The sequence below is a fragment of the Podarcis pityusensis genome (assembly GCF_964106645.2).
Source record: "Podarcis pityusensis genome assembly, chromosome: 4".
Taxonomy (NCBI): domain Eukaryota; kingdom Metazoa; phylum Chordata; class Lepidosauria; order Squamata; family Lacertidae; genus Podarcis; species Podarcis pityusensis.
Window position 1 is genome coordinate 39,205,323 of NC_138027.1, and position 72,089 is coordinate 39,277,411.

At 42.6% G+C, this 72,089-nt stretch overlaps 1 long non-coding RNA gene across 1 annotated transcript; it reads right to left on the reverse strand.

The window, feature by feature from the left end:
* Positions 1-29,739: 29,739 nt before the first annotated feature.
* Positions 29,740-32,668, reverse strand: LOC308475657. Its single transcript, XR_013985349.1, has 3 exons — positions 32,481-32,668; positions 30,869-31,035; positions 29,740-29,859 (listed from the first exon to the last, which is right to left on the reverse strand). It is a non-coding gene; the product is annotated as an uncharacterized lncRNA (long non-coding RNA).
* Between the last annotated feature and the right edge of the window lie 39,421 nt (positions 32,669-72,089).

Genomic DNA, 72,089 nt, shown 5'->3' on the forward strand with positions numbered 1-72,089 from the left:
GGGCAGAATGTTTGAGACCCCCTTCCTTAATCTTCTAACTGAAATTATAGGTTGTAGGCGGTGTTTTCATGCAAGTACAAAGTTGCTGGAACAATTACATGCCCCACTCACTGTACCACCCATAGGTTCCTTTTACAAATTGTTCTGTGAGGATATAGAGGGTATGGGAAGCCACCCTGACCACAAATCTGGCAGGATTTTATAGCCTCTAGGGTAAGCACCAGACCTAACCCTTACATGACAGAAATTTTAGGACCATAACCAGCCAGAGACATCCATTTCTTTTTACTGCCTCGTCAAGTCCACCGACACTGAAGGGAATGTGAGTCTGTGGTAGACGAAAGGAATGCTGTTGGAAAGCATGGAAGCTTCTAGGCCCAGAGCCAGCCATTTCATTCTCCTAATTTTAGGGAATGGACTCCTGGGATGGTAATTCAAGATATCAGCAAATTCTAACAAGATGGTAGTGAGAGACGCAGTGTGTGATGTGGGCCTGCAAATGTCTTTTGAGTGTAGCAGCTTTTAAGCAGCCTCTTGGGCAGCTGCAGGGTGAATTCCTGCCATTAATCAGGTAGCAGCAAAGAGACAGACTCAAATAGACAACTTTTTTCACTTTTTATATATTTGAGAATACTAGGAGCTCTTCTGTAATGGGAAAACCACTCTTCTCTTGCTGGTGCTAAATCCTTGTAGCAATATCAAAATTGTGGGAGAACTTCTCAGTCAGCTCCTCTCTCTGCCTCAGATTTTAAGGGGCTCTAGCCAGGGGGGTGGGCGGCAAAGACAGCCCCTAAAGCAAGGCCACCCAAAGGATTGATGTGAATCCCTGAGGATTTGTGATGATTTGTGCAATACCTCAGCTGGACATTTTTTTTGCAGGCACTGATGAAGGGAGCAGAGCTAAATGGCTCCCCCACCACCCAGTGGGACAGTGCAGAATGGATGGGCCAGGACAAGCCCCTTGTAAGATAAAACTACACACACACAAAAACCTGATGCAAAAAGCAGCAGGATGTGTTAGAGTCACTTGAAAGGGGTGCTTTAGGACTGAAACCCTTCTACAGCATACGTTTGTAAAGCCCATCATAACCAGAACCTATCTGTACTTCAATAGCATAGGCTGACATTTTATAAATATTGTGTGTGGCAGTAGAACGGGTCAAATGCACATGAGCACATCAACTGATGTCATACTTACCACCTCTGAAATGGATAGTTTCCCATCTATCACATTAAGCTACACAAATGTCCTGCTACGGTCTGTGCCGTTATCTTTCCCTCCCCCCCCCCCTTCTGCATTATGGCTTCTGTTCCTGATGCTTAAAAAAAATAATGTTGCTTTAAAAAGTCTGAAGAAGAGCCTGCTGGAATAAAAGGGACTTCAGTAAACCCGTGAAAAACAGTAAAGAAGGCAGCCAATTAGGCAATCTGGAAGTTATTACAGCAGTTACTAATGGCCAAGTCATCTCTGCCCAAAAGGGAAAATAACTGTGGGAGCAGCCAGAGCTGAAAAAGGGCATTCCTAGGCCACCTGAGCACCCCAAGATTGGAAGCCAGGTTAGAACATGAGCAACAAGACTTGACCAACCTCACTGCAGCAATTCACGGCAGCAATCCTGTTAGGCATGTCATTCACATTTGATTATTTTACTGCAGGGATCTACAGTGGTACATCGGGTTAAATACGCTTCAGGTTACATACGCTTCAGGTTACAGACTCCGCTAACCCAGAAATATTATCTTGGGTTAAGAACTTTGCTTCAGGATGAGAACAGAAATTGTGTTCTGGCGGCGTGACAGCAGCAGGAGGCCCCATTAAAGTGGTGCTTCAGGTTAAGAACAGTTTCAGGTTAAGAACAGACCTCCAGAATGAATTAAGTTCTTAACCCGAGGTACCACTGTATAAGAAAACTAGCAGCTGAATCTCATCTACAGTATGTGCACGTATGTGGTAGATTCACTGGGTTCATGGGTTTTGTCCCTCAGCAAGTATGCACAGCACTGCACCCAAAACATGTCACACAATTGTACAAAACTGCAAATAAATTCTCACGGTATACTGATGGAAAAGTATGCATTTAATTATAATGGACTTAGAGATGGCAAGGCAGATTTCCCGTGCTTATGGTTTTATCTCCAAGCTCCATGTGAGAAGCAAATTTTCAGCATCTGCATTCCAACATTGGAGCAGTTAAGCATCTCTCTTACTTTAGAGAGTAAAAGATGCAAACGTCTTACTTTAGAGCAGTAGCAATGACTTTATTTCACCTGTTCAAATGAATAGTGATTAAATGTATGAATGAATGAATTACAGCCTGTGATGCTTTGCCTACAGTCCCTTGCTGTACCTTCTGAGAGTGGTAACTGAGGTATGAAGGGGATAGTTGCCTGCAAGTTTCGTTTACTATTAAATAGTCTGGTTCAGGAGATACATTAACTAGTGAAAGGAACTTGTAGTTTTACCCAAGCATCCCCCAAAGAACAATAGCAGAGTTCAATCCAATGGAGCCCTATCCTTTTTAAGCAGAAAGCAGGCCGCTGACAATACTCACTAATTAACCCAGCGAATTCATTATGGAAAATGTCTGTTTGAAATCCTGGACCCATATTCTATGGTTTGATTATAGAGTGACATTCTTTATTATTCTCTCATGTCACCTTTCTTCTTCCTCCCCCTCTCAGCTGTCTCCCTACAAATGATTGTGTATGGTTGCACCTGCCTGGTGTATACGACAAATCCACTGGTGGAATAACTGCCAAAAAGTGACTCGAAGTAACCACATTTCAGTGACAATTAGCACTGTTCTGTCTGTCTGTGGAACATCTGCTTTCAGCGATACAACAGCAGCTGGGATGATCTAATAGTAAACTAAGCACTTCAGATTTCAATTGTACAAAAGGGGCTTTGAGTGGGATGATAAATTAGCTAAATTAAGACACAATTTTAAATACCTAATTTCAACCTTGCTCATAATGAGCACATTCTCTTGCAGCCTCCTCGCACCTGTCTGAGCTGGAAAGTGACTGAACTTTGGCTTGTCTGTTTTGTTAAAGTTGTGTTCTTTTAACATGTTGTTTTATGAAGATGCATCCAAAACACACATTAGTCAGAGGCCATTTCGGTTGTGTGCATTTTGACAGAGGTCAGATAAATTAATCTGGGATGCATATGAACAGCCCATCATATAGCCAAGGTCATCTTAAAAGGTTCTGTTCCCAAGGCTGCAAAACTATGTGTTCTTGGGATCAACCTAGATATAGCTATGGAGATGCTTTCTCTTTAATTTTTGGAAATAGCTGATATAGGTGAGGCCAATCAAGATATGCCTGCAGTTCGGCTCCTCTTAATAGGTTCTACTTCTTTTGCATCATTTGTGAATGCTCATAGCTTAGTGATAGGGCATCTGCTTTGTATACAAGTTCAATGCCTGGCATCTTGAGTGACTCCTTTCTGAAACCCTGGAAAGCTGCTACCAGTTGGTACAGATGTTACTGAGCAAGAAGAACCAGCGGTCTGACTCAGGAACATAGGAAAGATGCCTTATACTTTGTTCTATATTCCTGACAGGGATTGACCGGATGAAGAAGAGTGGTGCAAGGCACCAGAAGAGGAACCCCCAAGAGAATCCCCAGAGGAGGAAGTCTCAGAGCCAGGGGACTGGTTGTAGGACACTGAGGAAAGGGAGAAGATTGGGAGGAGGGACTGGATGCTGAAGGGGCAATAAGGTTTAGTTAGCAGGAAGAGCCGGTGACAGGGAGCAGTTCAGACTCTGTGTCTGAAGCAGAGGTGGTAGGGGGGCAAGAGGCTACAGAAGAATCCAGGGAGTCTCCCTTTCCTGCTGCAACAAGTCCCCCTCCGCTCCAGTCTCCAAGAACATACAGGATAATAATAATAATAATTAATAATAATAATAATAATAATAATAATAATAATTTTTTATTTGTACCCCGCCCATCCAGCAGAACAAACACCATTAGCAATGGGTTCTGGGGCCTATCAGTTGCTGGGGAACAACAGACAGACAGGGTTTGTCTGCTCATGTCCAGCTTGTGAGCTTCCCATATGCCTCAGGTTGGCAGCTGTGGAAAATATTGTGCTGGAGTAGATGGGCCTTTGTTCTGTTCCAGCAAGGTTCTTCTTATGTTCTTATGTAACATAAGAGTTCAAAAAGAAACCAAAGGGCCACAATCCTTGTGACAGCATGGAACATTTTTATGTATTGTAATTCAGCAGTTTCACGTTGGTTATTTGTCAATCAAACACAGACAATTATATGTGTTAATTGGCTCACCAATGCCAGGATGTCTGCATTATCAACATCTATTTTTTGAATTCCCAGTATTAAATGCACAATTATAATTGTTTGTGCTTTTCTGCATTTCATTTCCCTCTGACACCCCCCTGTGTGTGTGTGTGTGTGTGTGTGTGTGTGTGTGCTTACTTATACCTCAAGGTAACACTTTTGTGCATCTGATGAAGTGGAATGTAGTCCCTCAAAGTATCTGTCATAATTAATTTTCTGGTCTGTAAACTGCCAAAAGAATCTTTGTTCTCTTTGTTTAGCGAAGTTTCTAATATTTGATGTTTTATTGTGTTTTTAATATTCTGTTGGGTAGCATACAAATAATAAAACTATTATTATAATTATTATTTGCTGCAAGGGACTTCTTTGTGCAAGAGGCTAACATGTCTCAGAGGAAAGGGTGCAAACATTACAAAGAGTCATAAGATTCCAGTGACTTTCTAAGGGAAAATGAACCCAGGCAAGTGCTTCACGCCTAGGACTTCTCACAGCTTTAAGAAATGGGGAAAGCATAACTATATTTTAGCAACCTTTGCCAGACATACTGTATGGGTGTGAGTCCTGTTGAGTAGGCTTAAATCACCTTGAAGCCACCTTGTCCTAAGTAGTTCTGATTGGACTCTTAGCTGCATTTTTTGATCAACAACTTACTTTGCGGTACTCTCATTAATATCACTTTTCTGCTTTTGAAATTAATATCCACATTTATTCTATAAATGTGTCCAAGTTACCAGCTTCTGTGCTACCCTGCACTAGAGCAATTAGTTTGAGATCTGAAGCATAATTCAGGTAGAAATGAATGTGTCCGTTCTTTGCATTGCACAGCTCCATCACACCTGGCCTATTTTTAAATCAGTTCTTCTGAAGCTTAATCTTCTTGCTCCACTTTTCACCAGGTAGAGTTTCCACCCACATGATGAAAATAAAATGAAAGCTTTCATAACCTCCTCATAATTTCACACAAGAGTCTATCTTATATCAAGCAATACAGTGGTACAGCAGCAAATTGTGAAATGAAGGAGCTCATTGCGATGGCTCCTAGAGCCATGGCCCCAAATGGTGAATCCAGAAATGTGGCAGTTGTCTGCATGTGCCTCTAAGTAGAATACGCAAAATACTTCTCCCTCACCACTGAGCTATCACAGTCCCCCTCCCAATACAGACTGATGACTGCATAATTACATATACATAAATTACATTGTACTTATGATATGCATTTGCTCAGTCCGATTTATCACCCACCATTCACCCAAGGGTTTCAGGACAGGATACATTTTATAAAGCTACAAACTGAACCACAATGAGATCACAGTGGCACATAATAACAGCAGAGGCAAATTAATAGGATACAATGGAGGCAGGAGACTGATTAAAAACCTCAGCTCACCTCAACCTTTCACAAGTCTGAGCAGAGGTGCACCTTGACTTGCCTGCAAAACTATGCAGTACCTATCGAAAGCCTTCCACAAGTCTAGGGGCTACCACTGAAGAAGTCCTCCCATGTGCCGCCACCACTCACCAACAAATAATTGAGGCCCAAAGTGTTTATTTATTTGTCAACAGAAGCACCATAAACATGGCATAAACTGCCAACCAGTGCAGGTATTTCAAAGCAGGAACAACAGCCATCCAGACAAAGATATCAACCAGTACCCTGGCTGCTGTGTTCTGCACCAGTTGCAACTTTTGGACTGTCTTCAAAGACAGTCCCCATACGTAAAGTAAATTAATTGCCTGTTGCCAACCAGATGCCTCTAGGAAGCTCATAAGCACATCAGCACTCGTGCTCCCCACCAAATGGTATTCAGAGGCATGTTGCCTCGGATCCTGAAGGTAATGTGCAGCCATCATGAGTAACTGCCATGGATAATGTTATGTAGTGTAGTTTCACCCTGGGCCAACAGGGGGATACTGTATATAGTTTTCACTCAGGTCTGTAGATAGTTTTCACTCAGGTCCGCGGCAGTTATTTTAGGCGGGAACTCTGGGCTGTTGTGGTTACAATGTTGACAGCCGGCTGCCTATAAATACAGGCCGGCTGAGCTGTTCGCAGTCAGTTCTATTCCAGCTTACCATAATAAAGAGCTACTTGAAGAAATCGCTGTGCCGGCTGCTATGTCAACCCACGACTTAACACTGGCGACGAGGATGGGATAGATGGACATCAGAGCACAGCCAGATGCGGCCAGCCTCTGAACTGAGCTGAATCACTGAGCTGAATCACAGAGCGAAATCACTGAGCGAAATCACTGGGCAGAACCAATTCAGAGCTGACTGTTCTGGCTAGAGCACTGTGTTCCATCCATCGCCCTTCACGCCGGCATCGGAATCATGGCTTCACTTGTGCCTCTACCGCCGTTTGCGCCAGCCTCTGAATCATGGGACTCCTACCTCGCTCGGTTCGACTGCTACCTCCAAGCCAATGAGCTGACAGCAGTATCAAAGGATCGGAAGCGGGGCCTATTCCTCAGCCTCTGTGGGCCTGAGGTGTTTGAGACGGCCCGAGCATTGGTTGCGCCTGAAGCAGTCCAGGCAACACCATGGGACACGATCCAAGAGAAGCTCCGCAACCACTACGCACCAAAGCCGTCCAAGATTGCTGCCCGCCATGCGTTCTACCACCGGAACCAGGCAGAGGGGGAGTCAATCAACAACTACACCACCGCCCTGCGACAGGCTGCAATGCACTGTGAGTTCCGAGACTTAGACGATGCCCTGATGGATCGAATCGTCTGCGGGGTCCGGGACATCCATCTGCAACGGCGCCTCCTAGCCAAGCCAGACCTCACGCTACAGAAAGCCATTGAGGAGGCTGTGGCCTCAGAAGCTGCTGAACGCTCCGCCCAGGAGATCCGCAAGTCCAGCAGCCCGCGTCTTGCTAGGGCGCCAGTTCCGGTGCATCATGAAGAGGCCAGCAGTGAGGAGGCATCCTCCAGTGAAGACGAGGACGTGCACCAGACAAAGCGGGAGCGCAGGAAGTTCCAACAGAAGTCCAAGGGCCAACCGGAATGTGCTGGCTGCGGAGGCAACCATTCCCGTGCCAAGTGTCGATTCAGAGACGCCATCTGTAGGAAGTGTTCCAGAAGGGGCCACATCGCTAAGGTCTGCCGATCGGCTCCGTCTGACACCCCCCCTTCATCGACTCGCAAGTCCAAGTCTTCACTCCAGTCTGCCAAGGAAAGTTGTTTCGCTCTCACCAACTGCCGCTGCCCGTCTGGAACCACGATTGGCCAAACCGACTCGCCTACGCGACGCAAGCTGAACGTCACGGTGCTCATTGAAGGAGCTCCATGTGACATGGAGATCGACACCGGGTCTGCCCTGTCCATCGTGTCATGGAGCACCATCAAAAGACTGGTACCCAGAGTGTCCAAAAGGCAACTCGACTCTCACCGCGTACACCTGAGAGACTACCAGGGAAACGACATTCCCGTGGTAGGCGTTGGCCGGTTCCGGATCGCCTTCAAGGATTTTTCGGGCCTGCTCCGGTTGGTGGTGGTCGAAGGTCAGCGGCCAAGCCTCCTAGGGCTAGACTGGTTTGATGCCCTCGGCCTGGAAGTCACCGGCATCAACTGCATCTCTAACGCAGAGACTGAGGGTCTGGTCAAAGACTTTGCCGAGGTTTTTGACGGCACCTTGGGCCAATATACAGGTACGCCCATCTCCTTTAGCCTTGATCCACAAGTCGCCCCCATCAAGCTAAAGCCACGCCGGGTTCCCTTTGCTCTCAAGGCTAAGGTGGACGAACAACTGGACAAACTGATCGCCCAAGGAGTTTTGGAGCCGGTTGACCACGCAAAGTGGGAAACCCCCATCGTCACGCCTGTCAAGCCAGATGGGTCGGTGAGAATCTGCGCTGACTACAAGTGCACGATCAACAAGGCACTTCAGCAGCACGCTTATCCGGTTCCTGTTGTCCAACACCTGCTGCATTCCCTGGGTGAGGGTAAGGTCTTCGCTAAGCTGGACCTTGCCCAAGCCTATCAACAACTGCCAGTCGATGATGCCACTGCTGAAGCCCAGACGATCGTCACCCACCGGGGGGCATTCCGTTGCCGCCGGTTGCAGTTCGGGGTGAGTGTGGCTCCTGGCATCTTCCAAAGCCTTATGGAGCGTCTCCTGCAAGGGCTTCCGGGCGTGGTACCATATTTTGATGACGTCTTGGTGTCTGCAGACTCACACCAGCAGCTGTTCGAGCGCCTCCGTGCCGTGCTGACCAGGTTCCAGGAGGCCGGGCTCAAGGTAAAGAGGGAGAAGTGCCAGATCGCCGTTCCACAGGTAGAGTTCCTGGGCTATCTTATCGATGCCTCCGGTCTTCATCCAACCACATCCAAGATCCGCGCTATCCAGCAGGCCCCCACCCCAAAGAACAAAACGGAGTTGCAGGCATTCCTGGGGCTGCTGAACTTTTATAACATGTTCCTGCCCCACAAAGCCACAGTGGCTGAGCCTCTTCACCGACTCCTTAGCACTAAGACGCCTTGGGCCTGGGGTCATCGGGAGACGGCGGCCTTCAACGCGGTCAAGGCTCTCCTTTCTTCAGACAGTGTGCTGGTACAGTACAGTGAATCCAGGCCGCTGGTCCTTGCCTGCGACGCCTCACCTTTTGGCATCGGTGCTGTCCTTAGTCACCGTTTTCCAGATGGAAGAGAAGCACCGCTCGCCTACTTTTCCAGGACACTATCTCCGACGGAACGGAATTACAGCCAGCTCGACAAGGAGGCATTGGCACTTGTGGCTGGAGTGAAGAGGTTCCATGAATACCTCTATGGCAGGACTTTTGACCTCATCACTGACCACAAGCCACTCCTGGGCCTCCTCGCCGGTGATCGTCCAACTCCACCGGTCCTCTCACCACGCATGCTGCGATGGACTGTTTTCCTGGCTGCCTACCACTACCGGCTCATCCATCGCCCGGGGAAATCGATGGGCCATGCCGACGCCCTCAGCCGTTGCCCTCTTCCAGCATTTGTGGAAGACCCGGCTCCAGCTTCATCGCTCCTTCTGATTGAGGATCTTCCGGCAGCGCCTGTATCGGCTGCCACTGTGGCCTCCGCATCTGCCCAGGATCGCACCATCAGCCGGGTGCTCAACTGGGTGTGGAGGGGGTGGCCACAAGGGCCTTTTGCATCGGAGTTCCAGCCCTTCGCAACCAGACAACATGAACTCTCAGCTCATCGCGGCTGCCTGCTGTGGGGAGACCGCGTCGTGATTCCCCAGGGACTCCGTCAGCGCGTCCTGGAGGCTCTGCACGTTGGCCACCCGGGAATTGTCAAAATGAAGGCGTTGGCTCGGTGTTACGTCTGGTGGCCTAATATGGACGATGCCATCACTGCCTGGGTGTCCGCCTGTCAAGCATGCCAGGAGTCGAGGCCTGCACCACCGGCAGCTAAGGGACACACCTGGGAGACGCCAAAGACACCCTGGTCGAGGGTGCACATCGATCTGGCTGGCCCCTTTCACGGCCGGACCTTTATGGTAGTGGTGGACGCCTATTCCAAATGGCTGGAGGTCGCCCTGATGCCCTCCACCACTACCGAAGCTGTCATCCGGGTGCTGCGAGGCCTGTTTGCAACGCATGGGTGTCCTGATGTTCTTGTCTCTGACAACGGACCGCAGTTCACGTCAGGCACGTTTGAGCGGTATCTTTTGGGACTGGGCATCCGCCATGCCCTAACGGCACCCTTTCATCCATCCAGCAACGGGCAAGCGGAAAGAATGGTGCGCTCGACAAAAGAGGCACTGGCGCGCCTGGACCGGGGAGACTGGCATGAGCGGGTCGCCGAATACTTGTTCGTGCAACACATCACCCCTCATGCGGCCACAGGGAGGAGTCCTGCTGAACTGCTTATGGGCCGCCGCCTCAGGTCACCGCTCGACCGGCTACACCCAGACTTTGCCGTGGCTGAACCCCCAGGCTGTGCCAACGCACCACGGTCATTTGTCCCAGGAGACCAGGTCTTTGCCCGGAACTATGTGGGGGACATCCCTTGGGTGCCAGCCACAGTAGTGGGAGTCACTGGACCTCGCTCGTACCAGGTGGCACTCGAAGACGGACGCTTGTGGCGACGGCACATAGACCAGCTTAGGCGCAGGGTTGGGGACTTGGTCACTACCGAGGTGCCCCCAACTGCGCTTGCGGCTCCAGAAGAGACACGTACAGATGGCGAGGCCCCACCTACACCTCCCTCGCGAACTGCCAGCGTGGAGCCGAACCAAGCCGTTTCAGAACAGGCTCAGACCACTCCACTTGCGGAGGCTCCACCCACAGCAGCGGATCCAGGGGAGTTGGTTCCAACGCCACCTAGGGTCGCACCACAGCCTCAGCGAGAACTGTGTGGCCCTCCGGACTTGGCTACCAGTCCCCGGCGGTCTGGCAGAGTTTCCAAGCGCCCAACTTATTTAAAGGACTATGTTGTTGGACAGGTATCACTGTTGGTCTAAGTATGGGAAATGTAACTGATATGCTTTTGTGCTTAATTGAACCATTACGCGTAGTGCTGTATATAAGGAAACCATTACGATTGTAACTAACGCCTTATCTCGGTGGGGAGGGGTGTTATGTAGTGTAGTTTCACCCTGGGCCAACAGGGGGATACTGTATATAGTTTTCACTCAGGTCTGTAGATAGTTTTCACTCAGGTCCGCGGCAGTTATTTTAGGCGGGAACTCTGGGCTGTTGTGGTTACAATGTTGACAGCCGGCTGCCTATAAATACAGGCCGGCTGAGCTGTTCGCAGTCAGTTCTATTCCAGCTTACCATAATAAAGAGCTACTTGAAGAAATCGCTGTGCCGGCTGCTATGTCAACCCACGACTTAACAGATAACCTTATCCTCCATGAACTTGCCCAATTCCCTTCTGAAGCTGCCTCAATTTGTGGCCTTCGCCAGAAGGTAGCAACATCTCTAATTCAACTATGCACTGTGTGAGGTACTTCCTTTTGTCTGCCATGATTGTGTTCTCTCTCTGCCTCTCTTTCTCTTGTCAACATACACACACACAGAGACACACACAGAGAGAGAGAGACAGACACACACACACACACATTACATACCTTATCGTAACACCATACAGTATATCTATTTTTGCATCAAGCTGAAGATAATAAAAGCATTAATTCTGTCAATATAAATGCTAAACAGAAATGGGAAATTGAATCCTTGCCTGTGTATTGTGCATTACCTGATAAGAAATTAGAGTAGAGAAATTGAATCTGACAGATCTCAACTTTCATAGCCTTGTATCAAAGGTGCGGCACGCGAGGCACAGTAAATGGCATGCATGACGCCTCTTAATGAAATAGTTCTTTTGTTTGTCCTAGAATGGATCCAAACTGAGAGGGTTCCCAAAGGGCTCCTAAGAACAAAGAATACAATAAAAGGCCATGCAGTTGTGGGTGAGGGGAGAATCAAACTGACACGCCTGTACTAATTATCTTTGGTATTACAAGATTGCTAATAGAGCTGCAGCTTCACTGTTAATAGAGGTGATCTCATTAGCAGAACATTGAATGCCTTAATGTCTGTAAGGGGAGCATTTATTGCCTGTAACTGAGTTACTCCGTGCATATCTCAGAGGTATACATTAGCATCTTGAATGTTTTAAGGTTGTTCTAGTGTTTGCAGGAAACAGCTTCATCATAGCCAGAAAGATCAACTTTGGATAGAGATGTGTTGCTAATATGCACAAATAAAAGGATATGCAGAAAACATATTTGCACAATATATATCCCATGTATATGCAGACATACAGACATATTATATGATGGCCTTGGGTTGCAGCCCTTAAGCAGGTCCTGAAGTGAGTCACCTGTGGTCGTATTGGTTTTGGAGGCAAGAGCCCCTGGGAGGGTTACCTGCATGGGCTTGGGCCCATGAGGTGTTTGAGGGACATTAGGAGTAAGCAGAAAGAGGAATTCCTGGCTACCAACTTGAGTCAACTTGGCCCAGCTGATCCTGAAGAAGGTGTCCCCAGATAAAGACTTGGGGCAGGACTTTGATTTGCAATTTGGACCAGGGGCTGAAGTAATGTAGATAAATAAATCTCTGCCCTCCTAAGCAGTTCAAAGCAGCTTGCAACAAAAATAATAAAACAATCATAGCAACCACCTTAATACTATAAAATTCAGTTGAATGTTAGCAGTACAGTAGGAGATAAAAGAGCAAGGAAATAAAACAACATTGCACCACAGCAAATTGCAACCAGATAATAATCACTATCAATAACATTCAGCCAAACTGGATTAAATTCACTGGGTAACCAAAAGTGTTTTCATATAGTGCAATAAAAGTCATTAATTTATAGTGAAAGTGAGAGTGAATTCCACAAGCAAGTGTGTCATCTCAGAAAAGACCCCAATTGCCTCATCTGAACATGTGAGTAAACTCAGAAAGAAGGGTGTCGCCACCAGATAAACACATGCAGATTCATTTGGAAGGAAGTGGTCCTTGAGTCACTTAGGTCCCAAGCTGTATAAGGCTTTACAGCAGCCTTTCTCAACCTTGGATCCCAATATGATGTTGGACTACAACTCCCATTATCCCTGACCACTGGTCCTGCTGGCTAGAGATGATGGGAGTTGTAGTCCAACAACATCATCTGGGATCCAAGGTTGAGAAAGGCTGACACTTGTACATTGAATTACATTCACTAACTCACAGGAAGCCACTTGAGCTCTTTCAGCACTAGAAAAATAAGCTTTGCTGGTCTGAAGCCTAGCTGTTACATTCTGAACTATTTGAAATTTCCAGGAAGTATTTAAGAGCAAAACCACATAAAGCACACTGCAATAGTCAAGTCTGGATGTTACTAGGACATAAATAACTGTGATCAAGCAACTTATTCCCTGGGCTTTGCATTTGGCACCCTAGCCCTGAGTGGTGAAAGGTGCTTTGTGGCACTGACATCTCTTGAGCATCCAAAGTAATGGCTGGATCTAATCCTCTAAAGGGGATTGCAACCCTACAATCGTATGGACCACCCACCAACAGAAAAACCTCTATCATGTCTGGATTAAGCTCCATTTTATTAGTTGGAAATGAAATACAAGATTAATTTCCTAAAGCAGGTAAAGAAATCCAGATTCATACTTTGCAAACATGCAAACCTATTTGAATACAATATTCAGTGGAAAGATTTTGGCTCCAGGTTGTTGTTTCTGTGGGTTTTTAAGAAAATCTTGCTTAATGAACCTTAAGCAATGCTGCTCAAGTTATTTTGGTCACTGGGTGGAGAAAGGCACCATTAGAAACAACAGTGCTGTATAGGTAAACAGCCACTCAGATTTTCACATTAACCCCAAGGTGGTTGAGTGAATACAAACTATGGGGAAACTATGAAGCCCATTTGAAAATCAAGTAACTAGCTTCAGTGCCCACAAGGAGGCAAAGATGTTGTAATGAACCAGCAGTAATTTCCCTGAAGAAATAATTAAAAAGCTGCTGAAAGTATCTCATTCCGCATGTAAGTATTACACAGTGGGTGAACATGCACATCAGTGCTTTTGACTCCTAAATGGCATCCCCACACTCTCCATCACAACCTCCAGATCTGAAATGCAGGCATGAACCTAAATTACTTCCTTTTCATGGACTTTCCAAAATTCATGATGAAAATGATATTGGTATCTGTTTAAAGTGACATCATTTGCCCTTCCTTGTGTGTCCCCCCCCCCCCATTTTTCTATGCTTTTAGTGGTCCTTATTTTTAGCTCTAAGCTGCCTTGAATCTGCTCAGGGGAAAAGATGGGGTGTAAAGAAAGATATAATAATAAAAAACAACAGAAAAACATTTCATCAATAAACAGAACAATCAACATTATCTGTCAAATGCTTATGAGAGAAGGCGTTTTGTTTTAACCTGGCACTGTAACTGTATTAATGATGGCACCAGACAGACCTCACTGGAGAGAACATATTATAAGCAGGGAGCTACAGCTAAGAATCTCCGCTCACCTGGGGCTCCGGGGACCATGTTTCCCTTCCTGTGCAGCCGGGGGTGGGACACTCAGCACCTCCTCTCCCAGTCATGCAAGTATTGGCCCATTGAACTGGGCCAGTTAGAAGTTCTGTAGGGAACAGGCTTGTGGCCTTTCAAATGAGAGCCACACACAGGGGTCCCCTTCTTGCATTGTGGCTGGATTCATCACCAACCCAGTCTGTATGTCCCCTGTCTGAAGGTGAGTGGGCAGGGCAGTGCGAGGACCTTGCTATGGTATATTTGGTTGCACGTTCTCCAAACTTCTGCCAGCACCAGAGCTTCAATTCCAAGTTTGCTTGTTTGTTTGTTTAAAAAATAGTATTTTGGGACTTGATTGTCGAGAAAGTGGAAGAGAGGACATGTTGCCCACTTAAGCGCTTTTTGCTTATGTGCACGAGGGCCCGGAACAAAACCCCCGCATAAGTAGGAAGTCACCAGGATACAAAATTAGGACTGAGCCACATAAAAAATTGAATTTCAAATCCACATTTCAAGTCAAAATTTCAGCTTTTGAAATCATTGTGGCATATTGTAATATTTTCTGAAATCTGCTACATCATAAAATGTATTTTCCCACCAACATACACACTGCTGGTGATGTATTAATGAACATGCAACAATTATCTCAAAATCTGAAAAAGCAGATCTGTTCATCAGAAGAAGTAAAATTTCAAAAAGCAAACAAAAATGCCGAACGCCTTTGACTAAAATGTAAGAAACGAGAGTGGTGTATACCAGTCAGATTTCCTTTTACAGTCCGATTCACACTTTAACATCCATGCATGGCTTGCTGAGTATATTGCATACATAAAGTAGTTTGTTTTTGGACCAGATTGTGTGCGGGAGGGAGGGGGGACACTGAAACAGATGCAGCAACAAATTAGGACAGAAATTATGCATTATAATTAAATACTAAACAAAATGATAATTACATCTTATCCATGGCGCTTCAGTCTTGTTGCTGAAGCAAAAAAAAGGACTGAGCATGTAAAAGTGAAATTGATCTTAGGCTCAGATGACATGGAAATGCATCTCTCCACTCCTCTCCCAGGTAATGTAGGCGAGGGCATGAGGAATGACATGACATCATGGCATTAGAATTTCCCACTCCTACAAGTGGCATGCAATTAAATGGAATAGAGGGCAGGAAACCACTAAAGCAATGGTGTCATCATGCCATCCGTTTTTGAGCAGATCATTATCAATATATGTGACAACTCAGATGGGCATCTTCTGAGGGCCCTTCCTTGATGTTGGGAACTATAATCCTCCCTGCTAGATTCTGTAGCTCGCCAGTTTTTGAGAGTAAAGGCTGCTGCTCTCCTGTTGCCTCATCTCCAGTACCATCCATCCTTTGCTAGCAATCAGCATACACAAAGGCTGAAGACTGTCTTCGTCACTTAGGTGGTAATATCCCATTCAGCCTGGCTCAGCTGCAAGCCCCAGATCCACCTGCATTCACTATCCTCCTTTGTCTAACTGCTCTTTTCCAATGCAGAGATTTCCATGTAAGCTCTGCAAAGAATTTTGAATATCCATAAGCTCATGCAGGTGCTTCTTACAAATATATTACATGTTATTTTTTTAAAAAAAAACAACAACACCAAAATAAAACCTAGTATGATTTCTTTCTGAAAAATAATAACAGGAAAGCCTCCTGTTAACCAGCTTTATTCCCATCTTCCCATTAAATCCTCATCAACAATCATACCTTCTCCAAGTATCTTTTCTCTTATTCCTATTTGATATGAGGGACATTTAATGTTTTCACGGCATACACAACATACCTTCAAAACACCCCTCAAAGAATCCTTGAAACTATAGTTTACCCCTCACAGAGGTACAATCCCCATTCACCCTTAACCAACTACAGCATGTGTACGCAGCCTTTGTCTTTGCTTATTACTGCTCTGCTGTTCCCATTCCTCATTCAACACATTACCCAACTTTTCAATTTAAATGGGAACCAAATGGTGTCAGGGTGCCAGATCTTCCGGTGAACATGCTTCAGGGGGCCTGTGTTCTTCCTGCGGCAGCTGAAGATGCCAGCAGTAACACATCGAGTGGAGTTGGAGCTGGAGCCCTGCCTGTTTTGCAGGTGCTTTCAATGATATGAGCTGTTACAAAAGAAACAGATCACTTGCTTTCTTGCAGGTGTCTAGTGGAGGAAATGACTTCCCCAGACCTGTTTAACTTTGTGTTTATTAGTAGCCTTAAATTAGGTGGCTTTCATTTTACACAGTGGAAGGGTGATCCAATGTTTCTCTCCCAGGGTCCTAAGCAGCAGGTGATAAAAACACATGGGGGGCAGGCAGATCATTTATGCAGTGACCCTTAAAGGATGCCTTAACATAAGTTCCATCAAAACCAGTGGCACTCACCTCCAGTGCCCAGGACTACAGTAAAGCTTGTTGTGGGTATTCTTGAGGAACATGCATGAAAAGGAAACTGCTCAGAGCCTAGCGGTGCCTGCTTTTCCTCACTAGGGAGCTGAGGAATTCACAGATTTCTGAAAGCACTTGTGCTGTAGGTTACTGAGCTTGTGTGGGATATAGCATGCTGCTATACAACAGCTTTGTTCTTGAAACAAGTATGGGATCCTCTCAGTTATGAGTGTCCACAATGCACTTAAAAGAATCTGGATCCTGCCATCGCACCGATGATGCAAATTCCTTAAGTGTCCCTTTTATGTCTTCTTCTTGTTCTTTGAAGTATGAAAGGCTATCATTTGTTGTCATTTTATACAGCACTAACAAGATTGCCAGGGTCCCTTCCAACTCTACTATTCAATTATTTGTTCCCTTGATTGAAATGTTGAGGTGCTATCTTATTGATTTTTCTCATAACGCAACACTCATTGCAGTGGGTTTAACCCTGTTTTTGGGAAGAGTGTTTTAATACTAGTTCTTCCAAAAGCCCTCTTACGTAAAGTATTTCTGCCACTAAAAAATCCCCTTGCTTTATACAACCGTTTGCACCAGTCTATTATTATTACAAAAATAAATAACAACTCTCTGCATATCATTTTTGCAACCTAACCATACTTTGAACACCTTGGTTTTCAACTCTGGAAACGAGTTTTGGCCAAGTTTATAAATACTATGCACCTTGTATTTTATTTTGGTAAACTGGCAAAGCACAAATAGTAAGTCCCAAAGTATTCTGAATTATTTGTAGAAACTCTCCAGGCCTTTCCTTCTCCTCCAACCTCAATTCATTTCAAAACTGTAGTTGTTTTCTTCTCAACATTAAATGGGGAACTGGAAGAATATCTATTACAACTCCCAGGCAGCTGGTTAGATTTTAATCTCTGATGTGTGCATGGATAGAATGCTGAACACAAGGAAGATAAGTTCACATTTTTGGGTTAAGACCTGAGAAAGGAAATCGTGTCCTTCCTAAAAGAGGGCACGTGTTGTGGTGAGACATGGAGAATGACCTCCTGGTTGTGGGTGGGTATATTGGACAGCCACAACAGTTGGTCCCTTGTTGCTGGGTTTAATCTGGCCAATGGGGTGCAGTCTAAACGGATTGAGGGACCTATATATACTTATGCACATGACCCAGAGCTTCCTCTTTTGGCTCGTGCATCAGAACACCCGCCCGCCTCTCCCTACTTTTAGGGTATTTTGTGATTGACCTTGCTATGCCGTCGTGTGTCGTATGTCGTTGGGAAAGGGGCACAGCAGGAATTTTCCCCACTTGGCTGATTGGCTGTTGCCATTTGTGTTCCGCCTGCTGCGTTGCAAATCGTCACAACTTGTAAGGTTGCGGATAGGCACTGGTTCAGGTGATAGGGATGGGAGAACGGTCTTGCCACCCCTATGTAAAGGGTATTCCATTAAAGGAATCCAAGGACTCAGCTTGGTTTGGTCAACCCCCAAGAAGGGGTTGCGCCCATGCCTGAGTCCAGGGGAGCATCTAGGGAGTGAACAGAGTCTGTTCCTGGGCTTTCCACCTACCTCAGGTGTTCACCCTTGGCTGACCTATGATGGAGTTCTAGGTCAGCGCTACCTGCAAGGGTGCAGGGAGCTAGACGAACCAGAGCCTATGCAACCACTCACTTTTCTGTAATCAATAAAGTTGTGGCCTAAATTCTGCCAAAACCCAAAACTAAAATGTGAGCCAATTGTGTGTTTATTTAGGGGGGAGGTCTCTGGGTCTGAAAATGCAAATGGATGAAATTATTTGTAGGCCTTTTAAAGTGGGGCATCAAGACTCATTTCACCCACCCAGGAGCATGGGTTGTAAACCGGCAATCAATATTCAGCGTTCATTTTGTATTCTTATGTCATAAACCACCCTGTGATCTTCAGATGAAGGGCAGTATATAAACTTAATAAATAGGGCCACTTTTGTAACTTGCCAAATTGAGAATTTAAATGGGGGTGTATCTTCCAAACTTTGCTGCTTGATAAATTCACTGTAACTTTCTATTCATAGGACATGTTTGTGTTTCTTGTGAAACTCAAGTCTGTAGGTACCAGTAACATTTAGAGCAAATAATAAGGAATCTTCAAATTTATGCAAAAAAAATCTTCATTCTCATGAAGCTCACTGAATTATTTAAAACTCTGTGGTAGAAACACATAACAGCTGTGAAGAGGAGGTGGCAATCATTTGCAAAACATGAACTTCCTAGGATTCAAGCTCTCAAAATGGAACACTCAAATAACATTATTTCTTTTCAACAGCTTTTGATTTAGGTATAACTCCCTGCCTCCCCACCGTTACTATATCCATTTAAAAATAATTGTGTTTCTCTGAATAACTTTTCTTTGGAGACCATTTCATTCTTGACAAGCAGATCAACAATAAATTAAGCCAGTGCTCCTACGATTCTGCTATTTGTTAATGTGAGTGGTTGGGAAATGTTCACATGACAGATTAATATAATTAACATTAATAATAATACTGCAACAGTCAAAAATGTACGTGAGAAAACTACATCAATCAGAACTAATTAAAGTGGCCATAAATACAAATGGAACAGTGCCCAAGAAGGTGACTTAATGCTATGCAACCATGTGTTTCCTAACAGAGCATGTACAACTCCTTACACTTGTGATCCAAATGAAGGTCTCTGCCAAATCAGCTTCTTTTCACAATGTGCATGTCCAAAGTTGGCAGGTCTGCTCAATCTCGGGTGGCTGGTTACCTGCACCTGTCGGCGTAGGGTAGTCAGTGTAGCGCGCGTGCAGCCCCGGACATCTAAGGGCATCAGTAAAGAAACTGAAGGTACATTCTTTCACCTTTGGTGGATGTGCCCAAAGATCAAGGCTTTCTGGGAAATGATATATAATGAATTGAGAAAGGTATTTAAATATACCTTTCCGAAGAAACCAGAGGCCTTTCTTCTGGGCATTGTCGGCCAATTGGTGCCAAAGAAGGATAGAACCTTTTTTATGTATGCAACAACAGCAGCAAGAATACTCATCGCAAAGTATTGGAAGACACAAGATCTACCCACTCTGGAAGAATGGCAGATGAAGGTGATTGACTACATGGAACTGGCGGAAATGACTGGCAGAATCCGAGACCAGAGAGAAGAGATGGTGAAAGAAGATTGGAAGAAATTTAAAGACTATTTACAGAAATATTGTAAAATTAAGGAATCTTAGAAGGATGTTGGATAGAAACTAAGGGTTTTTTTAGCTGTAATGCTTTAAGAGATATGAAAAAAGGTTTGCAACTGGGTAATTTCAATGGTAAGGATTTGCTGAATCAACAAATTGAACTGGAATACAAAAAAGGGAGGTATGAGGAGGTCCGGGGAAATAAGTATAAGGAAGATAGGTTATGGAAATTTAATGTCCTTTTAATTGTTTTATTTGGTATGTTTTCTTTTATTTTTTACTTCTTTGGTTATATTTTTTTTTAAAAAAAACTCTATTCTTTTTCTTTCTGTATTCTGTATTTTTTGTATTTTTTTTGAAACTTTACTAAATATCATTTAAAAAAAAACAACAAAGTTGGCAGGTCTGGCCCTCCCATTAGGCAGAGTGAGGCAGCTGCCTGAGGTCATTTATCAGGGTGTTGTGAAAGGGTAGAAAATGGTTAGCTATGGCCACAGCAATCCAGTCCTGGCCCATGCTGGTGTTTTGTGGGGAGCCAGGATTAAGTGGAGATGTCACTTTCATCAGCTCAGCAGGCTGATATGGGCTCTCACTGGCCACTGAATTTGCAAGTGGATGGGTAGCCCACTGGCAGCATTCTTATAATCAGAGACCAGTTGGAAGCCCAGAAATGGGCCATTTCAAAAAAGAGGAAGCGGGCAATGCTAATCCAGTGGATACCTAGCTAGTCTTGCTGCAGTCACGTGATAGCACTGATCAAGGCAAAATCTCTGTGTGAGCCTGCAGCTGGCACAGGGATTGTACCCAATCCACCTGCCCTGCCCCATCGCCTGCCACAGTCTCACAGAAACCTCTTGCACAGCCTGCAGCATATTTCCCTATTTTCTTTTATAACCTACCTTTGCTCCAGTTGTTATCCCCAAGCTTAAGATTGGCCTCACAGGCTCTGCTCTCTGAAACGCTTTTTAAAAATCATTTTGGAGAGTATCAGGGACAGAGCTTGTCTTGTCAATGGTGGCTTCACATCCTTGGAAATCCCTTCTCTCAGGACTTCATTCGGCAATCTCACTTTAGAGAGCTAAGCAGGTTCTTAATATTATAATAATAATAATAATAATAATAATAATAATAATAATACCCCGCCCATCTGGCTGGGTTTCCCCAGCCACTCTTGGCGGCTTCCAACAAGAGATTAAAAATACATTAAAACATCAGTCATTAAAAACTTACCTAAACAGGGCTGCCTTCAGGTGTCTTCTAAAAGTCAGATAGTTGTTTATTTCCTTGACATCTGATGGGAGGGCATTCCACAGGGTGGGTGCCACCACTGAGAAGGCCCTCTGCCTGGTTCCCTGTAATCTCACTTCTCGCAATAAAGGAACTGCCAGAAGGCCCTCAGAGCTAAACCTCAGTGTCCGGGCAGAACGATGGGGTTGGAGACGCTCCTTCAGGTATACTGGGCCAAGGCCATTCAACACTTTGAATTTCCCCTGTCTTTTGTTTGATCTGTTGCAGACTTTTATTGTTTGTTTTATTTTGCAGGGTTGGCTTTTTTTTAGTAATTTATTGTCTGATTTTATTGTAATATTTTAATTGTTCACTGTCTCATGATAGCAACAAACAAGCTGGATATAATGCATACACAGTTGGAAGATATTCTAAAAAGGAGTTTTGCTGCACTCTCTTTTGCAGTTGTTAACCCAGGCAGACATACTGTGTTATTTCTGTAAATCACCACAACTAGACTTAGTTATCATGAGATTTGGACTCCTTTTAAATTTGCTGTATACTTCTTCTTTTTTAAGCATCACAGGCTAATTTGAAATATTAGCGATTGATTGGTTTTACTTAAGGATTTCGATACCACTTCCCAACTTGTTCTGTTCTTGTAGTATTTAACACTGGTTAAATTGGCAAAAATGTATAAAACAAGGGAAAATAAGTGTTGGAAATGTAAAGAAGTAGAAAGTACATTTTATCATATATGGAGGCAATGTAAGATTATTTTTTAAAAAATTGGGAAATGATATGTAACAAATTGAAAAAAATGTTTAAAATAACCTTTGTTAAAAAGCCAGAAGCCTTCTTATTAGGTATTACAGGAATGGATCTACCTAAAGAATTGAAGAATCTGTTCATGTACACAACAACGGCCACTTGGATATTGCTAACCCAAAACTGGAAAGAAGAAGAAGTCCCCACCAAGGAAGATTGGCAAACTAAGTTAATGGAGTATGCAGAAATGGCTAAACTAACTGGGAAACTTAGAAATCAAGACGATAACAAATATAAAAAAAGAATGGGAAATGTTTACTGCATATATAAAAAAGCATTGTATGGAAGTTAATACATTAGCAGGATTTTAAAAACACTTGTAATGTGACTTCGACTAGAAATTTTGAACAGGCAGTGGGAAACTTTGAACAGACAGTGGGAAAATATGTGGAGCCCACTCAGGATTTAAATCAGGAGTGTGTCTTGACAGAACAGGAGTTTTTGACATTAAATCAGGAGTGTGTTTTGACAGAACAGGCCCAACAGGAACATGATTTTTTGGATTTGACAAATGAACTTGGAAAAAGCCATATCTGGAAAGGAAAAGTTTGGCTTGGTTTGGAAATGGGGGGCTGGATTGACCCCACTATGCTGGAATGTTTGGACTTTTCAAATATGGCAACGGGCCGTGAGATGTTTGGGACTGTGGGGGCTCTCAATTTTGGAGGGCCTTTGAAACATGCTTTTAAATACTACATGGAATTCATTGTTGAACATGGAAAAGGGGCTGATCTGTTGAGAAGGGTTAAAAACATTGTCAAGCTGGAGTTACCACGAGCAAGAGACAAGGGAAAATACAGTTACAAATATGAAGAAGAGCCGCGGAAGGGTCATGGAAGAGACTTGAGGGCCTCGGACATAAGGTTGCCAGGTTAATGGGCTAGATTGACGGGAATAAGGACTGACAAAACCCGGAACCAGGAGGAAGGGACGCTGGATGAAGATTGGATCTGTTTATACCTCTTTTTTCTACTATTAGAACTGTTTTATAAAATTGATGAATGAAGAAACCAGAGGCCTTTCTTTTGGGTACTGTCGGCCAAGGGGTGGTAAAGAAGGACCGGACATTTTTTATGTATGCAACAACAGCAGCAAGGATACTACTTGCAAAGCACTGGAAAACTCAAGATCTACCCACACTGGAAGAATGGCAGATGCAACTGATAGACTATATGGAACTGGCTGAGATGACCGGCAGAATTCGTGACCTGGGAGAAGAGAAGATGGAGGAGGATTGGAAGAAATTTAAGAATTATTTACAAAAACATTGCAATTTGAGTGAATGCTAAGCAGGATGCTAGATCATAAATAATTGAGCACCACTAATTTAGACGACTTAAGAAAATAAGTGAGATTGAGAAAATATAACTCTTTCTGAGAACTATAAGATTATAAATATATAGAAGGGATACAAGAATGTAAATAAGATAACAAGTTGCTGGTAAAAAGTTATAACGATGAAAGTGGGAGCGGGAGATGTGAGGAAGTCCAAAAAAAAAAAATGTGAAAGTATGTTAAGATATTTGTTATATTGCCTGTTACATTTATTCTTATTGTAAACTCCAATAAATATTTTAAAATATATATATATATATATATATAAAATTGATGAATGATAGGAAAATGTTGGAATGAAAATACTTGGCTTTAGCAAAGATGTTTAAAGAATTATGAAAGAATATTATGATTATAAGAAGTTGGTAAGGATAAGAATTAAGTTTTAAGTGTTAAGGTTTATTTTATTATAGAAAGATAAGGTCAAGGATTTGCTGGGATAATTAATAACTAGGATACAAAGAAAGGGAGGAGGAGGAGGTCTAAGAAAGAAGGTAATGACAGTTAAGGATTTGAAAATAATGAATTTGTTTTTAAATGTTTTTAAAGTTTTGTGATTTTTGCATTCTTCTTTTTTTCTTTTTTTCTGTCATTTTTTCTCATTTGGAATTTTTTCTTATAACTATTTTTATTCTTTGTATTCTCTTCTGTCTCTATTTTATTTTTTTTATTATTTTTTGTAACATTCTGAAAATCTCAATAAATATCTTTTTTTTAAAAAAAAAACACTTGTAATGTTATGGATAATGTTTAAATTTGGAGGTAATTAGAGATAAAGACTTTATTGACATGCACAAACAAAGATAATACAAAGGAACCAGGGGAGGGAGTGGAGGGAAGTCAGGGTATTCAAGTAATCCCATAATATGGATTTAATATGAAGTGTGTATACAGTTGTTTTAAATGTTTTGTTGTTTTTTTTTGTTTAATGTAATGATTATTGTTTATTGTGAAAATTTATTTTTAAAAATTCAAAAAATAGATACCACTTCCCAACAAATGTTTCTGAAGTACTGTACCTCTCCAATATTAGTTGCCGTAGAGATAAAATATTAGATCTAATCTATTGGTTCAATTTTTTTAAAAAAATCATTACTGTCATTATTGTAGAATTGTCATTGACATCATCTGACAGGAACAAAAGATTACCTTGCTCAAACTGTGTGCTGAGCTTTGGGCCATATGTTACTGAATTCTGTTCAAGGTGTTGCACTTATTACAGTTAAGGAAAACCTGACAGTGTGAACAGCATGCTCTCCTGTCTGCAGAACTGTTGCCACCTACCACAGGCTATAAATAACCTGGTGTGTAATGTGATTTTTCCATTACCAAATACCACCTGAACTTTCCGAGCGATATGTCGGGAAAAGGGTTCACTGGGGTTTTGACCATTTCTGTTGGGAAGGTGGCTGGCTGTGTCTAGAATGGGCAGCAGCACCAGTTAAATGATGCTGCGGGGACAAAGGAGCAGGGAGCTTAATTTGGCCCCACAGCAATTCCTTTCTGTGAAAATTTATAAATGCAGAAATATAGCTTGATGATCCTATTGGCCTTAAACCCTTAGCTCTACAACGGCAGTCAAGGAAACAGAATACTATGAATAGGAAATGGGATATCCAGGTTTCCAAAATAGGCCATGAATTCACTGAATGGCCATGGAAAAGTTATATTGCAGACTAAGAGCCCAGTTAAGCATGATGCCCATCATCTGCAATGCTATCAAAACATTCTCACCAGTCTGAGTTAGTGCTCCATGCAGTTTCTGTAATGCTGAAAATGTTCTTATTCTCATGTTCTAGCCGATCCATATTTAGCACTTCCACACCAGTAGAACTAAAAACTGATCCTTACAGTGCTGGATGTGTATAATGGATAAAATAAGAACCTTTTCAACATTACAGCAGCTGCATGGAATGGAGTCTGGACTCTACAGGAGGACTTGAGAAGAGATCTTTAATATCTGCCGAATCCTACCCCAACCCCAAGCCATCAGATTTGATAGACACCTATGTGGTGTGCCATTGAATAGGGACGCAGGTGGCCCTGTGGTCTAAACCACTGAGCCTCTTGGGCTTGCCAATCAGAAGGTCAGCAGTTCAAATCCCCGCAGCGGGGTGAGCTCCCGTTGCTCTGTCCCAGCTCCTGCCAACCTAGCAGTTCGAAAGTGCACCAGTGCAAGTAGATAAATAAGTACCGTGGCGGTGGGAAAGTAAACAGCGTTTCCGTGCGCTCTGGTTTCCGTCACAGTGTTCCATTGCACCAGAAGTGGTTTAATCATGCTGGCCACATGACCTGGAAAGCTGTCTGTGGACAAACGCCAGCTCCCTTGGCCTGAAACCAAGATCAGCGCCGCAACCCCATAGTCGCCTTTGACTGGACTTAACCGTCCAGGGGTCCTTTACCTTTACCATTCACCTATGCCACTGAAAGCCAGCTGCTAGGGGAAGGGGTTTGGTCTTCATATTCTGATTTTGAATTTCCTAGAAGCTGGTCACTATGGGAAACAGAATACTGAACTGGATGGACCATTGGTCTGTTCTAGTAGGTTCTTCCTATGTGATTTCACTGGGGCCCATATTCAGGACTATCAAAACACAACAAATATAAATGATATGTGATGAAGCAGTCATACAAACAGGAGGTGCATGTGTATATCTGACAAGAGATGACTGTGTATATAGTTAGTTCCTGGGTCAAGGGAAGTACTTGAAGAGCAAACTTCCTGTAGAGGTGAGTGGAAGAAGGCAGTGTTGCCCTGGCCCAAGGAGGAAGCAGGGCTCCATAACTATTGTACTGTACTTAAATAGAGTTGCATTAGTTTACATGAAATGCCTAGAGTCTGTTTCTAAGAAAGGCAATGACTGGCAATTAATTTGCGCTAGAAGCAATTAAAGAAAACCAATCACATCTATGACTCCGTATTTAGAGTAGCTATTGGATAACTCTTGTTCTCCTGAAACCAAAATGCTCTCTTAAAATGTAGCTTTCAAATAAAAAACTAAAGTTTTTGGTTGATAAGTACCAGGTACAATTTAACTTTTTAAAAAATAAATAATTATAATGATTGTACCCCAAACTATACTAAAATGGCAAAAGGCTATTTCCCTATATTCAGTTCATATTTAATCTGGATTGTTTATTCTTTGAGTGCAAACAGTAAAACAGTTTAATAGAGAAGATAAATAGAAGAGCTGAAGATTTCATTTTTCAGCGACACTACTCATCACTTTGATGCACTCTTTTAAAAAATGCAAATGGGGGACATAAAACAGCCTTATTGAAAGCCAAGAGTGTGAGTCGTGAATGTTTATTTTCAGTGAATGGCTGGGCTGTGAGGGATTGGATTGCCTGTAATAGATTTCCCCCCCTCCGCCTTCCTATTCTGTTGTCTGTGAGATGGAGATTTACGCAGACCTTTGGGCTTCTACATCTTGCAGTTTGCCAGGTCTTTGATAGAAAAGCGCATTCTCACTGGCCACTTAATTCCTTTCTGATCAGGGCAATGTGACACCACCAATCAGAAGGTCTTTGATTCATTGGGACAAAAGAAAGGATGAAAATGTGCTTTTTCTTCCGACAAAGCATTTGCCATCGTCCCTTGAGCTGTCCGTAATCCTGGCTCCATTTTTATTTCCTGTTCTTAGCCTTCTATAAACCCACATTTATAGCTAAAGCCTAACAAGATAAAGCAAGTATTTTTTGCCATTCAAATATCCAGGGAACAATCGTTTTTAACCTTCTGTTAACATCATGTGTACGGAGCAAAGCACCATCTCTACCTGAACATTGGTTAAGGCAGGCCTTTTCTAACTTGACTGAATGGAAGCCAATGAGAAAGCTCTTCCTTATATGAGATGTCTGGGCAACCATAAGATACCAATCTAGCACATGCCATGGTTCTCAGGATTTCATGGGTTGACACCTTGGCATTGTGGTTTAGTGGTCAGGAAAACCTAAATTCATATCCCTACTCAGTCATCAACCTCATTGTGTGACTATATGACCCCCCCGGCTAACCTACCTCACAGGGGGGTTGTGATGATGATATGTGGGAGGCTAGATTGTGCACATAACTCTGTGATCCCTGCCAGTTTTGCTTTGGATTTAGTGATTTTATACTGTTTTTAGTTTTGTGGTTTGACCTTGGAGTTTATATATTTCTTCCCTGAGACCTTCTGTTAAAGTGAATCTGAAACGTGGTGGACTGAAAAAGAGATTTAAGAGCAAGATGTTCTTTGAAAACGGCAACAAATAGACATGCATGTGCCATTAAACAGATTGCACGGGTCTTTTTAATTTTTTAAAAAATCATTATGACTTCTTACTTACCAATGTATCCTCAGGAAATTTAGCTGTTGGGGTCTAAGCCAACCTTTTGTGGCCTGGTAATGAGTGTTTTATCTGCTCCTATTACTTGTTGAGGTGTGTTATGGCTTTATTATTATTGTGTGTTACTTGTTTTCTTCATTTTATTGTTGTACCCTACTCTGCTATCTAGTTAGATTAAGAGCAAGTTTACTTAAAAAAATAAATATCAATAGCAAATAAATAATGCTCCTGATAGCTTGTGTTCCATATTTGTGCAGGTAGGTAAGTAGATAGACTCTACATAAAATATTAACTGCAAAATAGAACAAATTATTTTTATCAGTGGATCAGACTGTTAACTGCTCAGGGCAGTGGAATTTGCTAGGAATCATCGCCTCAAGAATGAGGGATCTACCCGCAATCAGCTGTTTATCTTTACGCAGGAAGCATTACTGGTGTTACCATGTAAGTTTTGTGTGACATACCTTTTATCAGTCTTCTGGCAGTTAATTGCACAGCTTATAAGGAGCGACCCTGTGTAGTGTATTAGAAGACTGATCCTTCTGACAAGTAGTGGATCTGCAGGGTCTGGGACAAGGGTCTTTCTTAGCCCTTTCTTAGCCCTTTCTTAGCCCTTAGCCTTAGCCTTAGCAGAAGCCTTTAACTAGAAAACCTGGGAGACTGAACCTAGGAATTTCTACTTGCAAGGCATGTGCTACTGCTACTGTGCTATGCTCTCCTAAAGGAATTATTGATTAATCTCTTAATGGTACTTGACAGGGACAATCCCTATATATTTGTTTTGATGCCGTATAAATGAACCATCACCAGAGAACAGACAATGGTAATTCTGCAGATTCTTCATTTCTGAGTGTTTAAGCCCTATGTGCACAATTCTAGATAGCTTTTCCTTATCCCTCTTGAACCCGATCTTCCATCATCTTTATGGAGGAAGAGCTGTATTTTGTTTTCCTTGTGCTAACTCAGCAGGAAAATGTGAAGCTACTCTCCCTGTAACCCATTTTCAAGGGCTCATTGCTGCTTGTTTAGAAGCAAATATCTGGAGACGCAAGCACTATCCATGGTGAAAATAGTGAATTATGCCCCAAATGATGCTGTGTATTGGTGTTTAAATAAAAACAGCTGTGCTGATTGCAGCTGCAGTCTAAATACAGACATAAAAGCGAGGCTTGCCAAAGAAACAAGAATATAATAGAGAGGATGATATTATTTCTAACTATACACAGGAAATTACAAAAAAATATTTTTGATAAAACAGATTATGATTTGTTATTGCAATACAATACCTTTGACCAAGATTCCTGCTACACGGTTATTGGGTGTTAAAGAATGAAACAAACAAGCTAGCCAAATTAATTCTCAAGCATGCTAGGGCCCCACATACATGCCCAAATAACTCTGGTATAGTTGAGTGCCTCCTTGTTAGGTCATGTTCACTGTTTATTGTCATTTGCATACTGTAATGAGGAAACTGGACCATAAAGAAGGCTGATCGCCGAAGAATTGATGCTTTTGAATTATGGTGCTGGAGGAGACTCTTGAGAGTCCCATGGACTGCAAGAAGATCAAACCTATCCATTCTTAAGGAAATCAGCCCTGAGTGCTCACTGGAAGGACAGATCCTGAAGCTGAGGCTCCAATACTTTGGCCACCTCATGAGAAGAGAAGACTCCCTGGAAAAGACCCTGATATTGGGAAAGATGGAGGGCACAAGGAGAAGGGGACGACAGAGGACGAGATGGTTGGACAGTGTTCTCGAAGCTACCAGTATGAGTTTGACCAAACTACGGGAGGCAGTGGAAGACAGGAGTGCCTGATGTGCTCTGGTCCATGGGGTCACAAAGAGTCAGACACGACTAAACGACTAAACAACAACAACAGTGAGGAAACAGGAAAGGACGTAGCAGTGCTTTTCTTTTTTGTTATGAACACATACACAGATTTACTATAACATTCACACACAAGTACCCCCAAAATTGCGATGAAGATACCATCAAGGATGGGACCAGCCAGATCTACCAGGTACTGCAACAGAGCAAGTTATTCCATGCATTCCCTCCAGCTGCACATCGGAAGGAGGTGGAATGAACAGAAGTGCTTCATGCTTCTGGGTGGTCACCATCATTCAGAAATTCCTGGAGATGAATTGCCATTACTCACCTGAGAACCTTGCCCAGAATGGTATTGAAGACAGCAGCACTACAGGTGTGTATTAATAGGAAACTCAAGCCATAGGACCACAGAAAGAATTTACCATGCCTCCAAGACTGTGTTTCCTTTCTGTGGACAATAAATATACAATTAATATGCAGTTCCCCAACTCAGTGAACACTGGTGCAGGGGAAGATAACAGGGAGTGGTAAGTACTGCAGTTTAACTTACACTATCACTTACTGATTCTCCAAATCTATCCAGCAGTGCAGACAGAAACTATACAAGCCCCATTGGAATGTGACAATGTTGTAGTCACAGCTAAAGGCCATTTTACAACCACTTTTGCAGACTACAGAATCAAACTCTGCTATCTAGAGTCAGAAAGCCCTGTCCCCTTCCCTCTTTTCTTTGTCTCTCTCCAATAGCCATTTATCCATAGTCTTAAGAAGTGTAATACATGGCCAAAACTATGAATGTGATTCTTTCCTCTTCTATACCTGCTAGAACCATTGTTTGAGGTGGATTGCTGCAGTCCATAGGTAGGTTTTCAAAGCAGATCGATTTTGAAAGCCCAGCGCTGGAGTCCCTAAGTAGGCTTTCAATTGCTTCTGCATTTTTTAAAGAAAACAACAACAGCCTTCTGCATCTTGAACATTTTATCTGGCTCTGAAAAGCTGCTTCATTGAATCAGACTTTCCAGTAACACGTTCTCAAGAAATGGACAGATTCAAGATGTTTTGCTTGCAAACATCCATCACAGCGATTGCAAAAACCACCTATCTGAATATGGAACTATTTCAAAGTTGTCATTCAAGGAAGGTTTTCTTTCCAGCCCAAGATTAAATATTTTCTGTGCAGTGACCTGATCTTTCTTGAAATCTTCCAAAGTAGGCAGATGTGCCAAGAAATACAATGCACTGAAATTTCCATCTGAAAACTGATGGTACTGGGGAAGCAAGGGCTCAGTATCTTATATGGTAGGTACAATACACATTTCAATGTGAACCTACTCCCCCACCCCCAATATCAAGCCAATAATGTCAAAAAGTGATGACAGTGCATAATGTCCAAATTTAAAGTTGTAACCACACATGGAATTAATTGACATTGGACCTCGTTTAATTGAAATTGTTACCTGCTACTCTCCATTAGCTTTTCATATTATCCTTTGAATTTTCCCTGCAGAGTAAAAAGCCAGTGTGTATGATGAGTGTGTTCTGATAAAATCTGAGTTTCATTAATATTGAAAATCTTCATTCAAACAAAGGTGATTGATGCAAGGACAAATCGCACTGGCGTAACCTGCAATGAGATGAGAATGAGAAATGGCACAGTTGCATGTTGTGCATTGCAGAGAATAAGTTTGCCATCTTCTTATCACTGCTGGATACTGTATATAGAGGATAGGAAGAATGTGTAATCCAGCAGATCCTCAATGATTATCTTGCACAACAGAAAAACAATTTTGCCTGTATCTCAAAATGCTTACCACATCACTGCCCTTGCTGCAAGGATTGGTACACCTAGCTTTAATTGTTCTTCAGAACTGAAATATGAAAGCCAAATACTTAATCCCATTCCTATAGCCCATGGCAGGTTCCCATTGCCAAGGCTTAATTACACTACAACACTCTGGTGAGGATTATTAATTATGGAAATAATGGAAATGTTACACATAAAGTACCTTGGTTCAACAAATTACATTTTTATAATTAATGCTGGAGAGTGGGCTCAGGATGGAATCTGCTGTTAAAGTCTAGGTGAATAGTTTTACTTCTCCCTCCTTAACCTCCATCCAGGCAACCAAGAAGCATTGTCAGAGTCAAATGACATACAGTGGTACCTCAGGTTAAGTACTTAATTCGTTTTGGAGGTCCGTTCTTAACCTGAAACTGTTCTTAACCTGAGGTACCACTTTAGCTAATGGGGCCTCCTGCTGTTGCCACGCCGTCAGAGCACAATTTCTGTTCTCATCCTGAAGCAAAGTTATTAACCTGAAGCACTATTTCTGGGTTAGCGAAGTCTGTAACCTGAAGCGTATGTAACCCGAGGTACCACTGTATTCTAGCCAGGCAACAACATGCAAGGAAGGTATGAAGCAGGGTTTTGAGGGGCGTGGCTTGAGAACAGGAGGTGTAGCCTGGGGAGAGTTCCAGGGATCATATAGACATGCCTTCAGGGACATATTTGACCTCAGGGACTAAGGTTCCCGCCCCCCTTGAGCTATAATCTTACTGAGCAGTGGCTTGAGTTATATGTCCAAAATGGCCCCCTCATCTCTACTCTTCAATCACTCCTTGATCTTTTTCTGCTTCTCTGCCCAGAGAAAGGAAGCATAAAATATCAGCCATTGTCCCTTCTGCCTTCACCTTTTGCTTCTTGGCACACTTCCTCTGGCCCAGAAGGAAAACCAGGGATGGTGGTCAACACTGGTGTTGCAGATATCTGGTGATGCCAGCCCATGGCACCAGCCCTGTTACTAGGGAATAAGTCTCACTGAATCAGTAGGACCTGCTTCCAAGTAAGAGTGAGTTGAACCAAACTACAAATGTGTGTTTCATTCTGGCTTAGAGTAAAACATCCTCCTTTCACATGACATTGTATATTCAGACTCTTAATACTGCTCTGTGATTCTTTAACCCCCCCCCCAATACACAAAGTAAAACAGTCCTTATTTTTGGCAATTACTAAGACAAAGGAGCACATTGTGACATTATTAAAGCATTATCGACCTACAAATTAGTTACCTTATCCATTCTCTATCTGCATAATCCTCATACTCCAGTCATTATGTTTACAAATCCAAATGAATTTTATGCAGCCCAGATCTAATTAATTTTGGATTAGCCTTCCAGACACATGCAGCTCTGATCAGAACAATCTGTATTCTCCCTTTTCTGATTAGGGTGAAGCAGGCCCCTGGTGTAGTCCTTTTTTTTTTCTTCCTTGGGATGTGCTGGAACATGAATAGCAAGAAGCTGGTTAATCCATAGGCTTATTTACAACATCCTGGGGTTTGTTATTGGAACCCTCAGGGACCTAGGGAGTGTCAGGGAGGTAAAAATCAAACTCAGCCCATTCCTTGTAGAGATTGAGATCTAGCCAGAGAATTCAGATGTTGCATAATGAAAACTAGCCAATGAATTTGACAGTTCCTTCCCTTCCCTAACATAACTAACTAGTCAACAAAAATGGAAGTCAACATTCTCGTAACTATCTAATGCTAATATAATATGACATGATATATGATATGATATATACAACATAGCCTTCTGCTATCTCTTTAGTGTATCTCCTTGTAGATTTGTGGATACACACACAATCACAAATTATTTGGGAAAAAGGAACAAGTTTTAATAGTTGCTTATAATCTTGCATTAGTCCTCAAATAGTTTACTGTTTCAATTTCAGTTATGCACTGTTGTCCCTGAAAAAGAGGCAAGGGTCAGAGATGGAGAATGCAATGACTGGGGATTTGAATTTGGAGTCCTAATATTCCAGCTAAATATTCCGCTACTGCACCAAAATAGCTCCCCCTACATTTGAATATTCATGAAGAAGATGAAAACCAGATGATATCCATTGAAAATAGCATGCTTCAAAGTAACAGAAAAGCAAACAGAAACCAAGATTTCCCATCCACCTATTAAGAACAGCCATGGGTGTGGATTCAGTCTGGGAGAGGCAGTTGCCCTCAGAGACAACTCCCAATGTACATACTAAACTGGAAGCAGTTATAGAAGAAAAGCCAGTGTGCCCGTTCCTCTCTGACTCCAAGAATCCACTTTGCTCTTCTCTGACTCCAAGGACTTAGAAGCCTTAGTGGAACCACAGCCTCTCTCATCCTACCAGAGTTGGTGACTGTTAAAGTGGGCTGGGCCCCTTTAACTGATGCACAGTGGTACCTCAGGTTAAGAACTTAATTTGTCTGGAGGTCCGTTCTTAACCTGAAACTGTTCTTAACCTGAGGTACCACTTTAGCTAATGGGGCCTCCCGCTGCCGCTGCGCGATTTCTGCTCTCATCCTGAAGCAAAGTTCTTAACCCGATGTACTATTTCTGGGTTAGTGGAGTCTGTAACCTGAAGCGTCTGTAACCTGAAGTGTCTGTAACCCGAGGTACCACTGTATATCACAGAAGGTGGAGCTGGCTACTGAGAGAGACAGAGCTGCAGCTCCTTTTTAAGTTAGGATGACTGCTGATGAAACAACAATGGATCTCTGCTCTTGTGGAATCCCCTTCCCAAGTCCTGCATGGAACTGTCCAGAATGCCACTGAAGCTAGGCCCTGCCACTGCAGAGACTTTCCCTCAAAGCAGAACATAACCTTTCCAGGTTTTGTCATGTCATGTCCTGCTTCTTTTGTGTGTGTGCTAACTTAGAAGAGCTAAAGAACCTCATTTCCCCATATGAAGCAACTTGGACTCTGCGATCATCGCCTGAGGCACTTCTTCATGTGCTGCCACCATGAGAGGTCCACAGGATGACAATACAAGAACCGCCCTGAGACCTGCAGATATAGGGCGGTATATAAATTCAATAAATAAAGAATAAAAAACAGGCCTTTTCTGCAGCGGCTCCCCATTTGCAGAATACTCTCCCCAGGGAGGCTCACCAGGTACCTTCATTATACATCTTTTGGCACCAGGTGAAATCATTCCTCTTCAATCAGACTTTTGGCTGATTAACCTCAAATGTGTTTGTGGGAGAGGGGGTGTTATAGGTTTGTTTTGTTTTTTATTAAGTATTCTGTGTTTTGGGAAGATAAATATCCCACAGCCTTTTTAATGTGTTGGTGGGGAGGGGGGGGGTATTGTTGTTTCTGTTTTAATTATTTATTTGTGCTTTTGTCTTGTGAACTGCCCTGAGATCTTTGGATGAAGGGTGATATATAAATCTAATAAATAATTATTATTTTATTTTGTATTTTTCTGCTGTGAACCACCCTGAAATATTCTGATGAAGGAAGGTATACTTTTTTATTATTATCTATTGGAAAATACATTTTACTAAGGGGTCACCAGGACACAGTCAAGATGGAATATACAACAATAATTTCTTTGTCAAGGAAAAGGATAATAGACTTAGAGGTTTTGAAGTAATGTTCTGCAAATACAAAATGCAGACATAATAGATTTTAAGCATAAAGTAGAATGATTTTGGATCCTTAGTGGGTAGTCTATATATATAAAACGATGTTAAAATATGTCTGAAGACTTTAACAAAGGAAATGTAACAATAAGCTGACTTCGTATATAAAAAAGTCTTGTTAGAATGAAAATGCTGGTCAAGCAAGTGCCCCTACTCCAGAAACTAATAAGAAAAAGGACTGAAGTTGCAGGAGGGGCAGGTTTTCCAATAAAACAGGTGCTAAATGCTTCATCTTATAGCTTTCTGCCTTTTCTCCCTAGCATTCACACAAAGACCCAGAATCTTCAATGGCAAAATATTTATTAGGAGAAATTTCCTATAGGTTACCAATAAACTGTTACTTTCCTAGGGTTCCAGCTGCTGCCCAATAACAATCTCATCATTAGCAGCTCTTGCTGCAACATGTAAGGCAGATTGCATGAGGATAAAATGAATGGCTTGTCTCTGAAGGGAGATTAGATGTTGCTCACCTGCTCTTCCCCTCTAAAACCAAACTGGCTTCATTATCTTTATCACTGAAGCATATTCCATCAAGGTAGAGAGCTTCTGCCCAGAGACAGGGGGGGGGGGTCATTGGATGGGTCACTGATGCTACCAGGAGCTGCATACCAGCCTCACGCAGAGAATCAGTGACCATGACTGAAAAGCTTATTCCCCTCCTTTTATAAAGTCCAATGCAGCAGGAGTCTAGATCAATGTCTTTTCGATATATACCGGCTTTTACCTGCATAGAAAGGGATTTGATGTAATGCTAAACTATATTGAATTTCTTTCTTTTTGTCCCACTCTCTGATGAGATATTCTCCAAGACTGGAGATTTGCTGTGAAAAGCAGTGACACTAAGTGTGATGTACCCTTCAGTTAAGCCTTTGGAAGCTCTGCATTTTACTCCAATGCATTGCTTTATTTCCTATTTCTTAGTTCTTTTAGAATACAATATGCTGGAACAGATGGTTGCATTCGCTCCAGGTTGCCAGACTCAGCCTCACAAGTGGACCCACAAACATAATACCCCCATGTGTCAGTTGGTAATAACTCAGCAACCCAGTCAAGCGAGACACTGCAAATCTCTCATCTATACTCTTCAGTTACAATGTTTTCTCCTAAACACACAAAAGAACCAGCTTCATTTAATAAATTTGGAGATCTCATAGGCCTTCCATTGGATTTAACAAATCTTTGTAACCAATGGCCTGTTCTGGATTAGCCGTTTCATACTATCCTTAAGGATAAGGAAGTTCGAAGACAGTCCTCCAATGTCAGTCTCCTTGTGAGAGGAGAGCAACAACAAGCCGTGGGTTTTTTTTTTCTAATATCATTGTTTACAAATATACAGGTAAAGAAGTTAGGGTATAAATTAGGCATAGGCAAACTCAGCCCTCCAGATGCTCTGGGACTACAATTCCCATCACCCCTGACCACTGGTCCTGTTAGCTAGGGATGATGGGAGCTGTAGTCCAAAAACATCTGGGGGGCCGAGTTTGCTTATGCCTGGTATAAATATTCACATAGGAAAGGTAAAGAAGTTAGGGTATAAATAGTCACATAGGAAAGTAGTGGTAGTCCGGAAGCCCCATGAATTCCTCAAGATAGTAGCATCCCTGAATGGCAGCCATCTTAGCAGAACTGAGATCTGTTTCCAGGCTCATTTCAAAGTGCTGGTTTTAACATTTAAGTTTCTCAATGGTTTGGGGCCAGAAGGATCACTTCTTCCCTTGCCCAGAGTTTAGCATCATGCCCCTAAATTGGCCACAAAAGCCATATCTTTATTACTATACACAGATGATGCGGTACTTCTATCTCAAACAAAAGTGGGCCTAAAAAGATTGATGAGGGCATTCTCAGAATACTACCAAAGAGAACAGCTGGTTGTGAATTACAAGGAAACTATAGGGCCCATAGATGATATATGGATAATCAGTTGATCGAACAAGTTAAAGTCTTTAAATACCTCAGCCTTGTTTTTCAGTCAACAGGGTCATCAGAACTATACAAAGGGGGAAATGTTGCAAAGCGCAAAAAATTCTGACACACCTTTTCCATACAAAAGGTGGCAATCACATACCACCAGCACTTGAAGTGTTTAAAGCTAAACCCCTAGCACAGTTATTACATATATGGGGCTCAGATTTGGACAGGCGCTCACCTTGGATCTGCAGAAGCTGTTCAGTTTAAGTTCCTAAGGCATTTTTTTTCTGTTCCATTCTGTGTTCCAAATGCTTCATTGCGCTTGGAGGCTAATCTCCCTTCTGTTGAATTACAGATTTGGTGTAGGATGTTGCTTCTGTGTCCTTTCTTCTAGCAAATCAAGATAATCAGGTGACAGCAAAAACTGCAAAAAAAAAAAAAAGCAGGGACAATTAGAATAAGTTTTTACCTCTAGCTTCAATACTTTGTATTTTATTTTATAACTAAGGCTAGTGGCTGATGCAAAGAAAGATTCTTCTGATTCCGATTCCTCCCTTGTATGCCTACCCAAACCCTGCAGTCATGTTTGGAAAACTTTTGCCGAATATCACCACCAACTGAAATCCACTAGGTGGCTATGAGAGAGAGTGCTCCTTCTCAGTGATAGTACCTCAGTTGTGAAAGGCTCTCCCCAGAAAAGCTCAACTGGTGCCTGCTCTGGCCTGTTTTTAGTGCCTGGCAAGTATTATTTTATTTTCCCATGTTTTTATGGGCCCTTGGATGCTTTTAAGGCTGTTTGAGGTTTTTGTTTGTGACATTTTAAGACCTGGCTATGCTTGTTTTTATTAGTTTATACCTTTTATATTATAATAAAAATTGTATCTTTTTATTAGTTTATACCTTTTATATTTTCTGCCAACCTAGCAGTTCAAAAGCACATCAAAGTGCAAGTAGATAAATAGGTACCGCTCTGGCGGGAAGGTAAACGGTGTTTCCGTGTACTGCTCTGGTTCGCCAGAAGTGGCTTAGTCATGCTGGCCACATGACCTGGAAGCTGTACGTCGGCTCCCTTGGCCAATAAAGCGAGATGAGCGCCGCAACCCCAGAGTCGGTCATGACTGGACCTAATGGTCAGGGGTCCCTTTACCTTTTTACCTTTTATATTATACATTTTATATTATACCTTTTATTTATTAACTATTTATTATAATAAACTATTTATTAGTTTATACATTTTATATTATAATAACAATTGTATTTTTTTAAAAAATATACACAGATTCACCACCATCTTTGGTTATGTCACGTTCTAACAAGAGCTCAAGGTTGACAGTGGGAGCACAGCAATGTCCTGTCAAAAGGCCAAGACCAGAGTACCAGCAGGACCTTGCAGAGTTCCCAGGCTTCTGCTAAAATACTGTTGCCTTGCAAGTACCTAGCTCTGACAGAAGCCTTATATTCTTTGCCTGGACTGTAGTGAACTCTACCTCCTTTGAGGAGCTGGGAGATTGATAAAGAGTTCTAACCTTATTCCCGAGCTTTTAATTCCTGTGGGACTAATTTGACAAAGGGTACAATGGGAAACTCCTCCTCAGAATTAGAGGATGGCAGCAAGGCTATTCCCTCCAGCTGGGAGAGTTTCAAGGATGATCTGAACAGTCCTTTACCCAAGGATGGAAACAGAGCCGAATCCTCCTCTGATTCCATTGCACTATGCATGGCGTCTGGGTTATAAACCACAACAGGTTATAGATGTTCTCTTAGTAAAGTGCTATTGGAAAAAAAGAGAATGGAAAAAGCCATTATGCAGAACAAGTTTCTTTCAAAGCCAGAGACAGTTATTCATACTTTATATTGAACATGGGTACAATGTGTTTGTTCGTGTGTTGAATGGCTCATAAGAAAGAGCCTACATGTGTTGCTTTTTAAATTTACAACATGAAGTGATTCCCTGTGTAATGCTAAATTATTTTATGTTGCTTTAAAAGAAAAAAGAAAAACAGTATTACCATAAGCTGTTCAGAGCTGCCTCTTTGGGGATACTAAGCCTTTTAGAAGAGTCCCATGAGGGGTAAAGCTTGTTCTTACTTCCTAATGAGAAAAAGGATGAAAACATATTAAGGCTAAAGCCACCAAACAATGCCTGATAAACCTCTGAAGTTCTGAATGTGTCAGACTATTTTCCCTTTTACTGCAAGAGTATATACACTAATAATATTCCAGTAGTTTTGCAAATATTTTATGAACAGGCCTTGCCCTTTAATCAATTAGTCTTTTTTGCTAATTGTCCATGTAAGTTACTATCACATCATGCCAATTATCTATTTCTGTTCTAAACAAGAACTTCGTATCATTGAAGCATAGTCTCTATTTCCTGCCATCAAAAGCTATAATCTGTGGTATCAATGAGTTGCAGCTAAAATTAGATTGACAAGGGTGTCACCCCCACTTTTTCGCATACTATAATTTCCCTCTCTAAAATCCAAGCTTTTATGTTATGTCATCTTTGGTGATGGACCAATAGTCAAAGAGGTCCATCAAGTGGAAAATTAATAACCAAGATGCTGTTGCCTATAATCTCTCTTTAATCAGTGAAATGTACATCCATTCATTTTTGTATTCATTGGTTCCAACAAGCCCTTTCATCTGCTAGGATTCCCCCTCCCTTGCCAAACTGCTTAGACTGAGTCACCATCTGGTTTCTTCAAATGATTTTTCCATCCTATATAGAAAATATTTTCCCATTATCAACTTTGTCAGGGTCGTGTACCCAAGGCTCAAACAGCAATGGATATTAGGAAAGAGATATGGAAAATGTGCTTCAGATAATATGGGACAAGGGGGATAAAAGTGCAGCCCTGACCTAATCTCATAGTTCATACAAGATGACCATTGCTGTGCTCAACCAGTTGTCCCTTTCCTTCCCCACCCAGCTCACCCTAGACTACAGTTGTATAATGAAAATATATAAGGACTAGGTTGCTGGAAATAAGCTGAACACATTGGAAAAGTGCCTCTCTCTCTCTCTATGCCCAATTCCACTTTTTAACCTATTTTTAGGCCAGACAACCTTTTCAAAATCTCTTTTGACTGCTCATCCATTCTTTTTAACCAACATTTTAGTCTTTTCTACATTTATTTTAAAACCTGCACTTCTCCAAACTTTTTAATTTCCTAAAACCTTAGGAACGCTTACTTTATGCTGTTCCACTGTTAAGATCACATCATCCACAAAAGCCATTAATTTATAAGTTCTACACCCTACTTTTATACCTTTGATATCCTTGTTTTCCCTAATACTCTGCAGCAGTATTCCCAACATCGTTCAATGCCCAATTCCAGGCAGATATGAGAAGAAGAACACTTTGAAAAATGTATGCCTTGGGATACCCTGGACATTAAGAGGAATGGTCAACGTGTTCTTGTGCCTTCAGAGTAAATAGACTTACATTACAGGTCTAGTGGAGGGAAATCAATTGAATTAACATATGAGCATGGATTAAGGAATATTTGGCATATTATACCATGGAAGGTGGAGCAGCAAAGGCATAATTGTTTTTTTGCTTGTGTTTTGAATAGGGCTGGTTGGATGAGGGTAAGTGAGTGGAGCTCAGAATTGTCAAAATTAAAGTGTTACAAAAATGTGTTGGAGAATGGAAGATGTTAAAGGGATAATTGGGATATTCATCAACTGAGTATAGGACTTAGTAATCAAGGCTGAGGGAAATGAGTTGGATCTGGAAGGGTGAGTAAATGTGGTGTGTGTGTGTTTGTGTGTGTGTGTGTGTGTGTAAATAAATAAAATGGATTGTTTAAATGGATATATAACAAGATGGAGAAGGAGTGGGTGGACTATTGATAGCCCTGTTTAAATTGTGTCAATTTCATCTACAACAATGGACATTCTACTCATTGAAACAAATATAAAATCATAAGTAGATTATTATTCATGAGATGTACAGCCACACCGTATGACAGATAAAAACCAAACACAATCAGAACATTTCAGTTGGTGTACCAATAATGAAACAATTTGAGCCTATAATTATGTAACCCATAGTAGGATTGGAAAATGGTTTGTTGTTTGTTGTTGTTTAGTCGTTTAGTCGTGTCCGACTCTTCATGACCCCATGGACCAGAGCACGCCAGGCACTCCTGTCTTCCACTGCCTCCCGCAGTTTGGTCAGACTCATGTTTGTAGCTTCGAGAACACTGTCCAACCATCTCGTCCTCTGTCGTCCCCTTCTCCTTGTGCCCTCCATCTTTCCCAGCATCAGGGTCTTTTCCAGGGAGTCTTCTCTTCTCATGAGGTGGCCAAAGTATTGGAGCCTCAGCTTCACGATCTGTCCTTCCAGTGAGCACTCAGGGCTGATTTCCTTCAGAATGGATAGGTTTGATCTTCTTGCAGTCCATGGGACTCTCAAGAGTCTCCTCCAGCACCATAACTCAAAAGTATCAATTCTTCGGTGATCAGCCTTCTTTATGGTCCAGCTCTCACTTCCGTACATCACTACTGGGAAAACCATGGCTTTAACTATACGGACCTTTGTTGGTAAGGTGATGTCTCTGCTTTTTGGAAAATGGTTAGTTTAAGTTAAATGGCTTCATTTATATATCAGAATACTGTACTGATGCATGGTCCATAGTAACCATGCCATTATGCAGACATTAGGACAGTAAGCCAAATAAGAGGGAGAACTGTAATTCAGTGGCATAGCTTGTTTCATATACTCTACCAAAGGCCTCAAGTTCACTCCCTAGAGTCACCAGGTAGGGCAGGGAAAGTTTCCTTCCCGAAATCTTGGAGAGCCACTGCCTGTGTCAACAATTCTGAGTAAGATGGACTAGTGGTCTAACTTTATGTATGGTAGAGTCCCATGTCCCCAATCACAGCATATAATTCTAGACCAAGCCAAAAGACCAAGCCATTTGAAAATAATTCTTAACTTTCTCAAATAACATTTGCCTCCACAACCTTTAAATATGATACAATGTGGTTTTTGGCCAGCTTCTTAAAATAAAGCAAATATATATTAAATATATTTAAAAAAACATTGTCTGATAGCATTCAGGCTGTGCAAGCTTGAGATCTGAAGCTGTTGGTTACATTGAAACCAGATTTTTGTTCAAATAAGTGCTGAAACTGCAATTTTGCAGTCTGTCAAAATTAGTTATTTATAGCATCTCTAAGTATATTTTCCCTGACTTTGACAATACTAGCAGATTCTGAGGAAGTAGAATTGGCTGCAGATAACTCAAGTGCTATAGATTCCAGGCGTATAAGATTTGCTAAGCACTCCAAAATTGGGAATCAAAGGTGGGGTTAATGCAGAAGGAACCTTTGGAAGAAAAATGTTATACAGCTGACATTGTTCGTACTTGTTAGAGAGGGATGATAGCCTTCGGTTCATTTTATATGGATTTTGAGAAATGTACAAGTGATATCACAGCCCAGCATGAACAGTTCAGAAAGGTACCTGCTGTGCCACTAGCAATATGAAATTCCCTTAATTGATAGAGGCAGTTCATGTGTATCTGGGAGCTGGATTCCTCTGGAATTCAAATGCATGGCTAGAACATATGGTGGATGGAGTGGCAGATTGGTATCTTCACTTGGAGCAGGATAAACCTAAGTAACATTTGTATTGCCTTGGGACTGGTGATGTCCATCGTGAAGGGGTGGGATTCTAAGCCCAGTTCACTTTTCATTTGTTCTTTATAACTGGGTTAAAAATACAACAACCCAGCTTTTTGTTGTTGTTTAGTCGTTTAGTCGTGTCCGACTCTTCGTGACCCCATGGACCAGAACACGCCAGGCACTCCTGTCTTCCACGGCCTCCTGCAGTTTGGTCAAACTCATGCTGGTAGCTTCGAGAACACTGTCCAACCATCTCGTCCTCTCTTGTCCCCTTCTCCTTGTGCCCTTCATCTTTCCCAACATCAGGATCTTTTCCAGGGAGTCTTTTCTTCTTATGAGATGGCCAAAGTATTGGAGCCTCAGCGTCACAATCTGTCCAGCTTTAGCACTTGGCTTTTTTCACAAAGCCAGTCTGTCTAGCACCAATGCTCAGGCTGCCTTTGTTCCATGCTGCTAACACAGATCTTCTTTTCCACCTCTGAGTCCACATTTGTGCGTCACCAGCCTCCTTCACAAATCTGCTTTGAATAAATCCATGATTATGTGTTTTCATTTTAATCCTAGGGAACAATAGCAATAGCAAAAATCGGTGTGCATTCCTATAAGTGGCAAATAATTTAGGAATACATATCTCTAAAAATATAAACAAATCATATTCTGTGAATTTATTTGCTTTAATTAATAAAAACCCGAGAAGGAAATGCACAGATGGACCAAACTGAATCCCTCACTGTTAGGTAAAATGTATATGCAGTGCAGATTATGGCAGTGCCAACATTTTTATATCTATTTCAGGTGCTCCCCATCCCATTCCGTCCAACTATATTTAAATCCTGGCAATAGAAACAAAAATTATTTTGTGTTTCACGGGGGAAAGTTAGCATAGAAAATGGACGGAGGCGGCTGGGGTTTGCCTCAATTAGGATTTGTATTATGTGGACTTTCAGTTTAGAAAGTTTCTTTTCATTATTTCAAAAGTGCCTAAAATGTATTGAGTTAGAGCAAGAAATTACACATCAAACTCCATTGTGGGTTCTCTCTTTTTGTCATTTAAATAAGTCTATGTTACAAAAAAACCACAAACCTGATCATTTTATATTATGCATGGTACAAATTTGGAAGAAATTGCAGCTTTACATCTCTCTTATCTGTTCACCATTACTTGCAGTGGGATAAAATCCAGAAGTTAAGGATATGTCATTCAGTAAAGAAATAGGAACAGACAGGTATGTTTTAAATAAGGAATTTTTACAGTGATAATACAGCTATTACTCTGGAACAATTTAGGATTGCTGTAGGTAAAGCCAAGTTTTTTTTTTTTTTTTGCTAGCAAGTCAAAAACTGAAGACCCAAGCCAATAGGGGTCTTACTAAATTTTTGCGTTCGCTGTTGAACCAGAGAGCCACTGGAAAGGGACTAGTTTCTTTTATATATAGGGAATTGTTGGAACTGTCAATTGGACCCCTTACAGGCTTTAAAAAATCTATGGAAAACAGAAATGGAGAGTACAGTTGCAGATGGTAAATGGTTTTCTAAATATGTGGTTTTCTAAGCCATGATAGTCTGTTTCTGCGCACATCTGGGAATGTTCATAAAAAAATTCACACAGGTGGCACCACACACACACACACACAATTGTTCTGTGTGACTTTCAGTATGACACTGTTTTGCTGGAGAGGATGTGGGTTACAAGGAATATTTTTTCATTTATGGTGGGAGGGACCATTGGGAATAAAGTTCTGGTTTAATGTGTAGTTTTGGTCTAATGAAGAAAATGGGTATGTTTAACCTGAATAAAAGATTGTTAAGAGGTGATGTGATAGATATCTGCAAATATTTGAAAGGCTATGTATGATGGACCTTTATTTCTGTTGCTCTAGAAGGTAGGACATGATCCAATTAATTTAAATTACAAGAAAAGGGATTTTGACAAAACATTAGAATAACTTCCTGACAGTACAAGCTCTTTCAAAGTTGAACAGGCTCCCTTGGAAGGCGATTGTAGACTATTTTTTGTTAGAGGTGTTCAGGCAGAGGCTGCTGATCAGGGATACTATAGCAGTGGGTTTTCTGCAGCGGCAGGGACTTGTACTATATGACCTTTACATATAACGCCTTCAATGTCACTTAGTTACTTTAAATAAAAGCAAATAAGCAATAGAGTTAAAAAAAAGGGACCCCTGACCATTAGGTCCAGTCATGACCGACTGGGGTTGTGGCGCTCATCTTGCTTTATTGGCCGAGGGAGCCGGCGTACAGCTTCCAGGTCATGTGACCAGCATGACTAAGCCACTTCTGGCAAACCAAAGCAGCACACGGAAACGCCATTTACCTTCCTGCCGGAGCGGTACCTATTTATCTACTTGTACTTTAACGTGCTTTCGAACTGCTAGGTTGGCAGGAGAAATGGGAGCTCACCCCGTTGCGGGGATTCGAACCGCTGACCTTCTGATCGGCAAGTCCTAGGCTCTGTGGTTTAACCCACAGCGCCACCCGCATCCCTAAGCAATAGAGTTACTGTTTAATAAGGTGACCATTTGAGGCTTCAGTTCTATGCCCTGAAAACGTATTTCCAATTACCCTTTCACTCTCCTTCCCAAGTTAACATACTGCACCCAGAGAACTTTACAAGCAGTCTTCAATTTGGTCCTTATTTCCCTCACTCTGGAGCCCTTTAGAGTGAAGGAAGTAAGGATTGCAGTCATTGTCTTCTACCTGATCCAGCAACAATTGTCACCTCAGGTTCATATGAATCAGTAATTATTTGGCAGAAGCTCTTTCTTGAAGACTATTCCAGGGTGTTGCTCTTTTGTTATGTTAGCCAACGTCCTTTAGCACAATGCCTCAGTGATATCAATTCCTGGGTTGCATCTTCAGCTTCCCTTCAGATGCCAACCTCTGCTTCTGTCCCAGGTTCTCTTCTGGCTTCCCATGAGAATAGAAGAAATATAAGGCACAGTGCATATATACCAAGTTTAGCTAAAATTAGGGTCTGGTGATCTGTCATTAGATTACAATCCCACTTTCAGACAGTAAAAAAAAAAAAATCACTTGGTCATTCAGTGTTATGCGATACATAATATTGGCAGGAAAAATCAGCCTCCCTTTTGGAAAAGTAATGCCACTGCAATGATCTTCACTCATGTGTTGTGCCAGATAACTGGTTAATTAACAGTGGTCACCTTAGTTCATCTGAGCAACCTTTCCCAATTTTTCTTAAGATGCAAGAACTTTCAGGTTACACAGAATAATTCCAGAACGGCTCCATCTTTTGTTAGGGGAATCATTAGTTTGAACTGATTTTATGTTGTCTCCTCACAAAAGTGAGGAGAGTGCTGTTGCAGTCAAGTCTTGCTCTGGGGCTTCCTGTGGGCATCTGTTTGGCCACTGTGAAAACAAGTTACCAAACTAGGCAAGTTAGATGGTCTGACCCACCAGGGGTCTTCTTATATTTGAAAACACCTCAAGCTCCATTTTCTTCCATGCACCTTCTTCAAATCCAGTAGCATTTCACTGTTTAATCAACTGGGATGTATGTACTTCTTTTCTAGCTGAATGTAATCTCATATCCAGACCTTGATATGTCGCAGGGTTTTTCCTGGCCTGTGCCACTTAGGACATGTCAAATTGGAAGGAAAGAAAGACCTTAGCTTTGACAAAATACTGGGTTGTCAAGCAGATACTGAAAGTGTCTTTGAGGCCTTTATTAAAATACATATTGTAGGAAGAAATGTACCCCTGGAGCTAGAATGTAAATGACTTCCATTAACAGGGCCTTTTTAACTTATAGGCTAGGTATATTTTCTTCTTCTTCTTAATGCTGAAGCTATCTGCTCTGCAGAACATCTTTCTTTCTTTTTTCCCCTGTTCAGAATGAACTTTAAACAGCTGTGATTAGTGGGAGGAACAGAACATTGCAATATAAAATTAATTGCTTCAACCTACATTGTTCTCTTCAAATCCACAGCTCATTTTCTGCTGGGCCAGGCACCACCTGCTCCCCCCGGCTCCCAACTTCCCTTCCCACGCAACCAGCAAGATCAACGTAGGAGAAAGGAAACCCAATCATTTTGGACCTGGTTTGAGAACTATTATTCTGGCAGTAACTGAGCTAAGAAGGATGGGAACATGTCATTGCTGAGCTCTTCACAAAGATAACCAGGGGAAATGTGTCATAAAATGAATATGCTTCATTCCAGAGCTTCGCTTTAAATCAAACTATAAAAATCCTTTCTTTTAAATCACTTCAATTCATTCAGCTGGGGGGAAAGTGCAAAGAGGTAAATAAATTCCCAGCAATAAAAATGTCCCCAAAACTCTCTTTGTTTAATTAAAACCTTCCAGTGAGGCTTTAAAAAAAAAAAAATCTATTTGGCATTTTTTTGTCTGATTTCCCAACGTTATGTAGTTCAAGTTCAGAATCACATCTCAGTTTTCTGAATTTGTTCTACATCTTAAGCACAGTATTTGGTGAATAAGTTCCACTGAATAAATGAGAACTCAACTGGGTGCTTGCTTCCATGTGGTTGTCCTGATCCTAGACTGCAGGTGAGCAAAAGCCACCTGGTGGAAACATGGGGTTACCTTGACAGTTATAGATCTGGTGTACAGATCCAATGCGCCTGTGTGGGTTGGGTCTCTTAACTGAAGTGGTTGGGCATCCTTCCTCTTTGATTTCTCTCTCCAAACTAAGGATGGGTCTATCTGTTCCCATTGCTTTATACAGCTGTAACTTTTCAAGCTATATGGCATGTTGTGTGACATCATGTTGAGTGAGGGTTTTTATTCCCCCATCCCAACGATTTATTTATTTCATTTATATCCTGCAAGAGCCCATGGACACAAACACATTACTAATAATAAATACTTTTAAAGGACCCAAAACAAATAATAAAAATAGTCACTTCAGGGTTGCTGGAAAGAGTGCCTTTCAGCCTTCAAATGCCTTAGTAAACAGGAATGCTTTTAAGTTCTTCCTGAAAATCAATGAGAAAAATGCATGCATCTTTAAAAGGTAAAGGTACCCCTGCCCGTACGGGCCAGTCATGTCCGACTCTAGGGTTGTGCGCTCATCTCACTTAAGAGGCCGGGAGCCAGCGCTGTCTGAAGACACTTCCGGGTCATGTGGCCAGCGTGACGAAGCTGCTCTGGCGAGCCAGCACCAGCGCAGTGCACGGAAACGCCGTTTACCTTCCCGCTATAAAGCGGTACCTATTTATCTACTTGCACTTAGGGGTGCTTTCGAACTGCTAGGTGGGCAGGAGCTGGGACCGAACAACAGGAGCTCACACCGCCGCGGGATTCGAACCGCCGACCATACGATCGGCAAGTCCTAGGCACTGAGGTTTTACCCACAGCGCCACCCGCGTCCCTTTGCATGCATCTTTAGGATTCCACAAATGCGAGCTTCCTCTGAAAAAAGTCCTGTCTTAGGTCAACCCCAACTGGGCGGCAGCAGCACCCCCAAGGCATCACCTGCTGAAGCCGCCATAGGCTATTGCATCACATATGGGTAGGAGCAAGAAGCACTTAGCTATAGATTCTCTTCTACCCATTTTCACAATTTTGTTACTTCTTCCCACCAATTTGATATACATGTATGTATTTTGAGCATTCTGCGGGGTGTTGACAGTTGAGCCTCATTATTATTCCAAAGCATTTTGAATTGAATTTTTACAGAGTACCGGCCCAATAATCTCTGTTAGGATACTTCAACTGCATACTTAGCTGCTCTTACTCAACATCTTTCCCTCTGCATTATTGTGCATTGTTTTTGGTTCCCCGTTCTTCCAGCTGCATCACTATCTAATCTGATGTTGTCGGACACCAACCTCTTAATGGTTCTCCTCCATTATATTGATACCCAGAAGGTAGTTTTGATTTTTAGCTTACATTGCATCACTGTAACCAAGCACACATTGCTTTGAATCAAAGAAGCCTGGACTTGAAAGGCTCTGCAAAGTGGAAACAGGTGCACTCAACTGCTTAAACACTTTGCAAATTGTTTGACACGTTGCCACAGTAGCTTGATTCACAGTTGAAATTTGAACATTTGCATAACCAAAGTGAGTTCATAAATCATTTCAGACAGCAGAATTGTTGTCTTAGCTCTTTTCAGACTGATGGAAATGAATAATGGCAAAGTATTAACTACGGACAAAGCACCGCAGAAAATATACTGAGTTCATAAGTATATGCGATCATGAGAGCAATGTTAAGAGTACAAATAGATTCTCTCATATTCATTAATAATCTAAAACGACTTCTTCCAGCTATGTTTGTGTCTTCTTGTTATGTTTGTCGTTGCATGGGATGGGCAGTTTTACAAGTAATTGGTGGATGTGGAACCAGTAAGGGAGAGAAGAGAGATCCTAATATACTATGTCCAGAAAGCCCACATACATACAATGGAATCCTGTCCCTAGACAGTCTAATCTTTAACCAGGATAAAATATCAGTGAATGACTAGAATGGCCTGGAACCACCTCCTGCCACCTTCTGTTTGCTTCTGTGCAATCTGCTCAACATCTGAGGTGCTACTCTTTGTTTCTCCCCTGTCCGGCTGATGCCTGGCAGGTGGCCACACAAGATGGGCCCTTTTCAGTCATCTCTGCTCTGGAATGCCCTCCTAAGGGAGACCTGCTTCACCCTATCACTGTTGATGCCTTTTCTGGTGATGGAAAACCATTATGGGGGCTTTCAGTAGAAAGTGGGTTTCACTGTTCTGATTTTCTGCTTTGCTTTTGATTTGTTTATATCTTACATACAACATGCCTGCTGTTTTGGGATGTTTTGTTAGCCGGTGGGTCCTCTGTCTATTCCTCAGATGAGGATTGGAAAGAGCAGGTTATATTGCTGCTGGCTAACTTGTTGTGTGATACTGTTGGTTCATTCTGTGAGTTTTCCAGGTCAGTGTTTTATTTCTGGGGGGACACATACCCCTATACATTTTGTGAATCTAAGTTTGGCCTCATTGAGGGGCATTATTTCAATATGAGCAGGAAAATGAAACTACCCATAAACATTTTTTTTGGGGGGGGGAACACTGGTCCTGGTTATAATGCATTGGTTATGGGGCAGCTTACCATTAATAAAAAATGTGCAATAAATAAAAACAAAGTAAGTGTGTGCAGGGCTGCAGCTTTATTGCTATGTGGCAGGCATGTCAAAATGATTTGACCTGGAAATGGCAGGAGGAAACTCAAAGTTTACATTAAAGGCCCAAGTGCCAAGGAAGCAAGTTGTTTCTTGCCTTGCTTCCATCCCAACAGCTGTTTAGCAAGCAACATATTCTCTCTTTTATCTCTAAGATAAGAAAACTATTTCTGACAATCATTTACTAATTTCCAGAGACCAGGTCCTTTAGATCCTCCATTGTACACCAACGCCGAGTTTTACTGAAAAAACTCATGCTCCTTTTGCCATACTTCAAAGCTTATTTAAATGCAAATAGCAACCTTAAATACTTTCCACCCAAAACCTGATTGTCATTTGGAGGGCCGAGTGGTTTCATAAAACTGAGCAGATATGCAATTTAATAACTTGGGATATTCTCTCATTTCATGACCTTTATGAAACCAGTGATAAATCAAATACACAGTGTGCAATACAAATACTTACAAATTTATTGTCAAGGAAGAAGCAATGACTCACCAAATCTGTGGCTAACTGGCATATCATACTACACTTAGTACAATGAGGTTTCCATAATTCCAATCTAATGGACTCCTCTTTTCAAGAAAGGATGAGGAAAAGCAGTTTGCCTTACAGTCTAACACCATGACTTTCTTTTATTAAGTCTCAGCACCTATTGTCCGAGGGTCTGGCAAAAGCTGCCTGCTCTTTCCCTGTCACCTGTCTATGATGGACAAAGGGCTACAAGATTTACTGGAAGAATGGTTTATGCGGAATTAGGGCAGCACTGTATGCAGAAGTGTCTCTGTTTGCAGAGCAGACAATAGATCAAACATGGAACCACAAGTCAATAAGATTAGGAATGGATTTGGCTTTTCTTTTTTCCTTTTTTACTGCTTTTTAAGCAAATTTGGTAGAGTTGCATATCTAAGAACATAAGAAGAGCTCTGTGGATTGAGCCAAAGGCCTGTCTAGTCCAGCATCCTGATCTCACAGTGTTCAACCAGACCTGTGGGAAGTCTGGAAGTAGGACCAGAGTTACAACAGCCCCATCCCTGCTTGTGATTCCTAGCAACTGGTATTCAAAGGCATGGTGCTTCCGATAGTGGAGGCAGAATGTTGCCACCATGGCTAGTAGCCACAGATAGCCTTATTCTCCCGGAATTTGTTTAACCCTCATTGCCATCACCACATTTTGTAGGAGTGCATGCCATAGTTTCACTAGATACTGCATGAGGAATTAATTCCTGTTGTCTTCCCTAAATCTTCCGACAGTCCACTTCATACATGTTTCCCACTTGATAAGTACAATACTAGAATCCGTTGTACCTTCTGTTCTTGAGCTGCGGCACAACACAGACATTAATAGTGCTAGACATTCAGAAAAGTTAACCTGCAACATTAGCTATTAACAAAGTTTCTCCTAAACATGATGGAAATAAGGCCAATATTCTTCTAATTATTTCCCCCCTTCAGAAAATCTCTTCTTTACACACACACACACACCTACCTTTCAACATAAAAAAATGAAACAAGACAGTGTTCAGTGCCACTCTAAATCACATGTGTCCGGATGAAAAACAGAACAGATTTTGTTTTATGTCTAGACCACTCTTAGATTAATGGAGATGAAAGCACAGCAGACAGTTTCTTTTGACATTTCATGTCCAGAGAAATGGTTGTGGAATTTGAGTTTATTTAAGTATGTAAAAAAAAGTGTAGTAAACACTGTATAATAAAGGAACTTCCCTTCTTCTGACAGGCCATGGGAAAACCATCTACATACTTTTGTTCTGTGCCATAAGATCAGCTTAGTTAAAAACCTGCAATATTTTAAACAATTACTTGCTCCAATTGCGTATAACTTCAGCTGTTTTAGTTGATTAGTTGATTCAAATAGTCAGTCAGTACAACACAGAGGGAGCAGAGTTAGAAACTGAGATATAGTGGTGCCTCGCAAGACGAAATTAATCCGTTCCGCGAGTCTCTTCGTCTTGCGGTTTCTTCGTTTTGCGAAGCACGGCTATTAGCGGCTTAGCGGCTATAAGCAGCTTAGCGGCTTAGCGGCTATTAACGACTTAGCGGCTTTAAGAAAAAGGAAACAAACTCGCAAGAACTCGCAAGACATTTCGTCTTGCGAAGCAAGCCCATAGGGAACTTTGTCTTGCGGAACGACTCAAAAAACGCAAAACCCTTTCGTCTAGCGAGTTTTTCGTCTTGCGAGGCATTCGTCTTGCGGGGCACCACTGTATGAAAGCTAGGAGCTAAATGGCACCTTAATCCTAGGTTATGGGCACTGCAATGGAGTGTCTAGGTGCACTTTTTTTATATAACAAGAAAACAAAGCTGCAAATGAATGAAATGCAGCTAAAATCTTATGTTCATTTTTCACATGGTCTAGTCCTCATCTGAAGACTGCAAAAAACCCCAAAGCCATATTTCCCCTGCCTTCACCCCTAATATTCTTATTAGGGTCTTCTTCTCCAGTCTTCAGAGAGTGGCTGGAAGTGGGGAGGCAGAAAAAGGTCCTCCTTTTCTTCCAGCAGCAGCAGTTTTAATCTGAAATCTTCGGCTCAGTCCTGTGCCCAGAAACTGCTTTCATTGATGAAATTCCCTGTTGCAAAACATGCCTAAAACATAGCTGTCAACGTTTCCCTTTTTTAAGGGAAATTCCCTTATTTCAAATGGGATTCCTCGCAAGAAAAGGGAAAAGTTGACCGCTATGGCCTAAAACCATGGGAGTTTTGAACACTGAAAGGGAATTGTTGATTTGAAAGCCCCCCTTTTGTAAATATGGCACAGCATATCTCAATAGGCCAACAGATTAGTCCTAAACTCATTGAAGCATGTATCTAGGGTTATTTATTCAAAAGTAACCCCACTGAAGTCACGATAAATTCCTCCCAAGTAAGTGAGCATAAGAGTACAACCCTGTTCTGTAGGATCAGAACTTCTATCAGTGCTATGAGGTTAAGGACAGAGCCAGATGTTAAGGACAGAGCAACATCTGTGGTGGAGCTAGCCGCCTAGTCCTAGTCCCTAACTATGTGTGGACTTATGAGTGAAATGGGCTCAGCTCCCATGTCTGATGCAGAAATCACTGGGGGAGTTTTTTGAATCAGTCCTTGGTTATTCCAGTAGGGTACTGTTCTGTTTTGTTTGTTTGTTTGTTTGTTTGTTTGTTTGTTTGTTTAATTTATATAGCACCCTTTATCCAAAGATCCCAGGGAGGATATACCCCTCGCTGAGCAGAGGGTTGGGCCCAGGATAAATATAGCTATCTCAAAGCAAAATAAGATAAGTGAATGTTGTTGTAGTAGAATGATGGATCACAAGCGGCTTTGTTATTCCTTCCTCAACCCCAAAGTCAATTGTATTTTTCTGCTAATAACATTCATAAAGCCTCACAATGATGTATAGCTTCTGGCTAAATTTAACTTGTCCATTGATGTATTTGTCTTTAGCTGTAACCAAACAATTGATGTCCCTACAACTACTTAATCTCTTGGTTTGACATTTTAAAAAATGAATCTGTAAAAAGAAAAGCTTTTTTTGCATATGACTGGATTGTTATAGCTGAGACCTTCTTGATATCTGCCCCTCTTTCTCTATATGGGATATATGATCTGCTTATGAAAAATCTAGGCGTGACAGAGCATGAACATGCACAGCTAATAAATGAGCCCCTCCAAGAAATAAATATTTCTGGAGCATTAATGGGATTCTAATGTACCTCACCATAGCTTAATCTTAGCCAACACTAGCAAAGAATTTGGAAAAGTTAATTCATGGAAAATAAATTGATCAGGTTCTGGCCAAGGCCACATATATATTATACATAGCTGCCTGATACACTCGCACTGGTGCTATTTTAATAAGAGAGCCAGTTTGAACCTTAAGCTAATTCAGAGGAGGTGCATTTTTTAGTTAGAAAACAATGAAACCAGTGAATCATGTTTTTTTGAAGTCTATAAGATAAGGCAGGATGTGGCTGGGAAAGCCCAATGGCAGTCTGAGTTGTGGATTTTCTACTCTGATTTATTATAATGTCCTCTTGTGTCTCTTTTAATGTATGTGAAAGTAACAAATTAGTCATATGTTAAATAAATAAATAAATAAATAAATAAATAAATAAATAAATAGTGTCATTAAAGTAGTTAGGGAAATAATGCAATTAATCCATTAATATGGCTTTAAAGGGTTTTTGTTTTGTCAAATTTCAGCTAAGCTTGTGGCATGAGTGCTAGTAATTTACATGCAATCAAAAGAATGCAAAGATCATTTTAGTCGCATGGATATGAAAGTAAGCTTTGCACAAAGTTAAGCACTGATGTCTAATTGTAATTAATGGGAGGTAGAACTGACTTGGACACGTGGTATAGGAGAACTTTGAAGAAAAGTAAGGGCTGGTGCTTTTGATCTCTCACTTCTGGTGTGGAGCTAGTACTCGAGGATCTCATTCATTTTTGCCATCTAAATTTTGTTTAATGCATTGTGCCTTTTCATAGACGTTTCTTCATTTTGACCCTTATAAAAGTTGACTTCGTCACCATTATGTAAATGGTTTCCTTGGAGCAAAGTGCCCTATGAACTAAACAAAGAAGAACCACCTGCCTGAAGATATTGCCTTGTGTATACTCTGGTCTGAAGCATATTGAATCTTTGATGGGCAGCCTTTTTAAGGGGTCTAAAAAAGTTAGTATGCCTCAATTGAGGTATCCTTTTGGAGAATGGTATCAGGCACATTGCTTCTGGAAAAAGACCTCTGACACCTCACTATGTGCATAGTGAGGTGCAGGTTCCAGTCAAATGCACCTACATATAGTAGTATGAAGCAGTGGGTTGTTAAGTTAATAATAACAGCTAATTGATGGGGAAACGTTTAATCAATGATCATCCCTAAGATGATGCTTTGAAGCTTGTGCCATCCAAGAAATTCACATTGGGCACAAGTGAATAGAAGGTAGATCCTTCCTTGTATGAGATGCTCTGCAGGTTCATGGCAGGTGGCTTCCAGAACGAGTCTAATCTCTTTCTATTCTCACCTCCTAGAAGAAACAGTCTAGAACCTGGATTATGACAATTATCAGGTTTAATACAGAAAAAAACAGAATAGGCCATTTTAGGTGTTTGTCTTCTTTGTTCAAGGGAAGGGGGAAGTCCTATATTTGTAGATATTCCCTCCACAATGTAGAACACTGATTTCTCAGGTTCTGTGTGGTTAAGGGAGTCATCATGGATAGAGCAAGCTCCCAGTTCAAACAATCTGCTTTTGCACATTTTCAGATATTCTTTAAGGGAAGACTTAAGGGAAATGGCCTAACAATTTACTCCCATGGAAACACATTGCTAGGTTGATCGCTCCAAGGTTCTGGTGATTGCCTCAAGTCAGCCCACAAGATGATCCTATTCAGAGAATACAAACTTTATCCAGTTGCACATAAGGCTGAATGGTGTATTTTAATAGAAGCATCCCAGTTTAATGGATGTGGCCCTCTGAGTAAGAGGAAGATAAAAAATTGTTTAATGTAATATTAGGACATAATATTACCTAATCCCATCTAGTCCAGCATCCTTTTCCCACAGTTAGCAACCAGATGCCTATGGAAAACCCATAAGCAGGACCTGGATGCAACAGCAGTCTACCCACTTGGGGTATCCAGAGACATACCACCTTCCAATACTGGAGACAGGACACATCTATCATACCTAGTAGTCATAGATAGCCTTATACTCCATGAATGGATCTCAATTCCTTTTAAAGCCATCCAGTCTGGTGGCCACCACTACATCTTGTTATAGTTTTAGTATGTGCTGTGTGAATAAATACACACAGAGAGGCACATGGAAGGAAATTAACAGGTACCACATTTGCCCACAACTTGGTGGTCTTTTGCAAACTTGGTAAATGAGAAACACAAAATGATTCATGCTTATAGGTTTATGGGAGAAGTATTCTTCTGCATCCTTGATGATGGTACGTCAAGGAGAATTCTCTCTCTCTTTCCTATTAAAACTGGAATATTACCATTCAGCATATATTTTATTTCACACTCATTCCAGCTTTAATGATGACAGAAATGAGAGGATAGATATATATATATTTCCTCATAGTTCCTGTCAGAACCTGTGTATTTTTTTTTTAAGATTTGAGAAGCTTTAAGTCAAGGGTTTGATGGAAACAGCTTTTCATGACTTGCTTTCACGGGAAAAAGCCTTACAAGAAAAAAAGAAAAAAATTGGGGGATATCCATCCAGTTGGGTGGCTGCTAGCCTCCTATTACTGAGTACAAGGCTGTATTGCAATGCATTATAGATTCATTTATTCATTTTTAGATCTTTTGTCCTTCTGCTGATTTACTGAGTGACTCTGTTTCAGCAATGTGCTGAAGAGAGAATATTCTGAAGCAAGAGTCACAGTTCTCACTGTAGCACCTTTTTATTCTTCTTATTAATGGTGTGTAATGAAGAGGAATTTCATTACACTGGCCTGCAAGAAAGTGGGGAGGAAATGTGTAAAAAGTTTTTTTCCTCCTGACTTTTTTCCACAATTCAGCCACTGCTTCATTCAACTTCCTCCCTCTACCACAGCCTTGTCACTTCCCAAGCACATTTCCTGCCCTCTCCCCTACCCCCAACCTCTTATCTCCCATCAAGGCAGGGAATAAAACCAGAAAGACCATAAGGTTTCTTCCAGTTCTACAAAGTCATATTTGAATATCTCATGCTAGAGAACGAGAATTAAACTGAAATTGACCGTTCTCTCAGTTACAACAGCCTGAATCTTTTCAAAATGGCGGTTCAAATCCTTACCACCCTGAGCTACACTTAAATCTATGGAGTCGTGCCAGCAACGATCATGGCCTGATGTTCCAAATAAAATCACCTTTTTCCAAAGATGATTAATATTGTAGTTTTCCATATAAGCATTAGCTTTGCCAGATACAAAGATGGTCTTGGAGGCTCGCAAACATCTGGGAACGTTTTATAAAGTGGATTAGAACCTGATGAGAATTCAAAACTTGTCTCATGTTTTGTCCAAAACTTCATCTTAATTAGGTTCATATTCCCTGCAAGCAGCCATATTTTATGTTTGTTTTGACATCACAGGCATCTGGTTAATTAAATGTCAGAGAAAGCAAAGGTGGTGGGGGAAAAGACTGACACAAATAAAATATGTACGAATGAAAGTGTATGTGTGTGCGTGTGTGAGCGCATAGCGCTAAGTAGCTTTCTTTCCTCTCAAAATCTTTCCTTTCCTCGTCATAAATGTCTTCGTTTTCATAGACAGCACCGACGGAGGTTACCTTGGGGAGTTTAATGAAAGAATAAATTAAATGAGTTGAAAAGCAGAATCTTTGTGCCTCGAATCTGTGGCATCTAATCTAGCTTTGCTTTCTTTCATTCTGAAGGTCAAAGGCTTAACTTAATCTATCCCATTTTATATCAGGGTTATTTTGGATGTATTTTCTGCATTAGTTTCAGTTGTTTCTAAAACACAGTTGTCAGGAGGGGAGGGTGGGGGGAGAAGCCTGGTGTATGAGCGAGATACAATAGAGAGGGCTGGCTGTTAATTCCATGTCAAGATCGCAGCTTGGCTGACCTTAACAGGTGTGAACGCTTAGCTGCAACCAGCTATGGGGTAAACTGAGTTAAAGCAAGATACACCATTAACCCCGTTTAACCTCATATTGTTAAATGTACTTAGAATCATGACAAAATGTGACAGGGTGCACACACACACACACACACACACACACAAAGAAGAGATTGTGTTTCCTTTTATATTTAAACAAATCAGCATCTAAATAATTATACAGACTTATCACTTCTGTAGATAAGATGCAGCTTAAACATTTGAAGCCACAAGATTAAGGCCGATGCTTTCCCAGTGAGAATTTAGCAGACATAGCAGTTAATATCGATAAATATATCAATGCAGGTATACATTCCCAACGCTTCTTGCAAATGTGATCTTGGAATGTCAGGGCCGGTCTATTTCACATATGATTTTACAGCACAAAGGATATAAATAACGAAATCTGGCATTGATAGAGAAAAGCTGGTGACTTCAACATTTCTAGAAAACGTATATCTTTCTTTCTGGGTTCCATACTAGCAAACAGGCTCTCTCGTTAGTGGCTGCCTTCTGATGTCTCAATGGAAGAGGCAGAAAATGACAAAGTTGCTTAATCCCAAATATCCATCTGGCACAAGAAAAACCTTTCATCTGTAAAACAGCATTTTTCAGGGCCCTGGCAAGTCTCAAACTTGACATCGAAAACTTCAGGCCCTGAAATAGAACAACATTTTTTTTTATCTGCCTAATCAATCAGTCCCATTTCAGTATTTTGTCCACATTTACTAGCACAGCACCTCAAAATCTCCAGATGTTTTATTGTATTTGTATTTATTTATTGCATTTATTCATCCGCTTTCACACACAAAAGTGTCCCAAGCCGACTTGCAAATAAGATGCAAATACATGAAAAACAATTACAACAGCATATTAAACAATAATAAAACAAGGTACCTAAAAGTGCTCATCCATCAATATTTATAAAAAAGGACAAATCTATCCTACTCACCTCACAAGATGAGCACGACAAACAGGCCAAAAAAGTAACTCACTATACTCCAGATTAACTAACCCAGGTGGGCGTTCTACATGAAAATAGGGACATTCTAATTTATTTTTAGAAATGTTAATAAGAACACTCAAATGCTTCCCAAGCTTTAGAATGATTTGCACTTGTTATGTACTGAGTTGAATAGGATCCAAACTGGCCGACGCAAGAGGCACGGCCGAACCAGCCGTCCCAACCGAGGGTCCACCACGAAGACCTCACCGACAACTCAGGATCCAACAGGGAGGAAATGCACCGAGTACAGCAGCGCACTCAAGCAGCTCACATACCACAGCTGCGTCGACGAGAAGGAGGGAACTGCGCAAGCTGTGGAGAAAGTCACGAGAGGAGGACCTGCCGTTTCCGCAACGCAGAGTGCAGGCAGTGCAGAAAATCGGGACACATCGCCCGGGTGTGTCGGGCTCGGCCCACCCGACGCCAGGCATCAGATGACCAATCCAAGAGCCCCAGGTCCCGTGGCCCAAAGCACCAAGGCAACTCGACGGAGCTCACGGACTTCCAGGTATACCAGTTGCCCACCCCAACGTAGAGAAAATTTATGTAGAGGTACAGATAGAGGGGGCCCCATGCCGCATGGAGCTTGACACGGGTTCAACTCTATCCATAATCTCGGCAAGGACCTTAAGGAAACTGTGTCCTACTGGGGGTCCCAAACTCAGGCCGGCCCCATTCACCCTCCGGGACTTCCAGAAACGTAAGGTCCCCACAATGGGGGTGGAGACCTTCAGGGTGCAATACCGAGGGCAGACGCGGAAACTGGACTTGCTTGTGGTCAAGGGCCCCTACATTAGCTTACTGGGATTGGCATGGTTTCGACCGCTGGGGCTAGCCGTCACTGGGGTGAACCACACCAGCTTACAAGTGGACGTGGACGCCATATGCAAGGAATTTCCGGGGGTTTTCGATGGGAAATTGGGACAGTATACGCCCCCCCCATTGCTTTACAGCTTGACCCCGCAGTACGACTGGTCAGGCTCAAGGCCCGCCGGGTCCCGTTCACCCTGAAACCCCGTATAGACGGGGAATTCGAACGGCTCGTGGAGCAAGGAGTGCTGGAGCCGGTGCCTAATGCCCCCTGGGAAACCCCAATCGTCACACCCGTCAAGCCTAATGGTTCGGTCCGCATCTGTGCAGACTGCAAATGTACCATAAACAAGGCCCTCACGGCCCATGCATACCCAGTGCCAGTGGTCAGCCATGTCCTTGCCACCCTGGCTGGGTCGGAATTTTTTGGCAAGCTGGACTTGGCCCAAGCATATCAACAGCTGCCAGTAGATGAGGCCACAGCAGAGGCACAGACGATTGTGACGCACAGAGGAGCGTTCAGGGTAAAGCGGCTGCAATTCGGTGTCAGCGTGGCACCAGGCATATTCCAGAATCTAATGGACTCTCTCCTTAAAGGGATTCCTGGCGTCACCCCCTTCTTCGATGATGTGTTGATTGCCGGGCCCACACCAGAGGAGTTTGAGGACCGCCTCCGCACCGTTTCCAGACGGCGGGTCTCAAGGTGAAGCAGGAAAAATTTCTACTAGGAGTGCCTCAGGTGGACTTTCTGGGATTTATGGTGGACACAGAAGGGGTCCACCCGACTGGGGACAAGGTACGGGCCATTTGTGATGCCCCAGCACCCAAGAACAAGACTGAACTTCAGGCCTTCTTGGGACTATTGAACTTTTACCATTCCTTCCTTCCCCACAAGGCGGCGGTAGTGGAGCCCCTACACAGACTCCTGGACAAGTGGGCCCCTTGGGTGTGGGGCCAGTGCCAGGAGGCCGCATTCCAGGCAGTCAAGGACTTGCTTGTCTCAAACTCGGTCTTGGCACACTTCGACGAGAGGCTGCCGGTGGTGCTAGCATGCGACGCCTCGCCCTATGGCATTGGCGCTGTTCTGGGACACCAACTCCCGGATGGAAGAGAGGTACCGGTGGCATACTTTTCCCAGACACTCAACGCAACCGAGCGGAACTACTCGCAAATCGACAAGGAGGGTGTGGCAATCGTGAAGGGAGTAAAAAAATTCCATGATTTCTTGTACGGGCGGCCCTTCACCGTGGTGACTGACCACAAGCCGTTGCTTGGCTTGTTTGCCCTCGAAAAGCAGACCCCCCAAGTGCTGTCTCCTCGCGTCCTCAGGGGGTCAATTTTCCTTGCCAGCTACCAGTATGCACTGATTCACTGCCCTGGGAAGGCGATGGGCCATGCGGACGCCCCCAGCAGGCTACCACTACCGGAAACAGGCCCCGACCCAGCACCTGCACAAGAGGTTATGAGCCTGGAGCTGCTTCCCGACCACCCCATTCAGGCACAAGAAGTTGCACACCATTCCAAGAAAGATAGGGTCATCTCCCGGGTCCTGGACTGGGTGTGGAGGGGATGGCCCAGCAGCAGCCCCGGGCCAGAATTCGCCGGCTACACAACCCGCAAACATGAACTGTCAGCCCACAAGGGGTGCCTGTTATGGGGAAGCAGGGTCGTTGTTCCCCAGCCCCTCCGCAAAAGGGTCCTCACAGCCCTACACGAGACACACCCAGGGGTAGTAAGAATGAAGGCCCTTGCCAGGAGTTATGTGTGGTGGCCGGGGATCGACAGAGAGATAGAGGCCTGGGTCAAACACTGCCAGGCCTGCCAAGAATCCCGCCCAGATCCCCCAAGGGCCCCAGTCCAGTCCTGGGAGTCCGCCCGAGCACCATGGTCACGCCTGCATGTGGACTTCGCTGGCCCCTTTCAGGGGAAAACATTCTTCATAGTGGTGGACTCCTACACCAAATGGCTGGAAGTCGCACTGGTACCATCCACTTCTACGTCCGCAGCCATCCGGGTACTACGCAGGCTGTTTGCAACCCACGGGCTCCCTGACACTCTCGTCTCAGACAACGGGACTGCATTTACGTCAGGAGAATTCCAAACCTTCACAGCGCAAAACGCCATCCGCCACATCCGTTCAGCGCCATTCCACCCTGCCACCAATGGCCAAGCAGAACTCATGGTGTGGACCACCAAGGAGACCATCAAAAATCAAAAAATGTTTATTCGGCTTTACGCCCATCATAAAGCACAACACACAAAACAAATCAAATAAAACAGCGGTCTCGTACAAGCCACAAGTAATATAACACAATTCACAGCTGACAAGGACAAATATTGGCAAATCAAAAGAGAAATTTAAGATTAAAGTTAAAAATTTAGGCACTACGCTAAAATCAATATCTGATGTCAATATCAAAAATTCTTATAACTATCAATAATCAGCTAATATTCCATTCCGTCTCTTGTACGAGAGAACGGCTGTTAGGAATTTAGCAACCTGTAGAGTAATATAAGGATCTACATCTTGAAGAACCCAGGCAAGCTGTAGGTCTACTGGTTTGTCAGCCATAGGCTGGATTATGGAGTTTAGTATACTAGCACGAGCTGAACTGTACATAGGGCAGATAAACATAACATGATGTAAAGATTCAGATGTTTTCATTTCACAAGCACACATTGAAGGGACTTGGCCCTTAGTGAATCTATGTCTCAGCACGTTTGTTGGAAAAACATTGAACCTGGCTCTAATGAAGGCATATCGGTGAGATGCGGCTATAAGCGATGTTAAGTAGGACGGAGCACGATAGATAGGGGTTATGCCGAGATTTAACGGCGAGCAGGCTCCACCACCAGCTAAGAAATTTTGGTATAGCTCCACATCATCCAGCCTTTGATTTATACACCTTTTTGCCGCGTTTAGATCCAGTTTGAGCAATTCCGTGGGCGAGATCTCATAGGACAGCAATTTGGCATGGATTTTTCCTGACCACAAATTTGTGAAGTCATCCCGCCACATGCATTGAATGAGATAGTGGTTCGGGAGTGTATGCCATAGGGATATCCAATAAATCAAAACTCTCCTCCATAAAACTAACTCCACTGAGGGGATCTTCATTTCTAAGCGAATAGCCGCATTACTTACGCATGTTGGTAGTTTTAAAAGTCGGTGTAAGAATTGGCTTTGAAGCGACTCTAAAGGTGAGAGGTTTGCAAAGGCAGCCCATAAAGGTGCAGCATAGGCCATTGTGGCCATCACTTTGATGCTATACACTTTCAAGGCCGCAGGGATGAATAAGGCCCCCTCAGAGTAGAAAAAACGGAGGAGGGAGTGTGATAGGGCTTTTGTCTTGTTTTGAAGATATTCAACGTGCGCTTTCCACCCTAAATTATATTGAAAATAAATTCCTAAATATTTAAATTTATGTACTTGTTCGATTTTCGTGCCCTCCAATTTCCATGAATATAATTTTCGACTCCTTGAAAATATCAGTACTTTGGACTTGGTGTGGTTGATAGACAGATGATTAGAATGGCAATATGACGCAAAAATCTTTAGTGCCCTCCTTAAACCCACTCTGGAGTAAGAGAGTAGTACCGCATCATCTGCGTAGAGAAGTAAAGGACAACGATAATCTGCTATACGGGGGGTGTGGATAAATTTTTGTGAGTCGATTAATGGGTTCCTCATATCACTGATAAATAAGTTAAAAAGAAGAGGCGCTAAAATACAACCCTGGCGTACACCCTTGTTTACTGGCACTGGGTTAGTTAGGTCTCCAGCAGGGGATAATCTCACCCTGGCCACGGACCCGGCATGAAGTTGGGAGATAAGCCACAGGAGCCTTCTATCTATTCCCCAGCAGGCAAGTTTATCCCATAATAATTGCCTCGGAATACTATCAAACGCAGCTTTCAAATCTATGAAGGCTGCGCAAAGTTGGCCCCGTCGAGGTGTCGAGTATTTCCGGGCTAAGTGATAAAGAATAATTGCCTGATCTGTTGTGGATCGGTTTAATCTAAATCCAGCTTGCTCATGCCCAATCAGGTCAGCCTCAGCTGACCACTTCATCAGCCTTGCCAGCAAAAAACGGGCATATATTTTCCCAATGGACGATAGCAGACTGATATTCCGGTAATTCCCTGGGTCACCGGGAGGGCCTTTTTTGTAGATAGGAATTATAATGGCCTCCTTCCACGTTCCTGGTATTAAGCCCGTGGCATTTATTGCGTCAAACGTTTTAGCTAAAATCCCTGCCCACCATGCAGAATGTAGCTTTATAGCCTCAACAGGGACCAAATCTGGCCCAGGGGCCTTACCAGTTTTCAGCTCAGCTATCAATTCTAGGATTTCAGCAGGGTCGGTATTGGGCCAGACGGGAAGGGGATTAGAAGGTCTCCAGTGAGTGGCCGGAGCTTCTGCCACTGAGAAATATTTTCTCAGGAACTGCTCCCATGTAGGGGCCGGGATCACCGTTAAGGGGTATTTCGTGTTTCTTCCCTTTATTAAGGACCAAAATTTCCGGGAGTTATGAGATTTTGAGGCAGAAATTATAGTCTGCCAGCGATTTAAATGCCATTCCCGTTTGGCCGATTTCTGGGCCTGTTTGTATGCTTTTTTAGCCAGGGAATAAGATGGAGGTAAGGCCAGAGCGCCGGAAAGTTTATAGTCATTATATATTGTATGTAGATGGAGTCTGGCTAGTTTACAAGCAGAGTTGAACCAAGGGGCGCCAAATTTAAAATAATCGTTTTTAACTCCATAGCTTGGAGAAGTAAAAAAGCGAGTTAAAACTTCTATCAGGCAAGAGAAAAAATTCATACAGGTAATAGGATCACGCGGAACTATTCCTACGTCCGGCTGATCACCAGGAAACTTTTCTCGGATAAAATCCGTATATCTATGGGCGAGGGCAGGGGACCATCTAATCCCCTTTATTTTAGTGGACGGCTCCACAATCACCGGGATTGGGTGGGACCGCTCGAGCAGGTGCCAGTCAACACATAACTTGGTTGTCAGGGGAAGATGGTCACTAAATTGGGCATTATCAATTTTAAAAGAGGTGACATTCAAAAATAGATCCTGGGAAACCAATACATAGTCAAGAACACTGTTTGATTTTAACCCCAGATGGGTGAACTCTCCTGGTATATCTGGAGGACACCTGCCATTTAATATAATTAAATTATGGCGTAAAGCCATCTGGTAAAGCATCACTCCCGCCTTATTGACTTTTACATCCTTTGATATTCTAGTGGGGATATATACTAGATCGTAGGTTTGAGCGCCGGGGTCGACCCACCATTTAGACTTTATAAGAGCCTCCCGAAGGAGACCATTCGTTGCATGACGCAAGGGGATTGGGAGTACCACCTTGCCACATTCCTTCTAGCACAGCACAGCACCCCCAGCTCAACGACTGGCCGGAGCCCCGCTGAACTACTAATGGGTTGGCGCCTTGCAATCAGATTGGACCGCCTTCACCCCGATAGAGCTCAGGATGAGGTAGTGGTGGGGGAAGGCAGGAACCCCCGGATCTTCGAGGCCCAGGACCCAGTGTACACAAAGAATTTTGGGGCAGGCCCTGCATGGGTACCCGCCACAGTCACAAGGGTCACTGGCCTCGTGTCGTACGAGGTGCTAACAGATGGGGGCAATGCTGGTGCCGCCACTGCGACCAGATACGGCGATGATTCCCGGGAGAAAACCAGGAGGAGGAGAACAGGTCAGAGGAGTCCCAAGGGAACAGTGGGGCAGTGAGGCCCATAGAGCAGCAGGGGCCAGCAGGAGAGGCAGAATCAGTAAATACAGAGAGGACCCGTGAGGCCGAAAGGACACCGAAACCAGAACCACGACTGAGCGAGCCGGATGCGCCAGACCAAACAGCCCCATCACAGCCAGCATCCTTGGAACACGAGCCAGAACCTGAACCCCGGACCAGGGAACACCCCAGGCCGCAACGCACACGTAGGCCGCCGGCGTACCTTGAGGACTATGAATGCGACCTCCCGGGCAGGACTGGAACTTAGAGGGGAGGGGTGTTATGTACTGAGTTGAATAGGATCCAAACTGCAGCAGTCTGATTGGTCCTAGAACAATAGGATTCAGAATGCAGCAGTCTGATTGGTCCTAGAACAATGCAGCAGTATGATTGGTTGGCAGGAACCACCCAATCATGCTCCAGATAGAAGTGAATCCACAACCTGATTGGCTTACAGTAGAATTCCGGAATTAGCCAATCATGTGCAGCCCATTGTGTAAATAATGTATATAAAGCAGATACTTTGAGGGGACTTTCATTCATTCCTCCTCACTACTATGAGCTGAATAAAGAGCATGAAATCACTTTGCGACTCTGAGTATATTTCAGCACTATTCTGTTTAACTACATACATTAGTAAATGTTTGTTTCTTTCTTTGGCTAAAACACGAAGGAAGAAAATAGGGAGGGGGAAAAAATCAAAGGCTTGCTATGCATTTTCTCTGCTATCAGCATGGGGATTCCTGAACTATAAAATAGCTTATGCAATTAATTATTAGGCAAATGTGAGTATTGTCCACACTGGTTTCATTCCAGACTGAGGTCACATCCACACAAGTGCTCTTATATGACTTTAATCATCATGTACTCCCCCAAAGAATCCTGGAAATTGCAGTTTGTTCAGGGTGCTGAGAGTTGTTAGGAAACCCATCACAAAGATAAAATTCCCAGCACCCTTAACAAACTGTCCCCATCCTGATTTGCTTGTGAAGTGTTTATATGTCTTCCCATTAAATCATTCACCCATTCAACACTTATCAATGCATTTCCCTATCCTTTTCCTAACCATGAAGTCTTCCTTTTTTTCAAGTGGATTTGTTGTGATAGGGTGACAGAGTGCTTTCATCAGCTTTAATTGCACAAACCTACATCTCCCAGTATGTGCTTGAATTTTTCCCGCAAAATGCCGATAGTCTGGACGTATCCTCAATGTTTACACCTGAAGCTAAGTTCTCTGTAACTTGAAAAATCATTCCTAATATTTTCAGTATTGGTTGGTCCAAAACAAGCTGTCCTTCAGCTGGAACAAACTAAGGATGGGATTGTAGAGTAAGTCTCATTGAACTTAATGAGACTTATATCTGGGTAAACACACACAGCATTGGGTTGCATGAGACACTGGGATGATTATTAACAGCTTGCCAATAAGCCATTCTGCAGACATTACACTCAGCATGCAGTGTAGTTAATGCAGTGTAACAGATGTTGCAGTGGCAGCAATGGAGGAACCAGTCTTAAATAAATCCTCCTAGTCTGGTCTTGAATAAATTCAGCTAGAATTAATTGACGAGAGCAACATAACAAGGAAGAAAAGGAACCATCAAAGTATTTTGTTGAAGGCCTCCTTCACGTGGTACAAGCAAAACTGTGTCCTTGCACCTCTGCCATGATTTGAACAATTTCTGCAATGTCTGAAGGGCATTCACAGGTTTGTAAAGAAGCAGTAACCATATCCCTGGTACCTATGATTAGGGATGCAGGTGGCACTGTGGTCTAAACCACTGAGCCTTGGGCTTGCCGATCGGAAGGTCAGCGGTCTGAATCCCTGTGACGGGGTGAGCTCCCGTTGCTCAGTCCCTGCTCCTGCCAACCTAGCAGTTTGAAAGCACGTCAAAGTGCAAGTAGATAAATAGGTACCGCTCCGGCGGGAAGGTAAATGGCGTTTCCGTGCACTGCTCTGGTTTCACCAGAAGCGGCTTAGTCATGCTGGCCACATGACCCGGAAAAACTGTTTGCAGACAAACGTCTGCTCCCTCGGCCAGTAAAGCGAGATGAGCGCCGTAACCCCAGAGTCATTAGTGACTGGACTTAACTGTCAGGGATCCTTTACCTTTACTTTTTAGTAGCTATGATTAGTGAATACTCCTAGACAAACATTCACCATTTAGGGCTATTAGTTACAGTAGCATAGCATCTTTCTAAGAGTTTTTTTCATTCCTGCCACTGCAACAGAAACCACTGTGTTGGCAGCCCGGCCATCATCTTGCATCCTCCACACCCTAACCCAGATTTGATGTTGTTCTGAGCCAAGGATAGTGAACCTCAGGCATGGGGCTGAATGCAGCCCTCCAAGCTTCTCCATATAGCCCTTGGGACCCTCCCTAGGTCACACACCTCTCCAGCCACATTCCCTACTGGCCCTGCTTTGCAAACTTCTTAGATGTTTTTGCCTGCCTGGGATGTGTCCTTGACAAGCCTGTTGCTTGCCTGGATGTAAGATAGAGAGGGTTGTGTGAGTGAGTGAGTGAGTGAGTGAAGAAACTAGTCCACTGTAACACAGTAAACTTTACATTAATTACTCTACCCAAATTTGCCTCTGACCCACCAATGGCATAGAATCAGAGAATTGTAGAGTTGGAAAGGACCATGAGGGTCATCTAGTCCAACCCCCAATGTAGGACTTTAACCCATGTAGGACTTTGCCCAATGTAGGACTTTAACCCATGACTCTGAGATTTAAGCATTTCCTCACTTTTCTATCTAAGGCAAAAGTGAACTTCTAGCAACAGTATATTTTGCACACACGCACACACACACACGGTGTGGGGTTGTGTGTTTTTTCAGTCCACTGCTAACAATTCAAGTTTTTCCTTTTATTCTTTCTCATGTGTGCCAGCAGGTGCGACCTGACATTCTTCAGGGTGGGGAAAAAAAACCTTCACCTTTTGTGGCCAGAGAAAAATACTGGCACATTCTTATCCTTTGATATGATGCATACTTCTCAAAATTCACAGGAGAATAGAATTGCCACTCGGAAGGAAATGCTTATTAGAATACTGGGACTCTGTAGTATGCTGTGACTTAGATCTATTGCTAGTAACAGATCAGGCAAAAAAATGTTCCCATTATGTCAATTGCAAATGAAAGCTACGCACATAGATTTCACAGAAATCACAAAGCAAATGTCCATCCATCATACTCTGACTTTGTTGTAATCTGCATCCATGTCTCTATATCACTTTAATGTCTCCGGGTTTTTTGATCTGAAATTGTTGACAACCTGGGAAACTAAAATAGTGTTCTATTCCAACCATTTCCTGTGAATGCTACTTTTGCATTTACTTAGCAATTATGGAGCACTTGGCAGAGTACAAAACAGAGACATGATTATATAGTCTCCGCTTACGTTCCAAGGGAAATATAAGAATGGCAGCTCCATTCTGTTCTTTTTCTGGAAAGGCAGACACATTTTTTCCCAGGACGACTCCACACTGACAATGGGGAAATGACTGTGTGTACTGCGCAGCCTGTATGTGCCCCACCACTGACCCCCATCAGCGTCCTTCACTGAATGTACCAGTGGATACACCAGGCAGCCTAGAGCAGGTCTGTAGTCAGGATTATTATGTCGAGGGGGCCTGAGGGACAGAGGATGAATTGCAGGACATCCAGAACACACACACAGTTGTGCTCTTTTATGTAAAGTTCTTTGACTGTATTACATTTTAGTGTGCAGTTGCATAGAATGTTGCATAACTCTTCCTTTTATCCTCCCAAATAAAAGGGCAAAGGATTACTTTTTAAAATGAAAGTTGAACATTGAGAGAAGGAGTCTTGAATATCCCTGGGGGCTAAAATGCCCCGGAGCTATGTTTTCCCTAGTCTGAAACATTTAGGATGTGAAAACAACATCAACTTTTATTAATAATCTTTTCTGCAACAGAGACTAGGGTGCTGTAGAACAATGGATGACAACAGAATTACATCAATGGTTAAAATAAAAAAAATCCTTCCAGTAGCACCTTTAAGACCAACTAAGTTAGTTCTTGGTATGAGCTTTCGTGTGCAAGCACACTTCTTCAGATAGCTCATACCAAGAACTAACTTAGTTGGTCTTAAAGGTGCTACTGGAAGGATTTTTTTTATTTTGACTATGGCAGACCAACACGGCTACCTATCTGTAACTGGAATCAATGGTTAAAATTAACATAGAACTTAAATATTCATAAAAGCAGTGTTGTTTTTTTCCTGGGGGGACACATACCCCTAAACATTTTGTGAACCTAACCTAGCACAGTGAATCGTCAGTTCCATTGCTACCCCTGATAGCAGCCTCATTTCCTGTCACCGTGTTCCCTGAGTCTCAGATGGAAGTGAGCATTTAATGTGTGGAGTAGGAGTTGGAATCTAGCACAGTGACTGGTCAGTTTCGTTGTTACCACCTCCTATGGCGGATTCATTTCCTTTCCCAGTGTTTCCCGAGTCTCAGACAGAAGCAAGCGTTTAATGTGTGAAGTAGTGTGGAATGTGGATGTGTGGAATCAGGAAGATGTTAGTGCACACAAGCTCATGCCAGTGTGGAAGTTACTGTCAGCTGTCAGCTGTGTAATATGAGGTAATGCATGTTCTTTCTACTATTGCCCATTTCCTGTATTTATTTTTCCCAATTTGAACTATAAAATTGTGATTTTCTTGAGTCAAAATGAGAGTACCCTTAAACATTTTTTTCTTTAGAAAAAAAAGCACTTGCATAAAAGACACGAATCCATGCACTTGTGTTCAGGGCAGAGTTTACAAGATCCTACTGAAAAAGCTGGGTAAACAGAAACTATTATAGCTGATTCCCAAATCCAAACAACGAAGGGGACAGACACAACTCCAAGGAACAAAGAGTTGAGATCCAGTAACAAAAAGCGATATTCACAACTACGTGGGTAATAGTTGTCCAGTACCTTTGGATCCCAGTAGGGCATTTTTGGGGCAGGGCCATGCTACCCTCTCCTTCAAGGTGAAAGATACCATTCCCTCTCACAGTGAGACATTAACCAGACCTAGGCAATCCCTCACAGCTAGGTTACACAAGCCAAGATTCTAACGTAGCAGTTAGAATAGATGCAATGGATGAGCACATCTGAGCTCTGAGGTAAACATTGCACCTTGTGGAGACATCCTAGGAAAGAGGCACACTGCATGTTAACTGACGCAGCAAAAAATGGATGCACTGGTACTTTTCCTACTTGAAGGTCACAAATGAAGATGAACTTGCAAACACAAACACAACCTGCCAGCAAGTCACATATGTGTGGAATTTGCCACAAATTCTCCTCACATGTGTCCCTCCATGTCAGCCTCCCATCTCCCTTTGATCATTACAGAGAAATCAGTAAAAAAATGGGAGAGTAGACTTTATGGCCTTTCTCTTCAGGCTAAAATTAAATAGCTAAGCTTGAAAAGGTCACAGAAGACACAATCCTTCCCTGGGCCCTCAAGTGAGTTGCTACAAAGCCCATAACATACCTTAGGTTTGCACAGTGCCAACCTAACCATCCCCTCACCACATCTCCTCTCCCTCCCAGGAAGCAATAAGAGCTCACCTCCAAGAAGCTAGTGACTAAATCTAGCAACTAAATAAAGTATTTTAAAAGACAGTTAACTTTTTGTTTTGTTTTAAACATGGCGCAAAATCCCATATATGAAGGATAATGCATTCAAAGGCATGCCTATGGACTAATATTTCAATCTGATGCCTTGCCACAAAGTACAAGAACAACACCACTAATGTGTCAGATATCTCCAATTTCATGTCATTATGCATTTACCATCTCATGCTAAAATACTTATTGAACTAGCTATCCAGTGTTATTTGGAAATGGGTTAGGAATGGAATGCCTGGCACAATGGAACACATGAGCGATCCCAGAGTTATAAATGATCATTGGAAAGATGGATAATTCTTAGCTATATACAAAGCAAATGGTACCAGCTATGATCATTTATCAGAGATGACATCTGCAATTCATTCTGCTCTGTGCATATCTGAAAATCAGCAACATTTTTATTCTAAGTGTGGGGCAGCTCCACAGAGACGCTGTCTCAAGTCTCAGGAGAACAGGTTAAGTCTACTTAATATGGGGACGAATCTGATTTCCAGGATGCTATTTGTCAGTCAACATAAGAATTTAAGATATAAGATATATACACTTTGTATGAAAGTCCAATTATGATTACACATCTTCATTGTGCTTCAACCTTGAGGTCCCAGATGATGTTGAACTGCAACTCCCATCATCCCTGACCACTGGCTAAGCTGGCTGGAGATGATGGTAGTTGTAGTCCGACAGCATCTGGGGATCTGAGGATGAAGAATGCTGCGCTGGATAAACTTGTAACTTTTCTATAAGCTTCACTGCTAGACCCACATTCCCTCCCTCTCTGTTTCACAGGATGAAATCTGTCAGTCCTGTCTGCAAGAATGTGCTACTTTCCTCCTTTCCACGTCCCTTTTGTCTTTTTATTTCATACCTTTTGTCAGCCAGTCCCCTTCCTTGCACTCGCATGTGCAATCAGACGAAGCTTCAGAACTGACATCAGCAGACAGAGACATGGCAGAGCAGCGAGGGAAAAGTAAAGTGTGAGAGGCTGAGTCCAGAAGCCCTTGGAGAGATTTTCTGTCAGGCTGTGGTGAGGAAATGCAAAGTACAGCTCTATTCTTTCTTTTTCCGAACATCCAAAGGGCTTCCCTGCCCTCCAGATAGAATGTGTGATGAGGCGAATGGGGAACAAGTTGGACTGGACTCCCATTATGTAAAATAAAGCCAGTTTTTATTGACATTTTCAAGACTGGCTCTGGGCCTGGGTGTGCCCTGGGAACAGTGTTGTCTGGTAGGCCGCCTCCTACCTCAGTGGTACCTGGGGACAAAGGTAGTGAGCCACCATTCAAATTTTGCACAAGCCACCTGAGATAGCATATACCTGAGTGACACTATGTCAGAGGCATTCTGGGAAATTTAAAATGGTGGGTTACAGTTCCAACACAATAGGGCGAGGGCAGGCATCAGCTGCAGTGGTTCTGCTGTAAATTTGGATGGCATGGGTAGAATGCTACTACTATAGCGGTACCTTGGTTTTTGAATGTCTCGGAAGTCGAACGTTTCAGTTTTTGAACGCCGAAAACCCGGAAGTGAATGCTTCCGTTTTCGAACACGCCTCAGAAGTCGAACAGCTTCTGCTGAGTTTTCCCCCCAATTTTCTCTATTGAATTTGCAGACCACCCTTCGTGCCTTGGTTTTCGAATGTTCTGGAAGTCAAATGGT